General features: G+C 43.0%; 1 protein-coding gene across 1 annotated transcript; it reads right to left on the bottom strand.

The window, feature by feature from the left end:
• Positions 1 to 16,773: 16,773 nt before the first annotated feature.
• Positions 16,774 to 63,429, bottom strand: LOC148026126 (AP-5 complex subunit beta-like protein). Its single transcript, XM_087693396.1, has 3 exons — positions 61,380 to 63,429; positions 60,843 to 61,279; positions 16,774 to 19,179 (listed from the first exon to the last, which is right to left on the bottom strand). The coding sequence occupies exons 1-3, from the start codon at positions 62,868 to 62,870 to the stop codon at positions 17,523 to 17,525; spliced, it is 3,585 nt and encodes a 1,194-aa protein (XP_087549522.1). The 5' UTR covers positions 62,871 to 63,429; the 3' UTR covers positions 16,774 to 17,522.
• Positions 63,430 to 72,089: the final 8,660 nt, after the last annotated feature.

Genomic DNA, 72,089 nt, shown 5'->3' with positions numbered 1-72,089 from the left:
GCCTATGTGAGAGGTATCTTGAGCCTAGAAGTAGAGGCTTGAAAGAATAATCCTCCATCCTATCTCACCTTTATGTTGAGCTCTCATAGAGTCTGACAACAAAAGACACAAATTTGGGTGCAAAGTCATAGAATCTATTGTTGTAATCAATGTTGTTGATTACAACCTCAATGGGAAACCTTCACCTGTCGCTCTATTGAACACGTACACTAACCTTAAAACATCCTTTCCATGTGCAATTCTCAATCACTAGCCCATCATGGTCTAGTGTTGTCTTTCTTTAGTTATTGAATGGCTTATTGTTCCATAGCTATCTATCCCAAAATATATGAGGCTATGGAGCATGACTCAAGAATGATGGAAGAATAGTTGACTATACTTACTCTAGATCTTTCTACTCTCAAAAGCATTTTACCATAACCTCCTTGATCAAAGCTAGCCTTATTTTGAACTCTTTTCCCCAATGCCTTTTTTATTTCATCAATGTCTACCCTCGTGGAGTCTCAACTTCCTCCATGTTCCCTTTGATTGCCTTAATCTCCTCAATTGTTACTAGTGCTATGTACAAATGCTTCCAATGTAGTTATATAAATTCGTCTTTTTTCATCAACTATACTTGACAAACTATGTTGGTGTCATGGAGTATAGCCTTAACCCATGCTTTAATTTGTTTCTAGTTATAAGTCTTTCTTGTGAGACAAATTTTTAGATATTATGTTAGAGGTGCTATTTCTTGGATGTCGAAGGTACATTTGGGCATAAACCTCTAGCAAAGATGAAGACGTTTGGAGTGTAAATCCCTAATCCAGACTTAGGCTAGGCCTGGGTTGAGTTACTTAGGCTATGTATGCATCGCCAATCCAGACTTGTTCCAACCAAGCCCAGGTTTTCAACAAAGTTGGGAAAACATTGTCAAATTGGGGGGGTTTCGAAGGCTTTTGGGTTTTGTAACCACAATGGGCAATGAGAGAGGACCTGTGCCAAAGTGATTACTAATCAAATCAATATATTAAAGGTTAAAAAGTGTCACTTTTTGGACACTTGGCTGCCACTAAGCAAACTAACCAAAATCATCAACCTTTTCATGCTTTTAAATTTTTGAATTTTTTATTAGGGCACCATGTCACATCAATGTACTAAATTTTTTTTGGGCACTGAACCTAGGCTTGGTGAGAATAGATTCTCCATTGCCCACATAAAAAAACTAACAAACTAGGCACAAGCACTGAAACGATCAGACATCTTCAGATGTGGGTGGCTTAATAGTTAATCCAATAGATTTTGAAAGAATTTGTGGGGGTTCAAGTCCCACTAAATGTGCTCTTGTTTGTATAATGAGGATATCCTTTGTGTTATTATGCCTTGGGGCCAAATGATACACCAAGTCGAGGGTTCTTGCCTATTGTCCAAATTTGTTGATGTGGCCCAAAATTTGCAATAGATCTTCTAATATAACCTTTAGATTTATTAAAAATTTGCACTAGATTGAGCCTAGCTTTCACAAAATGTTTACCCAGATAGAGTGTCTTTTCACACGAATGATAGATTAGAAGTATTACATGTGCACCTCACATATGAATTGTGCCTAAAATATTGCATTAAGCTAAGCTAAATAATTTCTAGCATAGTTGATTAGTATTTTTTTGCTTTGATTAGGTTTCCAACTTGTCTTCTGCATCTTCTCTTTAGTAAGGGATAACATTTACTCGGCTTGCCAGCCAAGCATCATTCCTAAGAAGATAGCGGTCTAGGATGTGCACGGAACTTGATGTATGGAGGATAAAGGCACAGGATGACTACTACTGATGGCGAGGAATGACATTGTTGAAGCTAATGGCATTTTTCTTATCTTCAATTCACATTCACAAAACAATGTGCTCTCCTTAGGGGTATGTTTGCCTAATTATGAAGTGGGTTGATAAATGTACAAGTATAATTGGGAGATGGATCTAACACCAAGTTGTTGAATCTCATTAGGGCATGTTCCATATTTGAGAACCTATTTGGTGGAAGGGTGGGTGGTTGGTGTAATCCAAGGTGAAAGGGTTTGCCAAGCAAAATGCCCTACCCTTGAGGTACCCTAAATCTATGTAGCACGAGAAGAATGGGGCTAGGGGGCTAGAGACGGAGACAACCAATCAAGTAATTAGAGGTCTCTAGCTTAAGGACCCTTAAGTGCAATACTTGTGGGTGAAGGAGATGCAATGGCAGTGGAGAAGGAGAAGAGGAAGCTGCTTGAGAGAATAGCACACACAATGTAGGTGCTGTCCAACTGAACTGACAGCCTTATTGCACTATTATATTATATATGAATAAAGAATGGGCAATCATAGTGTACATGGGCAGGCCCAGAGGCCTTTTACCCCAACAGATGCAATGGCAGTGGAGAAGGAGAAGAGGAAATTACGGGAGAGAAGAGCACACACAATGTAGGTGTTGTCCAACTGAACTGACAGCCTTGCTGCACTATCATATTAAATATGAATAAAGAATGGGTAGTCACAGTGTACACGGGCAAGCCTAGAGGCCTTTTACCCCAACAACCTCCCACTAAAATGCCAATGTGGCTGGGGAGTGAAGACAAAGAAAAGAAAAGAAAAAAGACAAGGTGAGGAATCATGACATCACACCCAATGCCCAATCAGAAAGCGAGCTGTGCAAGAAGTGTCAGGAACCTCTTGAAAGGTGAGAAGGATCGAAGCTTGCACTCGAGAGCTATGGTGGGAGAGCAAGAGCAAGAAAGAGAGAGACAAGAAATGGGAACTCCAACAATCACAATGTGTGACCAGGCCTTTCTTTATTCAAACTGTCACTAAAAGAATTAAGAATAAAGTGACGGTGACGGGCGCCCGCCACCTGCAATGTGCAGTGGCGGTGACTATCAGTGTAGTAATACATGGGCGGCTAGGTGGAGACGCCTTTACCCCCAATAACCTCCCTCTTAAAGGCAAATCTGCCCTAGTGAGGAGTGAAAAGAAAAAGAAAAAGGCAGTACAACATGTATACATGTACAACAGGATGAGGAAAGACGTCATCTCATCCCACGCCCATCAACCTCCTGAGGAAGGCAAAGCCCTTTGTAGAGAGGCTTTTCGTGAGCAGATCTGTAGGATTCTAGTCAGTCGAGATCTTAACAAGGTCAACAGACTTGTCCTCAACAACCCCACCTATGAAGTGATACTTCACCTCAATGTGTTTCGTCTTCACATGGAAGACCGGATTCTTGGCTATTCTTGGCTAACTGAATAGCACTCATAGAATCCGAATGCACTGTAGGGATAGCATCAATACCAAGGTCAGAAACCAAATGACCCAACCAAATGGCCTCCTTGCAAGCCTCAGTGGTGGCTGCAACATACTCGGTCTCTGTAGTAGAAAGGGTCGTGCATTTTTGCACCCTAGACATCCAAGAAACAGCACCTCCAGCATAGGTGAATACATAGCCGGAAGTGGACTTCCTACTATCTACATGTCCTGCATAATCGGAGTCAGTGTACCCCACGACTCTTGTATCCTGGCTACCATAGCATATGCACATATCTGCAGTGCCCTTCAGGTACCTCATGATACCCTTCACGGCATCCCAATGCTTCTTGCCATGTGTAGCCATATAGTGTGCCACAACACCAACTGCAAAGGCAATATCTGGACGAGTGGCTATCATAGCATACATAAGACTACCCACTACATATGCATAGGGAATCTTGGCCATCTCGGCCCTCTTCTCATCTGTCTGCGGACAATCAGCCTATGATACCTTCACATAAGAAGGCAATGGATAGCCAATAGGCTTTATATCCTGCATGCGAAAACGCTCAAGGACTTTATGAATGTACTCCCTCTATGACAAGTAGAGGAGTCCCTGATGCCTATCACATCTAATGCACATACCAAGTATGTGAGTGGCATGTCCCAGATCTTTCATCTCAAATATCTTCTTGAGCTGAGCCTTAAGAGCATCTAGCTCATCATGACCTTTCCCTGTGATCAGCATATCATCCACATAGAGTACCAAAATCAATAAAGAACCATCACGGGCTTTCTCTGTGTAAAGACACGGATCCATAGCACTCCTGCTGTACCCCTGTGACTACATAAAGGCATCAAACTTATGATACCACTCCCTAGGTGCCTGCTTCAAGCCATAAAGACTTTTCTTCAATTTGCACACTAGGTGCTCCCTGCCAGGTTCTGCAAAGCCCTTAGGTTGCTCCATATAAATCTCATCATGCAAGTCCCCATGTAAGAAAGCCATCTTGACATCCATCTGGCATAAATCCAAGTCAAGCTGAGCAACCAAAGCCAAGACTAAGCCCAGGGTGGTCATCTTAACCACAGGAGAAAAGACCTCATCAAAGTCCACACCATGCTCCGTGGCTTAAAACCCTTTACTACTAGTCTAGCCTTGTATGCCGGCTTGGGGTATCCAGGGGTACTTTTCAACTTGTACACCCACTTGCATGGCAAAGCCTTCTTGCCCTCAGGCAAGGAAACTAAATCCCAAGTCTCATTCTTATGCAAGGAGTCTATCTCAGACTGCATAGCCCTCTCCCAAGAGTGAATGTCACCCATGCGCATAGCCTCATCATAGGTGAAAGGCTCTCCTACATCTGTAACCAAGACATAATGCATCGAGGGCTGAAATCTATCAGGTGGACGTCTGTCTCTAGTAGACCATCTCTTGGTAGGCTCTGCTGCATGCCCAGCTACCTGTCCAACACCCTGACCATGAGTATCTGCTGTAGCTATAGGCTGTCCAACTAGTTGTGCGGGAGCTCTCGGCTCCTCTTGAAATATGACCCTGTGGATCTCAACAACTCTCTCAGGCTGCCGATGCATCTTGTCTTCATGGAAGACTACATCATGACTCCGGATGAATTTCCGTGCCTTGAATCCCAAAGACGTTAACCCATCTCGCCTGCATCCCCATAACCAAGGAAAATGCATTTGACACTCTTAGGATCTAGCTTACTTCTCTTGTTCCTGGGCACGTGGCAAAATGCCTCACATCCAAAGACACGGAGATGCACATAAGAGGGAGGTTTTCCGGTCCATACCTCCTCTACAACCTAGAAATCCAAACCACTAGAAGGTGATCTGTTTATGACATGCACAGCTGTACTAAGTGCCTCAACCCGAAATCTCTATGGTAGGCCTGCATGGCTAAGCATACTACACACACGCTCCTGGATGGTTCAATTCATCTGCTCAGCCAAACCATTCTGGGGGGGTGTAAGGGGGTGGTCAACTGATGCTTAATACCCCTCTCATCACATAACTACTCAAAAGCACATGAGACATATTCACCCCCATTATTTGTCCTTAGGAATTTTAGCCGATACCCAGACTGGTTCTCAACCAATGCAAGCCATCTCTGAAACACAGCCAAGACATTGGATTTCAGCTTAATGGGATAAGCCCAAACTTTTCGTGAAAAATCATCTATGAAATTAACAAAATACTTTGCACCACCCATAGACTAACAAGGCATGGGCACACACACATCGGAATGTACCAATGCCAAGGGCTCACTTATACATGGCCTGCCAAACTTCTTATACGTAGACCTAGTCTGCCTACCGTAAAGACAATGCTCACATGAATCAAAACATGCATAATCAAGGGGCGGTAAGTACTGCAAACCAGAAAGCATTTTCATTCCCTTCAAAGACATATGGCCCAAACAGGCATGGCAAAGAGATACATGTGGGATAGAACCCACAGACAAAACATGATCAAGGGAATAAGCGAATACAATCAAGGGATAGAGGCTGCCAGTCTTGGCACCTCTCACAATCACAAGTCTGCCACGAGTGATCTTCCATGCAGAGTCTCCAAAAGATACATGATAACCTGCGTCATCAAGCTGTCCAGCTGACATGAGACTGTGTGTCAAAGCAGGTACATGACGTACATCCTGCATAAAAAAACTGCTGCCAGAAGGAAACTGCAGCCTAACATCACCAATGCCCACAATATCAAGAGAGCTATCATCACCCAGGCGCACAGAACCCGACACAGTACGGTATGAATGAAACCACTCTCGGTAAGGTGTCACATGAAAGGACGCACCTGAGTCCAAGAGCCAACACTATGCATACATAGAGTGTATCTATGTCATCTGTGAAGCACTAGAAGAAGCTGCAAGGATATAATCATCATCAACATCCTCAGGCTGCATAACATTGATCTCTTTAATTTTAACACTGGACTTTGCAGGCACTATGCTACGATCAGAAGACTTATCCTACACTTTGTCTTTTCACTTATCTTTGCGCCTTTCATTGCGCAGTTTATGGCATTATGGCCTAACATGGCCCTTTTTCCCACAATGGTGACAAGTAACATCTGCATTCCTACCACGGGATTTGCTACGTGACTTCCTACGAGACTTGGACTGAGATTTCTGAGAATCCCGTCTACGATCACTGCCACTGCCATGCTTTCCATATCTATCATTCCTACCTCTAACTGTCATAGCATGCGACACACGAGAGGCATCCAAATTCTTACGATTAACCTCTTCCTACAGAAGAGCACTCTCAACATCAGATAATTTCAAGGTAGTAATAGAGGCACATAATGCAATGCAAAATACATCCCATGACTCATTAAGAGTACCAAGCAAGAAAAGAGGAGTGACATCCTCTACAAAAGTAATGTCCTGCGAAGTCAACTTCTTGAGTATAGCATGGAACTAGCTCAAGTGAGTAGACATAGTCGCATTCTCCTTCATGTGCAGATCCATAAGCTACTTCAACCAATACATCTGACTCGCTGGACTTTTCTTGTCATAGAGATTCTTGATTTTATCCCACAGCTGCCATGCACTTTGTTCTTCCTCAAATACATTGTAATGAACCTATTCTGTGAGAGATAATACAATAGTGGACTTGCATAACTCATCAAGCTCAAGCCATTCCTCATCTGGCATAGTTGCAGGCAGATGCCCGCTCAACCTCAAAGGTTTGATCTGCGATTTCAACACCAACACCTGCCAAATCTGGCTCTTCCAATAAGAGTAATTCGTACCATCAAGCTTAGTGATGTTGAAAATAGCATGATCAGTGGACGAACTCGCCATAATGCAGGCTGGGAGACTGTAGACAGTTCAAAACTACTTATTGTTTACTATAGAAAATGACCAAAAAATCACCAAAATCGAGAGAAAATGGCGAGAAAAGTGTAATCAAAGCTACTGCCCACCAAGTACTAGTGAAAGTACATCATTTCAGAATATTTTAGCATGAAAAATCCATGTCAGTCCGGAGTTATATACTTGCTATAATAAATGACAGCAAGGTACTGTGAGAAGCAATTGCTGACCAAATCACTGCACCAAGTCAAGAAATGACAAGCAAGACATGACCAGCCATAAACGGGCATAAATCAGCACCAAACAGTCATCAAGACCCTGAGCAAACACCCAAACATGTCACCAAAGCATCCATCAGTGAGAGTAGGCATACCCCCTGGACAATAGAGCAAAGTATACATAACACTGTCAAGACCTGACACCAATAGGTGTATGCTCACAAGAGTGTAAAGCCCAAGCTCAAGTCAAAAGCAACTCCAAGATATCAATGCATGAATCATGCAACATTTAAGTGTAAGAGATCCCAAAGTCTCAAGTATCTATAAAATGCTCAAAATAGCATAAATCTCCTGCTCAATGTCGGTCAAGTATACAAGATGCTTCCACTGGCACAAAAGGCAAATAAACGAGCTCAACAACTCAATCAAACCAAGTAAGAGTACCAAAGACAGGTAACCAAGACAATGCCTCAATAGCATCCCAAGAGCATGACAGCTACAAAGCAACTGTAGGTAGCATCCATAAGCAAGACATACATCCCAATAAATATCTCTGACAACCAAAATAACAGCCAATACAAAATTTCGAAATAGCAAATGAGAATCCAAGCCAAGTCTTCAGAGAGCACTAAAGCTCAACAAGTACATGGTACACTGTGCCAAGACAAATGCATCAAGCTGTAGGCGTCGGGTAAGCATGTACCCAAATAGCATATAATTGTCAAAGCACTAACCACTGTCAAGCATAGACCAATGTCAATAAGTACAGGCTGAAATAAGCTCAAGCTTCCAAAAGCATCCGGATCCAATGACAAGCTCGAAGTCGTCCTTCGATGATCAATACATCATAGCATAACCCAAGACATACATCCGGAACCAATAGGCATATGTCAAAGCATGAAAGATAGCTTCAGCCCAAGAGTATTCAGCATGCATTTATTGTTATAAACTGAGTATTTCCAACCCTACAATCAGGCCAAAATCATAGCATTACATGTAGCTTCAATCCCCCAATCAATCGACATCAGTAGAAGCATCACATAAGCCATAGGCATACAAATACATGTTGTCTCAGACCTGAAATCTATTGCAGAATATTCTGTCATCAGAATTTGGTAAATCCGACATCACCATCGCATCCGGAGCATGCCAAAATCCCAACTTAGACTCTTACCTTGCCTGAGTCGGGTTTCTAATGCCCGGATATGACAAAAAGAGTGATTTTTGGGCCAGATTTTGAAACATGCGCAAAAAAAACGTGAGCTGGCTAGGGGGGTCTGCTGTCCCACATGTCAACAATGGGGCCCAAAGGGGGCGCAAAGGGGGGCCAAAGAAGGCCTACACCAAGCCTCAACAAGCCTTGATAGGCTGGAAGCAAGATCCAGGTGAAGGAAGCTCCAAGAGATGTGAGCTATGGCTGCCCACAACCTGTGAAAACCCTGTTTACCTAGACCTGTGGACTGAGATAAATCTCTGAAATAATGAAGAAATACCTCAATGTCAATGCCTTGATTGGTGCCTCAATAGGCCGGGAAGAAGCTTGAGAAGCTGAGGAGTGACGGGAGCTCAAGAGAATGAGCTATGGCTACCGGGAAGGAGACCCAATGCAAGTGGGGAGTCAATGGGAAGCTGAGAATGCTATGAGCCAAGCTTAAGAGTCGGGAAGCCGTGCTTTGATACCATTTGAAAGGTGAGAAGGATTGAATCTTGCACTCGAGAGCTATGGCGGGAGAGCAAGAGAAAGAGAGAGACAAGAAATGGGAACTCCAACAGTCACAATGTGTGATCAGGCCTTCCTTTATTCAAACTGTCACTAAAAGAATAAAGAATAAAGTGATTGTGACGGCCGACCGCCACCTGCAGAGTGCAGTGGCGGTGATTGTCAGTGTAGTAATACATGGGCGGCTAGGTGGAGGCGCCTTTACCCCCAACACCTCTACAGAAGAAGAGTCAAGCATCCCCGAGTCCATGACATCCAGGAGATAACCGATCCAACAACTCCATATAATGGAGCAATCCAAGAATGCTTCTCATGAAACAAGCACAACTCATCAGTGCATGGCTGTAAAGCATCAGAGTCTCGCATAGCATCACCGTAGCGCATACAAGACAACGAAGAAGAGTCAAACTCTCCAGAATCAATCACTGAAAGAGAGCCAACATCCCGGACACTCGTCCAACAGGGTCTCAAGACTACATGTGGCCTCAGCGAAGCGGAAGACTAACATATGGCTGGCTGTCCAACCTGCAAAACTACAAGAAAACGGCTCTCATGAGCCTACAAGGGGTCTAGCACTGAGCACTAACATCCTAACCCCCCTGACTGCTATGCATAGCTATGTCATCTAGGCCGATAAGTGCCTCATTTTTAGCATAAACAGCTTGTTGTAATGGCACTATAGCTATTGTAAAATCAGCCATAAAGCGTACTGAACACTCATCAAGAGGCCTGAGAGGTATCTGTGTCTCATAGAAGACAACATGACAGCTGATATGACCTATTGGGCATCCAAATCCCATAATCTGTAGGCCTTAAAGTCACCATCTCCATAACCAAGGAGGATACATCTACGTGACATAGGCTCATGTGGCATGGGTACAAATGCCTGGCAGCCAAACATCCTCAAGTAATCATAGGAGGGCTGCATGCCACTCCATGCCTCATGGGGTGTAATACCATCCAAGGTCAAGCACGGCATCCTGTTAACCAAATAGATTGCCGTCATAAGGGCCTCAACCCAAAAGCCATAAGACAACCAAGCTGTGGTAAGCATAGAAGCAACCTTTGCCTGTAAGGTTAGGCACATGCCATGAGCAATCCCATAATAATGTGGGCACAAGAAATCAATGCCATACTGCTGATAAGAGGTCCGAAAGGTGGGAGAGAGAGCATGACTCTCATAACTCATCTGCAAGCACCTAGACTTGCTACTAGCAAAATCCATAAACCTATCAAGAATAACTACAGCATCCTCAATCTGTACCAAGGGAAAAGCCCAAACACGATGGGTATCATGATCAAAAAAGGTCACAAAGTACGATGCTCCACCAAGTGACTGGGAAGGCATAGGTCCATATACTGCACAATGGACAAGACCTAGAGGAGCCTGCCTCGTACGATTATCATAAGCCAAGGGGGATCTGCAAGGACCAAGAGTACAATCAAGGCAAGCATTAAGATCTGTAAGTGATATAGGAGGCAACAATGAGTCTAAATGAGACAATATCTCCATCTCTCTATGGCGCATTTGGCCTAGGCAATAATGCCATAACAATGCATGTGGTATCCGGATAACTACAACCATATAATCCCCTACATGAGAGACATGCACTGGGTAATGAGAACCAACTCTAGAACCTCTCGCCAAAACCAAGCAACCACGACAGATCTTCCATGACCTATCCTGAAGAGAAATAGTATATCCTACATTATGCAACTGACTGAAAAAAATCAAGCTCTTATTGGGCATGGGAACATGTAAAACATCCTTGAGTATAAGAGAAGTCCCATTAGGCAAAGCTAGGTGTATATCCCATGTACCAACAATAGCATAAGACTGCTCAAGGCCCAAATCAATACATCCATCAACCTCCGTGTAAGAAGAGAACCATGTTCTATGAGGGGTAACATGACAAGATGCCATAGAGTCCAAAAGCCAATCAAACTCATAGGAACTGAGCAAATAAGCTGTAGGGAAACAAGATGGCAGGAGTACATGCTCAACTGCATCATCATGGATAACTGCATGTACCTCACCACTAGTAAGAGTGGTAACACCTGCTGCATCTGTTGTATCTCACACTCTCTGCTCATGTCGAGTCCGTCTCTATCTCTGTTGCTCTCTAATCCGTCTAAAGCATTTTCTTTGAACAATCCCAAGCTTCCCACAATGGAAGCAAACAACATCTGAAGTAGAAGAACCTGTAGAAGATGACAAGGAATCCAAGTCATCATGAATAGGGCTATCCATAGCATCCACGGAGCTCAAGCAATCGAGGGCTATCCCAATGGAGGGAACCTGCTCATAAAGACAATCATCTGAAAGTTCATTAGTGGTAGAAGCATGCTGCAAAGGCTCATGAAACCTCAACAGACGAGAGGACATAAAGGCATCAACCAAGGATGGAAAAGGTCCCACATGAAGTAGAGTCGTAGCCAACTGCATGACATAACCAACCACAGTACAGTAAAGCATAAGACATCTATCATAAGAGCATATTGTATTCAGCCATGAAATCATCCCATAACCATAATGGCAAACATGACTCCACAGTACTTCAGACCACATAGTAGCATCCAAGTCAATGCAAGACCGGTAAGTGGCATAAGATCCTGCAATGGTCAAGCCCCAGGAGAAGTCCAAGTATCTATACAACAACATCCAAATAAGTGGCTCTGTAAAGTACATGACAGTAGACAAAGTGCATAGCTAGGTAAGCATCAAGAGCAACTGCTCTCTGACCTATGTGGGCAAAAGCAACCCAACTAGCATAGAAGCTAGGCAACACAGAAGCAACAAAGCCATAACTGCTAAACCCAAGCACTGCCAAGAAGTCTAGTGATCGAGGAGTAACCCGCAAAGAACCAAGCATCAATGAGCAATGAAATCTCAATAACCAACTGCCAAGACAATGGAGCAAGCACTACTCAAAACATGTATATGCATCCAAGTAAATCCAAGATCCATAATTGGGGTATTAAGGGCCAAATAGCATCCAAGCTGCATAAGTGATAAGCCAACCAAATGCAAACTGCTCCACAAAATTCTCAAATGCAAGTCGATTCAAGCCCAAACATCTGCCATACTGCAGCCAAACCCAAAAGCATCCACATCAGACATCAACCCCATAATAGGTAGCACGGGACATAAACCTTGTCAAGTGAAATGCCAACTGCAAAGAAAATGATAGTAAACCAAGAATTGAGCTCTACTCTTTGCTCAAGAAGCATCCAAGAGCATAAACATCAAAGTGGCATCATCCAAATACATCAGCATATCATCCCAAGTAGTCAGGAGCACACTTAGACCATGGGCATAACCAAACTGCAGGTAAAATAACATGTCAACCAAGGTAGCATAAATCCCAACCAACAACGAAGTGACCGCATCCAAATCAAGGCTCAATAGCTCTCAAATAGCATATCCATGTATAACCCATGATGACCAAGCATCAATACATCCAATAGGACACCCGAATGTCAACAAAGAGTATTATGCACAAGTCGTCTTCGATAAAACCTTGCTGCCTAAACAATGTACAGTAGTAAATCCCTGCATAAATTGAGCTATGAAAGCTTAAACCAAGTCCCAAAGCATCTCAAAACATTGAGCAAATATCTCCAAAGCATTTTGGCATTAAATACCAAGCCTCGGGAGCATCACATAAGCTAAGAGCATGGCATTTTCTTGATGTAAATCAACTCAAATCTGTTACAGAAAATTCTGTGATCAGAATTTGGCAGATCTGGCATCACCATTGTATCCGAAGCGTACCAAAACCCCAAGTTAGACTCTTACCTTGCCTAAATCGGATTTCGGAAGCCCGAGATATGAGAAAAAATGGGATTTTTGAGCCAGATTTTGAAACAGGCACAAAAAAACATGAGCTGCTACTGTGGGGCATGTTGGTTATGCTGAGGACAAGGGGGTAAATGGGGGCATACAAGGTTCCCAATGAAGCCAAGAAACACCTGCAAAGAGTATATGGGGGCTGACGAGAGGCGGGAGATGAAATCTTACCTCGAGGGGAACAAGCCATGGCTAGCATTCAAGCTCCAAGCTCTAGGTCTTCAATCCGGGCTGAAGTAATGCCGAACCAAGCCCCACGATCAAGCTTCGATCCAAAGCTCTGATACCAATTGAACGAGATGTAATGGCAGTGGAGAAGGAGAAGAGGAAGCTGCAGGAGAGAAGAGTACACACAATGTAGGTGTTGTCCAACTGAACTGATAGCCTTATTGCACTATCATATTATATATGAATAAAGAATGGGCAGTCACAATGTACACGGGCAGGCCCCGAGGCCTTTTACCCCAACAGTGGATGCATGTAATCAAAGTTAGAGAATTATCTCTGTCTCTCCTTTTTTTTCATTTTTTATTTTCTCTATCATGTGTTTGGAAATGAAAGTTACATCTCAAGGAATGATCACAGTGTGTGACAAGCAATTTTAGATTAACAAGTAATCCCTAAGTAATTCTTGTAGTGGTATGGATTACTTCGGAAATAATGGATGGGTACATCAAGTAAGCTTGCTATCGATCATACCCTCCAATAGTGCCAAATAGTATGACAAGAATAATAGTGCTCAAAGATGAAACTATGCCATTGTGACTTTGTTGATTATGGCATTAATATCAAAGAAGAGTGGTTGTAAATTGTCTTCTTATATGGTTGGATTCTACTTCAACAACTTGATTAGAAGCCTCAAGTAAGCACATGTGATGATAAAGGTTGGATCTGAACTGCTGTTGAATTTTTTGATGTTGCTAGAGAAGAAAATGATTCCTCTAGATCCCTTCACTAGAACATATATGTTTCCTCATGATATGTGGTAGACACATTGAAAATCGTTAGGAAATTTTACATCCCATGCTCTTGTAGGTGCAATAGAAATTATGTATTCTTTGGTATGGACAATGAGTCACATCAACCCTCACTATTCGAGAAGAGTAGCAAAATGTGAGCCACACATGATCGTTTGTCTCTAGGATAGTGTACCACCATTCTAATTGCATCTTCTAAGCTTCTCTAGATTTCTTCCTAGTATAGGTCTTTTGGTCTCCTTAATTTTTGCATGATTTAGCAATGCAATTGCATTTTCTTATTTCAACCATTTCCTTATACTAACTCTCATAGAGGAAAAGGCATTTGAAGACAAGTTGAAAGACTAAATGTGCCAAAATCTTTCTTTTTTTTAATTATCAATTCCAATAGTTTTAATGTGTTAATTTAGGCACTATGCATCCATAAGATGGTCTTGTCATATTTTTGATTTATTACTTATGGTTCAAAATATCCCCTCTATTGTAGACATTCAATGGGAGTTAGGTTCACTTCCATGAAAATCATAAATTATTTTGAGAGCTACATATAGAAGTCCTACAACTAATGAGAAGGTTGCAAGTAATACCTATTCATTTTTACCCAAATGATGTCTACAAAAGCCAAAGTGCATGCAAATGGGAAAAGGACCAATAGTCACAAGCCTAGTGGAAAACAATAGAGGGTATCCAACTCAAGTGGATAGTCCTAGCCCTAGTGTATATGATGTGTAAAATTGAATAGAGATATCATTCTTATGTCTACCAACTTTGAGTATCTACTCTTCTATCCCCTTGTTTATCTCCTTCTATGCATCATTGCTTGAAATTGAGGGAGAGTGAGTGAGAGTGTAAGCCTGAGTAAGGCTAGGGAGAGTGATTCTCATCTTCACCTCTCTTCTTTCCCTCTTTCTTCCATAGCTTGAAGAGAGAGAGAGAGAGAGAGGAGAGTATGTGTGTGTAGTGGAAAATCGAGAGAAGCTCTTCTCTATTCTATGCTTCTCCTTCTTCTTCTATATTCTCCTTTCATTGTTAGAACCATACAGTGTGGGTGCAATGTACCTTGGGTGCCACATATGGATTGTGAGGCCATAAACAAATCTTTAGTGCATTCAAACTACAATGCAATGAAGATAAATAGGTAAGTCCACTACGTCTTGAGTCTTTTAATTTCTTTCTTACACGATGAGTGTGAGAAAAAACTAGATAGTTTTGAGCTAAATTATGAGAAAAATAGGTGAGAGAGAGCCAAATCAGTAGCATATCATCAATCTCTTGAAGGAATAAGAGTCTTTACCCAAATGTTTCAATTATTGAGCTCTCATTGAGCCTAACAATCTTATCTCCATTGTTAAAACCCAAGACACAATCAATTTGATCATATTTTCCTTGGTGTGGCAAAATAGAAGGCTTGCGTGTATGAGTCAAATAGCACAATGAGAAATCGAACTCCCACTTGCATACCTTACTTACTTCAAAAAATGTAATGCTAATTTTAGGAAGCCTAATTAATAAGAAATTGATTTGAAAACTAAATGTAGATTATAAGAGATTAGATTAGATTAGAATTGTCAAGTAGAAAAAAAGTTAAAATTCATTAAAATTTTCAAATCATTAAACTTATATGACCAATATTATACTTAAATCTTCATTTATGCATGGGTTGCTTGTATAATATCAATTTTTCTTTATGATCCATTATCTTGAGTAACTTGAGAGTGTTGAGAAAGGGATAATATAGTCTATCCATATGTAGTCAAGAGAAGTCCATGTCATCCATTCCACCATCCTCCATGCCATTCAATTGCACTACCACCATGCCATCCAACTGCACCATCCTTGAGACCATTTGAACATCCTCAGTTGTGGCTTATACTCCTAAAACCATTACCTCACGGCCTTAGCCATCTCACTCCCCACTATCCACCAACTCTACATACAATTTCACTATCCAATCATTCCCTCACTTTAATACACAATCCAACCATTCTTTACACCCATTCTCACCCTTCAATACACAATCCAACCACCCTCCCCCGCCAACTTCATACCAACATGATTATACACTCTCATCATACGAGCTTGGCTCTAGCACACTACCTCATGATCCCATGCAAACCCTCACCATCTTGCCCTCCATCCTTCAGTACTAACCCCCTTACTTCACATGATTATCCAACCTCACTCCCCATCTTCACAGATCACCTCCCTTCTATCTACTTATTACTTTCCATTATAATTGATCACACTCCACCAAGGCCAATCCTCCTTACCTTACAATGACAAACGTTGTCTTTTCACCATCCTATCCTACCCTCGTATACTCATCGTCTACATGATCATCATTACCTCCACTATCCCCTATTCTTCCCTCACCATCTAAAAGGTAGAGCCCAAGTGAAAACACATAAGTAAAAGTTAGTTGAGATCTTGGCAAGCTCAATAAACTTGTCCTCTACATCTCCCTGATAAAGTTATATCGCACTCTCTGCTTTATCTTTAAATGAAAGATCAAATTCTTGGCCGACTGAATAGCACTCATAAAATTCGAATGCATTGTAAGGCAAGTTGGCGATACACAACTCGCCCATGAGTATTAATTTGATGATCACTTGACAACACTAAACATAGTACTAACATGACTATCTAGCATATGAAGATTCTAGCACTTCATGTAATCTTGACAAGAGAACTGACATCCATTCTAGAACTTGCAATTTATTAATTTTTGATTTGTTTCAAATTATGGTTTTCACATGCTATCTCATGATATCTCAAAGGACCTTAAAGGACAGCCATGATTTGGACTATTCAAATATGAGGCTCTCAAATCTCTCTTCTATTTATAATGATCCGTCAATGCATGATCTTATTTTAAGAGTTGAAGAGACACTTTCCATGCATACAACAAGATACGTGCAGCGAACATACATTATAAGGTCTCGACTCAATTAAGGAAAAGAAAGACAACTCTGTCTGCCATGAAAAAGAGGACAAGTGTGATCTTGGTGCTCACACGACACTATCATATAGATCTAGTGTTACATTGGCTATCCACTCTTTTGCAACCTTCATTAATTAGACAGGATGTCAAGGCAGGTTCATTGTAGTGGAGATTTTGTTAGAGCTATATGTTCTTTGGCTATTAGAGATTTACGCTCCAAATGTGACCAAAGATCGTGTTTATGTTCTTTGGCTATTAGGGATTTACGCTCCAAATGTGACCAAAGATCGTGTTCACTCATGGGAGAACTTGGCAATGTCCATCAATGGGTCGCTGGGTATTGACATGCTTTATTTATAGGTTTGCAAGTATCTGGCTCAGGCTACCTCCAATAGCAGATCATAACAACAATTGTTTATGCTTAACCCAAAATTGCATTGCCTAGGCAAGTGCACTATTTGACCTGGATTGCACACTTGGAGCCCCAACAGTGCAGACAAGCCACTTTTTTGGAACACAAGATGCACAAAATGCAGCCGATAAGAACCTCATTAACTACGAGCTCAGCGACTGCTTTTATGTTCGGAAGTGCTGATTTAGTTAGAATACAATCATCCTTTTTACACTCTTTTTCACCCATTGTACTCTCATATGGCATGCCAATGATGAATGCATGATGACAAGATTACAACTGGAAAGCATCCCATACAAACCAGAAGCTCACCCTGAGGTAACGAGAGCCTCCAAGTACTCGTCTACATATGCAAGGCATGGCCAGTGGTCAGTCCTAATGTGGACCAAGGTTGACCAATCTGACACATCCATTTTCAGAAGAATATGGAACCGAGGAGGTAAAAAAATAAGGATAGACAAGCTTCCAAGGTTCTCTCTCAACACCTCTGTAGAAGGTCCTGCTTCATCACGTCTTTCAGGATCAATCCACTCATCAAATGGATCAGCATTTTGTACAGATGGTGGCTTGTAAGTAAGTGCCAAGAATCTCCCCCTACTTCGCCCATCTTCTGTATCCTCTTGCCACACGACATCCTTCAACACACCAGTGTCCTTTAGGATTGAAACAAGTCGATTCCCTCTCGCACTTACAACAAAAGAAGCCAAATGGTGCTCAATGGAATCGACCACTCTATCTGCATGTGATTCTAACAATTTTACAGATTCAGTGCCAGTAAGCGAAAATTCTTCTGTTCCACCATCTAACAAAAAAGAATGTCCATGTACAATGCAAGTTGTACCACATGCTTCCCACAATGCATTGAAGAGATTGAGGAAGCACATGGGATGATTCATCAGGCATACATCAGATGGAATTGGAGGCTTGGCAAATAGATCTTCAATCCCCACTTGAATACTATCTAGCTGCCCTTGAATACTCCTCCCACCTTCATCACTGGTAATGATGTAGGAATCGATCATGGTAGGGACAGGTTGCTTTGGTTCTAACTCTAAAACTACAGGCTCTTTGAATGCATCTGGATCAAGTGTTTCAGAGGTGGAACTCCCTTCAATTGAGGGTGCTTGCGGACCTCCTGTAGACACTTCAGAATAAGCACTTTCCTTGCCTTCTGTTTCTGAGATATCTTGAATTGCTGCTTTCACCTCTGCACCTTGTTGCCCCATAACAAGTAGTTCCTTTGTGGATGGGCTGGTTTTCTTATCGTCCTCTTGGGAATATTTTGAAGGTTCACCTAAAAGAAAGGGAATATGTACAGATGGAATCTTTCCGTAGGGTCCTGATGTTGAAAAATCTAAAACAATGGCATACAGTGCAGGCCATGACTCAGGGAAAGCGGGCCCTGGTATGGTAGACCTTGGTGACCCTTCCTTCTCTTTGAAAGTCTGTTTTTCACTGCTAAAGCTGAGATAACAATTTACCTTGACCTTCAATCCAGAACCATTCTGGTAATCTGGAATAAGAGAAAAGTATCTCTTCAAGAATTCCACCTCCTCTGGCACATTAACTTCTTCTGCTGTGCCTGTGTCATCCACATTAGTAAACGTCTCTCGCTCTCCTCTGTCCTCACCATCATCATTCCTTTGAATTTGAACTGCCTCTTCAGTTGGCAGTGTTGGACTTGATTCAGAGGTTTCATTGTCAGCACTTGAGCTACTTTGAAACAAGTTTTGCAACACCAAGGACCAAGACTGGCCCACTAAAAGTGGTTGAACTCTTGCAAGATGGATATATGATGCAACCTGCAAAGGCAGTTTACCACTTGATGCTGAATCAGGTGATTGCAACAAAGATGATACTTTTGAAAGTTGTGGAGCAGACGAGTCCTCAATCCGCTCATCTCCATATTTTAAAATGGCCCGTAGCTTCTTTCCTGGAATACTTATTAGCATGCGCAGATACATCCTGCATCCAATAAGAGGATAAAAATTTTAGCTTTTAACCTTTTTGACCAATCATAAACCTCGTAAAAGTGTATATTATTTGTTTTTAAATAGACAAACACTTTCTAAATTACATCTAGCACCCCATCCTACAATGCTGACATGTCTCCACATCCTGCAGAAAGATACATGCTCTCTTTTCTTTGAGCAAATCCTCATCGACAAGTTCATAAACCAGAGATCCAAAGCAATAGCTCATGCACACGGTGACAAAAGGAACTTGAACAAACAGCAAAATGCACAAAATATAAGTTAAAGAACACCATAACCCCACGAGCCGCAAGTGAAAAATTGAAGTGTACAAAAGTCCAAATTTCTCATGCAAATTATTCTGCCTATGGCTCTTCTCAATTAATTATGCAGCAACACTTAAATAATGAGGAATGACTTTGTACTTTATCAAGGAACCTGGTTGCTACAGCATGCCTACATTAACTTCAAACTCATTCTAGCCTGATGAGCATCTCAAAACTTTTCATACATTCTGATTCATTTATGTGTGCCTTTTGACTACTAACTACACTCTGAAGAAGCTAAGACCTTGAACATGGAGGATGAAGTCGAATTATTTGTCAGTAAAGGGCATGTGCACTAAAAAATTTTGAGACATTATGATTGTCGTACCGGTAGCATCTTTGCCAAACTATTTGACAAGTGTGATTGGATTAGTGTTTAAACCGAGAGTAAGATTATACAAGCAAATCAAAGTCGGACTTAAAGACTTTAGATTAGAAAATTGTATGCCGCCACTTTGCAGTATTGGCAGTCATGATGGAAAGCTCATGGCCTTCAACATATCTGTCTTCATTGTGATATTTGACACATGAAGATCTGTCCAATTTTCTCTGGCTTCGCATTTGATTCAACCCATTGAAAACTTCCGGCCTTTTACCTTCAAATTCAACATAACCGCATGCAATGATGAGAGCTTGCTAAACCTCACCATGTTTTTTCACACACGCGCCACACAATCTCCCTAGGCGCAAGGGAAAGTTTGCTCCTGACATTGGTTCCAAGTGACTGTAGAAAAGTGAATGCTATGAATTTCCATGAGTATATCTAGCCTAGCAGTTGTGTTCACCATGAGCTCCCAAAGTTGTGCCCATGGTCAATTTAAGTAAGTGAAGGATATGCTACAAAAGACACTCGGGCAATAAAGTATCATAAAAGCTGAGTGGATATTGCCACCACATATCATAAAATCTAATATTTAATTGCTATGTCATTGACTCTCTTCCAAGTAAAGAATACTAACACCCCAAAAGTTATTGATAGTCTAGACTTGGTGAAGTTACACTCAAAGCAATGGCGACTCCTCCATCAGCCACCTTCCTCCATTTGGAGGTGATTGAGAATGCTCCTCTGATGGCTATTGATACAACGATGTTGGTCCCCCCAGTCTCATGAGTGGATTGTGGGTAGTGGCACTCCCGCCAAATCTCATGGCAATGGTCTCCCTCAGGACTTATTGCCTTGTGAGATCCTAGAGTCTCCTTTTGCTTTCAAGGGCTTAGTGTAGCATCTTATTGCCTTGAGCATAGTGTTGGGAATAAAGGGCCATCGTGCCTTTGACATGTGCACGGGTGTGAACACACCCTTAGCACACTTGTAACTTCATATATATATCTATCTAAAAACCTAAAGAGGTACACTCGTGATTGTACCCACAAGTCGTGCTCACTCTTCTCGCTACTCTACACTCTCTCTCTCTGTCTATCTGATACTGTGTATAAGCACTGTGTGTCTCGATCCTCGTGCTCTCTGTCACTACAAACTGGTATCAGAGCTCGCAAGTTGTGCACGCTTTCCAGAGTTGGCACCAGTAGTCAACATTTGGCAAGTGCAGGAGAGGTGTCACTGGTGAGGAGGAAGTGTTGCAGGGTTGTAGGCGGGCAGATGCTGCAAGAGTCCCAGGCGAGCTCGACGAGCAACAGATCGCAATTTGCAGTCGTCACCGCATGTCAACAGGTCACACTTCAGTCATGCGTGGACAGTTCCAGGGCTGCATGCAAGTCAAACGAGTCGGAGCTGCAGACGACACGCTACAAAACGTGTGGCACTAGGCGATAGGGTCGGTGCGTTGCGGGCAAACATAGCCTGCTTGACGGGACCAGTCGACGAGCAAGCATGTCCAGCAAGTGATAGCTCACAGACGGTAGGCAACTTGTAGCTGCATGATGAGGACGCGACAGGGCAGCTGACTAGCCAACGACCAGGCACCAACGTGATCGTCATGGGGCAGCAATTGGGCAGGCGACGTGATGCCACGAACCTGAACGGTGGGTCAACGAACCCCTCTTCCGTTTTTTTTTTAGAAACCTTTGGGTTATTTTATCTCCTCTCTTCCAGGGGTTCGTGCGCGCAAGCATAGTGCACAGATTTGTGCAGATTCAGGCCCAAAAACTTGGGGCTTTTCCAAATTGAGTGTTGTTCATGCAAAATTGAGTCATCTACGTCAGAAATTGCAGACATTGTGTATGTTTGAATTGGGGATTTCGCCAAATTTATTGAAATTTTGCTCATTTGAGTGAAATTTCTCAACATTGGACCCATAAAATTTGGGGCTTTTATTGTATTGGTGAAATTTTGTTCATCTGAGTCAGATTGGCTGACATTGGTGCACGTTTGGACCCGAGAAATTTGAGGCTTTTGCAAAACTTTATGAAATTTTGCTAATTTTGCCCGTTTTATGCTTTCGGGAACATGTATTCGATCAATGAAATTTGGGGGTTTTGCTGAAATTGCTCTATTTTGGCAAAACTGGCCTATTCTATGTATGTCAGAGACAATGCAGATGTATGGTTGATGCTTTGAGCACAAAAATTTTGGGCCTTTTGACCATGCATGTCAAATTTTGTGCGCGTGGGTGCATGTACAACAGAAATTGCAGCTAAAATTTGGGACTTATCATGTGATGTATTTGCCCTTGGAACACCTGTAATCAGTTGTGGAGTGCTGTAGCACATGGTTAGGTGCTTCTGAAAATTTATTTGCAGGTCTGAAATTTCTGCTTTTACGTGGTCATTTATTGCCGGTTGGTACTTACTTGTACCTTGGTCACTTGTGTGACAATTTGGACCTGCATTTGCTGAATTGTTTGGTCACATTTGGGCTGAAAATCATGGCTGGTAGCAATGACAGCAGTAATCTCATGCATGTTAAGAAGCTTGAAGGAGCACATAACTTTGTAGTCTGGCAAAAACAATGCTACAATATCATGTTGTAGAAGAAGCAGGGAAACCTGATTAAGACCAAAGGGGCAAAGCCCGCAAACATGAAACAAGAAGATTGGGATGAGTCAAATGAACTTGCACGCTCAACTATCAAGCTATCGATTTCTAATGCCTTGTTGTTTAACATTGAAGGTTTGGATTCTGCATATACTATTTGGACTCAACTGGAAGAATTGTATGCACAGAAGAGTGCCACAAGCAAAGTGTATTGGTTGAAAAAGCTTACGGATTTGTGTATGAAAGAGGGTACAACAATGTCTACTCACTTGAGTGAGTTTAACTCCATTTTCAGCCAGCTGGTTACCTTGAAGTTCTTGATTAATGAAGAATTTAAGGCTACATTTTTGCTTTGCACTTTGCCAAAGAGCTGGGATACATTCAGGACTGCTATGAGCAATTCTAATGAGATCCTTTTGTATGTTGATGTAGAGAGTGCTCTACTCATGGAAAAAATGAATCAACAGAACAATGCACGTAGTCACTCATGACAGTGACAATGGGAATAACATACTCTTTGTCTCTTCACACTTTAGTACACATGCTTTGATTGCAGATACGAATGATGAAAAGCATACTTGGATTCTAGATTCAGGTGCTTCCTTTCATGTCACCCCTCATCGTGAGTGGTTTTCTAGCTATACAGGGGATCGACATGGTGTTGTCCATCTTGGGAACAACTATACATATGACATTGCAAGTATTGGCAGTGTACAGTTGCAATTTAAGCATGGTTCTGTCTTCACACTTCAACATGTACGGCATCTACCTCAACTCAAGAAGAGCTTGATTAGCACGGGGCAACTAGATGACGATGGATTTCATACCACCTTTGGTGATGGGAAACGGAAGATCTGTAAGGGATCTAGAGTGATTGCCAGAGGTTGTAAAAGTGATACCTTGTATCCTCTCCATGTATCTAGTGTGCGTGACCATGTTGTTGCCGTGACCGAGCAACCAAGTGTTTCTTTGTGGCATGGCCGGTTGAGACATATGAGTCAAACTGGAATGAAAGTGTTTTCTCATTTGGATTACTTGCCTTGTCTTCGTTATGCTGATTTTGAGCATTGTGATCATTGTATTTATGGTAAACATGCACAAACGTCTCATAAGAAGTCTCCTTCGCTGAAAACTTCTCCTCTAGAGTTAGTACGTTCCGATGTATGTCAGATGCCAGGGTTATCTTTAGGAGAAAAAATGCAATGCTTGACAAGTTTTATGGCATTGGTTGAGAATCAGACTGATAAGACACTTAAGTGTCTTCGCTCTGACAATGGTGAGAAATATGTGTCCAAGGCCTATCAGGCATTTTGTGACAGCAAAGGGATAAAAAGAGAGCTCACTATCCCTCATAATCCACTCCAAAATGGAGTTGCAAAGCGTATGAATCGGACCATACAGGATAAGGTCTGTATGATGCTATCTCATACTGCATTACCCCATGGTTTTTGGGTAGAGGCTACTATGACAGTCGTACACTTAATTAATCGGTCACCAAACAGGTCTTTGGGAGGGAGAGTTCCCCAAGCAGCATGGTCATGCAAGCCACCTTCATATGCTCACCTGAAAGTGTTTGGCCGTGAGGCTTTTGTGCACATTCGTAAAGGAAAAACACAGCAAACTTGAGCCAAAGTCCTGTAAATGCATTTTCCTAGGATATGGTAACGAGGGTGCAATGGGTTATAGATTATGGAATCCCGAGAAAAGGAAAGTAGAACGCAGCAATGATGTTATCTTCCGGAAAGATCACATGCATAAACGATCCAAAAAGACTAAGGAGGTCCGTAGGGTTGTATTCCGAGAAGAAATACCTTTTGGACAGCAAAATGTGCCCAATGTACAATAGCAAATACCTGCTGTAAATGAACTTGCAAATGCAAAAAATAATACTGGAAATGATCAGCTAGCCATTGCTCATAATGATGAGCCACTAGATGTGCAGGAACAGCCAAGACAACAAGTTGTTAATGTTGATTTGCACGCTGAAATGCCAGGACAACAAGTTGAAAGGTTTAGAAGATCGTCTAGGGCTACTAGACAACCTTACAAATTTGTTCCTAGTGTAAACAATGTGGCTGATTATGTCATGTTGACAGACTGTGATGAACCGTCTTGCTTCAAGAAAGCAATGGACAGACAGGACAGCAAGAAATGGTATAAAGCCATGTTGTCAGATATGGAATCTCTTGAGAAAAATGGCACTTGGGATTTGGTGCAGTTGCCTAAGGGGCAAAAAACCCTTCCACGCAAATGGGTTTACAAGATGAAGGTTACTCTTGGTTCCTCATCAAAGTACAAAGAAAGATTGGTTGCGAAGGGGTACAAGCAGGAACATGGAATTGACTTTGATGAGATCTTCTCTCCTATAGTCAAGATGACTACATTAAGAACCATTTTGGGCTTGGTTGCAGCTGAAGATATGGAGCTCATACAGATGGATGTAAAGATTGCATTCTTACATGGTGATCTGCATGAAGACATATATATGCAGCCTAAGGGGTTTGTGGCACAAGGGAAAGAGAAGACGGTATGTAAACTCAAAAGGAGTTTGAGTGGGATGAAACAAGCACCAAGAGAATGGTATCATAAGTTTGATACATTTATGCAATCTCAAGGTTTTCATAGAAGTCAAGTGGATCACTGCTTGTATACCAAGAAGGCAAGAGATGACAACCTGATTATCTTGGTTCTGTATATAGCTAACATGCTGATTACTGGCAAGGATACTCATGCCTTGGACTCACTGAAGCAAAGTCTTCATGGCAGCTTTGACATTAAGGATCTTGGTGATGCAAATCACATTCTTAGCATGCGAGTACTCAGAGATAGGTCAAAAGGATTACTCTATCTATCTTAGCAAGAGTATATCTCCAAGGTTTTGCAATGTTTCAATATGGAGGGGGGAAAAACAATTGGGGTTCCATTGCCTCCATATGTGAAACTCAATGCAGAGAATAGCCCTACATCTGATGATGAGAAGGCCGAAATGGCCAAGATACCATATGCTCCAGCTGTTGACAGTTTGATGTATGCTATGGTTGCTACACATCCTAACATTACCTTTGCAGTGGGAGTGGTTAGCAAATACATGGCAAACCCTGGTAAAAAGCATTGGGAAGCAGTGAAAGGTATTATGAGATACCTCAAAGGCACAAAGGACTTATACATCTGCTTTGAAAAGCAGAAGGCATCTATCGTTGGCTTTACGGATGCAGACTATGCTAGTCATGCGGATTGCAAAAAGTCTACTTCTGGGAATGTGTTTACCTTCACAGAAGAAGTAGTCTCTTGGATCTCTAGGCTACAAAAGTGTGTTACATTGTCTACTACAGAGGCAGAGTATGTGGCTGCCACTGAGGCATGCAAGGAGGCTTTATGGCTTTCACATCTGGTGGGAAAGCTTGGCATTACAAAGTTACCTATTCTCCATTGTGATAGTCAAAGTGCTATCATGCTAGCACGGAATCCCGTCTTTCATGCAAAGACGAAGCACATACAAGTGAAGTATCACTTCATTAGAGATGTACTTGACAGCAAGAGCATTGAGCTTATAACAGATGATGGGAGTTGGATAGATAAAAGTATTTCAACTTTGTACATACCTAGACTTAACTAATTCTTTTCTCCTCTTAAGGCACATTGCCTTTAGGTGGAGGTTGTCGGGAATAAAGGGCCATCGTGCCTTTCACATGTACACAGGTGTGAACACACCCTTAGCACACTTGTACTTTCATATATATATATATATATATATATATATATATATAAGAACCTAAAGAGGTATACTCGTGATTGTACCCACAAGTCATGCTCACTCTTCTTGCTACTCTACACTCTCTCTGTGTCTATCTTCTGCTGTGTGTAAGCACTGTGTGTCTCAACCCTCGTGCTCTCTGTCACTACACGTAGCCGATGCAGAGAGAAATCTTTGTCACCCATAACGGTGAGGTGGCACAAGGAGAGTCTCCTTTTGCTTGCAAGGGCTTAGTGCAATGTCTTATTGCCTTGAGCATAAAACTTTGATAGCCGATACAGAGAGAAATCTTTATCATCCACAACAGTGAGGTGGCACAAGGAGCATCAAGAGGTAGATACATATACACCAGTGGGGAAGGGATCAAAGGTCAATGACAACAATCTATGGTGGAATGACCATTCTTGCCATAGTAGGAGTACCGAATGGTCTCTCCTTTTGTCTTCGAAGAAGCCATAGTAAAAGTGTATCAAACCTATAAAGGGAGGGTGGGAAGAAGAAGAAGATAATGGTATCCCTTAATGATGTAGTAGAAATAAATAATCTCGAACCAACCTTTCTTCACCTCAATAAGAATAAGGATCTTTAGCAAGAAAATGCAAGACTTGTCAATGAAGATCTCTCTGTGTAAGTGGCTGCAAAGAGACACCTGCTCAACAATCCTTAAAGAGTGAAGAATACAAAGAAACCCAAGTATTTAAATGTAGGACTAATAAAGAGGATGTAACCTGCTGTAGGCGGCTTGAATCTGCTACAAATAAAGCCTCCATAAATTGGAAGATGGCTGGGAACTATTGCCTAGGTGTTGGGGTGGTGAGAACTAGAAACGCACAATAAAGATGAAGATGATTCGATGTATCCATCTAGAGAGAATTGAGAGAGCATTGATGGGAACAAAACTTAGACCTTGGCGGATCATCTAGGCTACAAGAAGGTCATTGGGACTTTGTATGCTTTTGCCTCAAAGGAGTAACATACAAAGATCAAGAGATTAGCTCAAGACTCAAGCTTTCTATTTTATCATTAGGAGTGTGCATGTAAGCATGACTCCCAAAGACTCTAAGGTGGGAAATGAGAGGCCGAGTGCCAAACAATACCTCAAAAGGGGTCTTCTAAGGAATGCTACACTCGGACACTGGTTAGGATATACAACGAAGTATTAGCAACCCCAATCCATAGGTGCTTGGAAGCTCTACTACGAACAGCATAGATTATGCCATGTTCATCACTATTTAGGTCCTATGCTCTATAATTCAATTCTAAGAGGGGGAGTCGGTAAAGATAAGCTGGTGAGAGATGTCGTGCTTGTGTAAGAATTTGTGGGAGACAAACTCACCACCACTGTCATTTCTCATAGTACTTATACAATGACCTGTCTAATTTTGCATTAGACACACCAAAGCTAAGGAGAATGTGAAGGATCAGATATATGCTTTAAAAAGTACACCCACATATATCTCGAGAAGTTATCCACAAAAAGAAGGATCACACTGAAGATATGCTACTAGAGAAAACATAGAATGTATGAGCATGGCCAAAACACAATAACTCAGATAGTAACGCAATAAACACAAATTCTAGACGCAAAATGCAAAAACACGAACACAAACAAAGACGAAAGAGAACTTTGAAGTGAATGAATCAATGATGTAAATGAATGAGAGGAAGTACAGAATGCTCAAGAATAGAGCTTGTTAGAGATCAGTCATCCCCTTGAGTAGTTACCATTCGTGTAGTCAATTCTCTCAGAGGTACTCTCAGAGGGCATTATTCATTATTCCTCCCAATCAGTGGGCATTTTCAGCAAGCATAGTGTACGGGCAATTCCATCATGCAGGCGATGATGCCACATGGCAACTGGCACTGATTATTTTATTCATTATTGATGTAGTCAGTAGCTTTTTGATCAAGTCAGCTAGTTTTGCTGCCCACCTACATTATTTTATTGTATTATTTCCTCATATTTAGGCCTACATGGCAACTGGCATTGATTATTTTATTCATTATTGATGTAGTCAGTAGCTTTTTGATCAAGTCGGCTAGTTTTGCTGCCCACCTACATTATTTTATTGTATTATTTCCTCATATTTAGGCCTACTTGGCAACTTGCCTTGTATATCTACCCTCTTCATTTCAGCATTCATGGACTACAGATTTCTGCATTCTTCTATCTCTTTTCTCTCTCCCTTTCTCTTTTGTTCACTTTTCCTTCAGCCTTGTCCATACGCTTCCGCATTCCCTACACTCTGACATGGTATCAGAGCAACATAGAAGGACTGACTGATCGTGGGCAAACCTAATCGGAAGGATTCCTCGCGAGGCAAAAGTTTTGATTTTTAGCCTTTGGAGGCTGTAGTAAACAGGTTGTGCGCGAAGAAGAAGTGAAGTTGCTGTTTTTTTTGCAAGTCCTTGTTGTTTGTGAAGAAGGAAAAACTATGTTTTCAACGGTCAACCTTTTGCTAGATTTTGAGTTTTCATCGCCTTTGGTGGGTGAAACTCTTTGAGGATGAACAAAGTGTTAGAGATCAGTCGCCAGGTCAGACTGTACAGTCCACAGTCCAGTCGGACTGCCACATAGCAGTCCGACCTGCTTCCGTACAGTCGGCTGCATTTAATGCTTTAATGCAGCCGACATGCAGTTATCTGGTGCCCAGATTTTGGCTATTTATAGCTGCGATTTCTAGGAGTCTCCTACATTCTTCTGCTCGCAGATTATAGGCTGGTGGCTCGCACAGATTCCGTCTCTGTTTGCAGATTTCAGACAGGAGATCGTGCAGACTGCAGCGGAATTAGAGGTGAACAGCAGGTTGCATCATCGAGGTGGACACGCAGTCCAACGCACTGCACCCGTGTACATATCTGCATATCTTTGTATACAGCAGATCTTCATCTTCCACTGTCTCTTTCTCTCTCTTCTCTCTGGGTTCTCTCTCTCTCAATCCTACGCTTCTGCACCACTGCACTCTCACATGGTATCAGAGTAGTGTAGAAGGGCTGACTGAGTGCAGAACTAACCTGAAGAAGAGTTTCCATCGCTACACAAGGCTGCGTTTTCAGCGTTTGAGGGCAAGCAGGAGGGCTGTGCCTCGAAACAAGGCTGAAGCGAGCGTGGGCGCGTGGGAAAGGAGTCCAAGTGGTGGATTTACTGCTGTTTTCTGTTGTTTGACGAGGAGGAAATTTGAGTTTACATCTTTCAAGTGCAGGTTTTGCTTTTTCATCGCCTCCGGTGGGTGAAGAAGTTTCGAGACGCGGAAGAGCCCTAGCAGGCTGCGTTTTCACAGTCAAAGGGGGCTGCTTTTGCGTTTGTAAAGGCATTACAGGTGAAGATGTCTACAGAGATTGACTTGGAGTTCCAGACGATCATGGACTGGAAGGTGCCTGTCTTACCGGCTCTTCCCGCAGATCAGAAGCTCGATGGCGACAATTACCGCATTTGGCGCGTGATGATGTTGGCCATCCTTGAGTCCTACGATTTGGCGGAGCTTGTACAGGAGGAGATCGACCGGCCCTCGGTGAGAGATGAGTCCAAACTCTCTTCCGATGCTCGTGCGGAGTTGGCCAAGGCACAGTCTCACTAGGACAAACTGAATGCCAAGATTCATTCCTTTCTTTTTCTGTCTTGTACTACAGCCGTGATAGCTCACATCGAGCACTTGACGGTGGCTCGGGAGATATGGCTGGAGCTTGATCAGATGTATAACCGAATGACCCTTATGAAGCGGGTTTCTTTGGAGGTGCAGATGCGGACCTTGTCCGTGAACAAGTCTTCTTCGTTGCGGGAGCACATCAACAAGCTTAGACAGCTTCAGATGCAGGTTCAGAATGCGGGAAAGCCGATTTCCTCCGAAGACATGGCGATCACACTCTTGTCCCAGTTGCCGCCACGATTCGGTGCTTTTTACTCTGCCCTCATTGCTTCGGGGCAGGAGTCCACTCTTCGGTGGGAAGAGTTGGTTCCTATGATCTTGGACCAAGAGGAACAACTAAAGGGACAGAATGCTTCCAAGTCGGAGGCACTGACATGTCAAGCCTCTCAGAAGAAGAGGAAGGACCAAAAGAAGAAGAAGGGGGATAACAAGTCAAAGAAGGACAAGGACAAAGAATCCACATGCCATATTTGTGGAAAGACCGGCCATTGGAAAAAGGATTGCCCTGACAAAGACAAGAAGGACACGAAGGATTCTGGAGCGGTGGCTGCACCCTCATCAGCTGCGTTTCTTCATCTAGCTGTCATTGAGGACTCTACACCGAATGCTTCTAATGCTGCGATGACAGCTCCCCAGGCTCGAGAGTGGATCGTTGACAGTAGTGCCTCCCGGCACATGACTCCATCAAATGGTGTTGCCCAGTTGCGACCTTCGCGTGGGCAGATTCTCATTGGAGATAGCTCTTCACTGTCTATTGCAGGACGGGGTGAGATACAGCTTATACCAGATGGACGTGGTGGTACCTATACCTCAGAGGTCTTGCATGTACCAGGTTTAGGGTATCATCTACTGTCAGTTCATAAGATTTGTTCCCTTGGACTTATGGTGGAGTTTGACAGTGATTTGGTGCGAGTCCTTGATCGTGGGTCAAGGAAGGTTCTCTCATCAGGATATGAGAAGAACAGCATCTACAAATTGAAGTCTTCTACTGCCCTCTCTACTCTTCTTCTTACCTCTCAGACACAGTCAGAGCTATGGCATGCTCGGTTTGGTCACCTCAACTATGATTATCTTCGGAGGGTGTCACGTGGACAGCTTGTTCGAGGGTTACCGGACATAGTGGTGAGCCAGCAGCCATGCGTCTCCTGCATTCGTGGGAAACAGCATAGGGATGCGATTCCCAACAAAGCTTCGCGGCGGTCTACTTCACCGATAGAGCTTGTATCTGTTGTGGCCCTATGAGGAACGAGTCCTTGAGAGGAAGCTCTACTTCATGTTGATCGTAGATGACTACAGCAGGATGACATGGGCCTATTTCTTGGCGTTGAAATCAGAAGCTTTCTCTCACTTCAAGGATTGGCTTCTCTTTGAGGAGAACCGATCGGGCCGGAGATTGAAGACCTTGTGATCCGACAAGGGTGGTGAATTTGTTTCTAATGAGTTTGCTCGTTTTTGTGCAGATAAAGGTATTGACCAGGAGTTTGCTAATACCAACACTCCTCAAGAAAATGGCATTCCTGAACGGAAGAATCGAAGTGTGATTGAGATGGCACGCACCATGATGGAGCACCGACAGACACCTCAGTTTCTGTGGGTTGAGGCTGTGGCTACTGTAGTCCACATCCTTAACCGATCCCCCACTTCGGCCGTTGATGGTGGGATGACACCTTTTGAGGCTTACTTTGGGACTAAGCCCAATGTTTCTTATTTTAGGGTTTGTGATGCCTATGTTCACATTCCCAAGACTCATCGCAAAAAATTTGAAGCAGCTTCCCGAAGACAAGTATTTGTTGGCTACAGCTCTCAGTCCCAAGGCTATCGTTTGTATGATCCCGTCAAGCGGGATGTGTACACCAATCGAGATGTGCGGTTTGTGGAGGTTCCGACCATAACAGCGGGTGAGGAGCATCCCGTTCTTGGAGATCCAGGGGAGAGTTGAACTCCCGCAACAGTTCCTTTGGAGCCCGTGCCTTTTGATTCTGATTCTGTTTCTGATACAGAGTCTACAGTTCCACCGGTCACCCCCGTGGAGTTACCACCGGTGGATATCCCAGTGTCTTCAGCCGATGGAGAGAGACGAGGAGAGGTCCGGCCTCCTTGTTGGGCCTGTGACACACTCCGTAATTCAGGGATCGACGGGGTCCCTAAGGAGTGGGGACCGCAGGATGGTCCGCGACAGTCACGGAAGCACCCGGCACATTCTACGGAGCTTGTTTGCTCTAACTATTGTTTGATGACCCGTGTTATGCAGGATCGAGACCCCACCTCCGTGAAGGAGGCTTTACAATCCGCACCATGGAAGAAAGCTATGGAAGCCGAGTTGGAGGCTATTGAGAGGACTGGCACTTGGTCACTCGTGCCTCGCCCCCCGAATAAGAAGGTGATTGGCGTCAAATGGGTCTTCATGCACAGAAGGTCAAAGAGATGAAGGCAGCTTTACATCAGACGTTCGAGATGACGGACTTGGGTCTACTCCATTTCTTTTTGGGCCATGAGATTTATAAGTCTCAGAGGGGCATTTTCACCTCTCAGCAGAGATATATACAGGAGCTCTTGGTTTCTTTTGCGATGGAGGATTGTCGCACCATTTCTACTCCTATGGATCCGAACTGGAAGGCCACTTCCCATTCAACTTCTCCCATGGCGGATGCTTCCCGCTATCGTCAGTTGATTGGATCATTGATTTGGCTCCTCAACACTCGTGTTGATCTTTGTTTTGCTGTTGGGCTCTTGGCCGGGTTCATGAGTGAACCTCAGACAGTGCATTGGCAGGCTGTCCAGAGGATACTTTGGTATTTGAGGGGGACATCTGATTTAGGGATTCATTATCCAGCAGCCACAAGTGGTTTAGATCTTGTACTTGCAGGTTGGAGCGACTCGGATTGGGCTGGTGATGTGGACCACAGGCGGTCTACTACAGGTTACTGTTTTACCTTGGGTGCAGGTGTTATCTCATGGAGTAGCAAGAAGCAGCCCACGGTAGCCCTTTCGTCTACTGAGGCGGAGTATCGGGCCGCGTCTTCCACCACATGTGAGGCTGTGTGGCTTCGGCGATTGTTGGAGGAGCTTGGCTGCCCCCAGACTCGTCCTACTTTGCTACAATGCGACAATGAGAGTTGCATTGCCTTGGTACGGAATCCTGTTTTTCATGCCCGGACGAAGCACATAGAGATCCAGTACCACTTTATCAGAGAGAAGCTTCTGGATGAGACCATCACTGTGGAGTACTGCAAGACGGAGGACAATCTTGCATATTTGTTTACGAAGGCGCTTCCCCAGGCTCTCCTTTGGAGACATGTCAAATCCCTCATGCTTCTACCCTACCCAAGCTCTGAGAGGGGGTGTTAGAGATCAGTCGCCTGGTCGGACTGCACAGTCCACAGTCCAGTCGGTCTGTACAATCGGACTGCCACCTAGTTCCGTACAGTCGGCTGCATTAAAGGGGCTGCATTTAATGCAGCCGACATGCATTTATCTAGTGCCCAGATTTTGGCTATTTATAGCCGCGATTTCTAGAAGTCTCCTACATTCTTCTACTCGCAGATTACAGGCTGGTGGCTCGCGCAGATTCCGTCTCTGTTAGCAGATTTCAGACAGGAGATCGTGCAGACTGCAGCGGACTTCGAGGTGAACAGCAGGTTGCATCGTCGAAGTGGAGACACGTAGTCCAGCGCACTGCGCCCGTGTACATATCTACATATCTTTGTATACAGCACACTTTATACAGCAGATCTTCATCTTCCACTGTCTCTTGCTCTCTCTTCTCTCTGCGTTCTCTCTCTCTCTCAGTCCTACGCTTCCGCACCGCTGCACTCTAACACAAAGGAAGCCCTGACAAGCATCAGCCCTGTGTGTGGAGTCAGAGAGGGCTGCCCTTATTTTTATGCAAGCTATTGACCGTAAGGTCCCCATTCTGCCAACTCTTCCTTCAAATCACAAGCTTGATGGGGAGAATTACCACATCTAGTAAATAATGATGCTTGGCATCTTGGAGCTTTACGCTTTGACAGAGCTTGTGACTGAGGCTATAGACCATCCTACAATATGTGATGCCTCCAAGCTTTCTTCAACTGAGAAGGCCGAGTTGATGAAGGTACAAGCACATTGGGATAAATTGAATGCCCGCATCCGTTCTTTTCTCTTTCTCTCCTACACCCCAGCCATCATTGCTCAAATCGAGCACTTGACCATGGCTCGGAACATATAGCTGGAGCTTGATCAAATGTACAATCGGATGACCATGATGAAGTGGGTATCTCTAGAGGTTCAAATGAGGACTTTGAGTTCTAACAAGTCTTCTTCTATGTAGAAGCATGAAACCAGCCTTCCTCCTCTAATAGGGTGTAAATAACCTGATTAAGCACTATTTGCAGCAATTAATAAATTCACAAAACTGAAAAGTACACTTTACCATATAATATTGGACATTGGACACCTTGTTGGCCCCCAAAATTGGCGCCCCTTTCGGTATTTGTTTAACTTAATTGAAGAAAAAGTTGATGTACAATGGGATTCTCCCAATCCCTTTCAGTATTCCAACTCCCCTTGCTGTTCAAAATGACCAGTAAGTCTTTAATCTATTTCGCCCCTTGATTCGGGCAATCAATTGATCCCACCCGCTTTGATGGAGATGGAAAATGCCCCAAATTCAATAATTTGCTGGTCCCTCCACTTGAATAGGCTAAAAACAGCTTCAGCCCTGTTGAATCCAAGTCTTGGAGCTTCCAATTTTTTGCACAGTTCTCAAGGTTGCTGCTAAACCCTAATTTATGCTATAGATTAGAGTTTACAATAGAGAAATCTGAAATTTCTCAGCCTCTAGTGATCTCAATTGCAATTTTTGGAGCAAGGCTGTAGAAAGGCTGGGAGATGAGAGAGAATACTGAGGAGAGAGAAAAATCAGACTTTCTTCCCGAAAAACTGAAGAAAATCTATCATTTTACTACTGCCGCCCTATCTCAACCGCTTGTAAATGCAAAGAACTTAAGAAAATCAATCATTTACTACTACTCCCCTGTCTCAACAGCCTATAAATACTGTCTCTTGTTGTTGATTGGTCTTCTCTTGCCCCTGACTACCTCAAAAGGTCCTCCAATGGCTACAAATCAGACCAGCATCACGTCCTTCCTCTTTCTTGCAAGCTAAATACACTAAAAATGCGCCTCTCCAACCACAAAGACGTTCTTCAGTCTTGCATGGACATTTTTGACAAGTGGCAGCCTTCCCAAATGCTTTTTCTAGCATTATCCATAATTAAATATTAATTTTCAGTCTTTAAATACTAAAAATTAATCTAATAATTATTTCACTACCTTGAAAAATAATCTGACTGGCCAATAATTAAATTGGCTAGGTAACTTCCATTCCAGAGTGTCTCTGCACCAACTTTGACCATCAGATTGGCATTAGGTGCCATTAAACACCACTTCTCTAGTGTCACCAACTGACACTTATGGCCAAATGAGTGACCTGGGCCAACAACTGGCACCAGATACCACCAAGTACCTGTGCAACATAACTTGTAGCAATTTTGCCTTTGACATCCCGTGATTTCCTTGGGTCCCGAGCTCGTAAATTTCCTCTTAACCCCAGTTACACCTCACATGTGCAACATTTACTTAACCATGTGATTAAAAATTAACACACATATTAAGTGAGGTTTCAAAAATGCATGTCCTCATAACAAAGCATGTCAATAAGCTTCAGCAATTGTAGATACAAGTCTAGAACATAGGGAAGGCGATTACCTCGGAGGACATGGAGATAACTCTTCTTTCCTAGATAACTCCCCAATCCAATGCATTTTACTCCACCTTAAATTGCTTCAAGGCAGACAAAGACTCTTCGCTAGGAAGAGTTAGTTCCTATGGTTTCGGACCAGAAGGAGCAATTGAAAGGACAAGATGCTTCCAAATTGGAGGCATTGATAGGTCAATCCTCTTGAAAGAAGGGGATGGACCAAAAGGAGAAGAAGGGGGACAAATCGAAGGACAAAGAGAAGGATTCCACTAGTCACATCTGTAGCAAGACAAGTCACTGGAAGAAGGATTGCCCCAACAAGGAGAACAAGGACAAGGATAAGAATAAGTCTTCGAAGGATTCAAGAACGGTGGTTGTTCCCTCGTCAACTACCTTCCTCCACATGGAGGTTATTGAGACATTGACCCCTAAGGCTTCTGATATTGCGTTGACGGCCCTACATCCTCATGAGTGCATTGTTGACAGTGACGCCTCTCAACACATGATTTCTTCTGCAGTAGATATTGCATATTTGCGGCCTTCGCATGGACAGATTCACATCGATGATAGCTCTTTTGTTTCTATTCAAGGGAGGGATAATATACAGCTTATTCCACATGGGTAGGGTAGTGCCCTACTTTCAGATGTGCTTCATGTGCCAACCTTGGATTACCATTTGCTTTCGGTATACAAGATTTGTGCACTCAGTCTCTCGATTAATTTTAACGAGGATTCCTTTTGGATTCTTGATCATGGATCAAGACATGTATCTACTTCCGATTATGCGAAGAATGGCATCTACAAGCTAAGGTCTCCTTCTTCCTTGACCTCTCTTCTTGTTACCTCTCAAACAAAGTCCGAGCTTTGGCATGCTTGGTTTGGCCACCTAAATCATAATTACCTTTGGAAGGCTTCTAGCGGTCAGTTTGTTCGAGGTACGCTAGACATTGTGGTGAGTCAGCAACCATGTGTATCTTGCATTCATGAAAAACAACATTGTGATGCCATTCCCAACAAGGCTTCAAGGTAGTCTTCCGCACCCTTGGAGCTTATTTCTACATATCTGTGTGGACTTATGAGGATGGAGTCCCTTAAGGGAAGCTTGTATTTCATGTTGATTGTGGAAGATTTCAATACGATGACCTGGGCTTATTTTTTACAATTGAAGTCGAAGGCTTTCTTCCACTTCAAGGATTGGTTACTCTTTAAGAAGAACCGATCATGCCAGAAATTAAAGACATTAGGATCAAATAAGATAGCAGAATTTATTTCTAATGAGCTTGGTTTTGTACAAATTGTGGTATCCACCAGGAGTTTGTAAATACACATACCTCAAGAAAATGGCATATTGGAGCAAAAGAACCAAAGTGTGATTGACATGGCTAGCACCATGATGGGGAATAGGTAGACACCTCAATGTCTTTGGGCCAAAGCTGTGGCTACTATAGTCCACATCCTTAATTGATTCCCCGCTTCGAACATTGTTGGTATGATACCCGATGATCCATAAAGCCTAATGTTTCTTATTTCAAGGTTTTTGGTTATGACGCCTATGTCCATATCCTGAAGACATAAGAGTAATAAATTTAAAGCGCCTTCTTGAAGTCGCATGTTTGTGGGCTACAGCTCACAGTTACAAGGTTACCAATTGTGTGATCCCATTAAGCGGGACGTCTACACAAGTCAAGATGTTAAATTTGTGAAGGTTCCAACCTCAAAGGGGGGTGAGGAGCACCCCGTGCTTGGAGATCCAGAAGATAGTTGGGCGCCAACAACTATATCTTTGGAGCCCGCAACTCATGGAGATGCTTCATCTTTGGATGAGAATACTATTTTCCCACTAACTTTCCCAACTGTGCCCCTGCCATTGGATGTTCCAAAGACTTCGGCAGATGATGCACATCGAGGAGAGATAAGGCCGCCTCCTCGCTAGTCTTGAGATTCACTCCGTGATTCAAGGATTGAGGGAGTTCTTGAGAAGTGGCAACCACAAGATGAACCATGGCGATCTCAAAGAAACAAGGCACATGCTACCAAGCTTGTATATACTAACTATTATTTGATGACCCATGCCATACAAAATAGAGAGCCTACCACCTCCGTGAAGGAGGCTTTACAATCACAGCATTGGAAGAAGGCAATGAAGGCTATTGAGCAGAATGGCACTTGAAATCTTGTGCCTCGACCCGTTTATAGGAAGGTGATTGGTGTCAAATGGGTCTTCTCAAGACCAAATATCATGGTGATGGTACTCTGGATAAGCACAAGGCATAGCTCGTTGCAAAGGGCTTTGCACACAGGCCAAGGGTGGATTTGCATGACATCTTTGCATAACATCTTTGCACCTACTGCTCGGATGGCTATCATTAGAGTCGTTCTTGCCTTAGCCAACCATAAGAGATGGCCGGTTTATTAGCTTGATGTAAAGTCCACCTTTCTAAATGGTGATTTGAAGAAGGAGATCTATATTGAGCAACCTCCAAGCTTTTCCTCATCAGATGGACAAGTATACAGGTTAAAGAAATCTCTTTACGGCCTCAAACAAGCTCCACACCTTTGGAACGAAAAGATAGATTCGTTCCTCCAAGGCAAGTTGCAATATTGACATTCCTCTTTTGATCCTAAGTTATTTGTCCACACCTCAGCTAAGGGCATGCATTGTTCATGCTTTATGTGGATGGTCTTGTTTTGACAGGTAACCATGCTTGTAACTAGCCTTCCTCCTTGAATAGGATGGCAAATAACCTAATTAAGCACTACTTACAGCAATTAACAAATTCACAAAATTGAAATGCATACTCTACCATATAATCTTGGACATTGGACACCCTGTTGGCCCCAAAACTGGCACCCCTTTCGGTATTTATTTAACTTAATTGAAGAAAAAGTTGATGTACAATTGGATTCTCCCAATCCCTTTCGATATTCCAACTCCCCTTGCTGTCCAAAATGACCAATACATCTTCAATCTGATTTGTTCCTTGATTCCGGCAATCAATTGGTCTTCACCCACTTTGATGGAGATGGAAAATGCACTAAATTCAATGATTTGCTGGTCTCTCCACTTGAATAGGCTAAAAACAGCTTTAGCCCTGTTGAATCCAAGTCTTGGAGCTTCCAATTTCTAGCATGCTTCCCGAGGTTGTTGCTAAACCCTAATTTCTACTACAGATTAGGGTTTACAGCAGATAAATCTGAAATTTCTCGACCTCTGGTGATCGCAATGCTGTAATCTACAAAGCAAAGCCGTAGAAAGGCTAAGAGATGAGAGAGAATGCTGAGGAGAGAGAAAATTCAGACTTTCTTCACGAAGAACTAAAGAAAATCTATCATTTACTACTGCTGCTCTATCTCAACAGCTTATAGATGCAAAGAACTAAAGAAAATCAATCATTTACTACTGCTACCCTGTCTCAATAGCCTGTAGATACTATCACTTGCTGTTGATTGGTCTTCTCTTGCCCCTTTCTGCCTCAAAAGGTCCTCCAATGGCTGAAATCAGACCAGCAACATCTACTCCCTCTCTCTTGCAAGCTGAATACACTAAAAATACCTCTCTTCAACCTCTAAAGACGTTTTTCAAACTTGCATGGGCATTTTTGACAAGTGGCAGCCTTCCCAAATGGCTTTTCCAGTATTATCCATAATTGAATATTAATTTTTAATCTTTAAATACTGAAAATTAATCTAATAATTATTTCGTTGCCCTGAAAAATAATCTAATTGGCCAATAGTTAAATTGGCTAGGCAACTTCCATTCCTGAGTGTCTCTGCGCTATCTTTAACCATCAGATTGGTGCTAGCTACCATTAAATGCCACTTCCCTAGTGTCACCAATTGACATTTATGGCCAAATGAATGACCTAGACCAACAACTGGCACCAAATACCACCAAGTACCTGTGCGGCATAACTTATAGCAACTTTTGGCTTTGACATCCCGTGTTTTCCTAGAGTCTCAAGCTTGTAAATTTACTCTAACCCCAGTTACACCTCACATGTGCAACATTTACTTAACCATGTGATTAAAAATTAATCCAGATGTTAAGTGAGATTTTCAAAAATACATGTCCTTATGACAACCCTCCCCTTTAAAATCCTTGCAATCGTCTTCGATTACACTGCCAAATGCATCAAAAGCAAAATAGTGGATTGGAATTTCCACAAGGCATCATAGTTAACACAACATTGCGCACTGTTGCTCAACTATTCCATATGCCGAACACATGTTGAATATTATGAATCAATCATAACATAACATAAGACTCATAAAGAATCTCAAAAACATTGTCAAATTATCATGCGACATATCTATTTCTCATAAGCTTAACTCATCTGGCAAAATCAAACCATAGCATAGCATAACCAAGCATAAACCATGGCTAAAACATCAACAGCATCATAACATATGCTGTTATCCATGGAACCAGATGTAAACCATTGAAAATTGAGCATAATCTAATAATCAACCGATCACTTGCTGATCTGAGAACTGATCACAAACTGCTGTAAATTGACCCCAAACTGATCACAAACTCATTGCAAAAATTGACACAAAACTAATCCCAAAAGTGACCATAAACGGTTCTCAAGCTGATCACAAACTGAGCTGAAACTTATCAGAATTTGTCTCAAAATTGAGGCAAAATTCATGCAAAATTGATCATGAGCTAATGCAAAAGTATAGCTCCAATGCCCTGGTGAAACTCATACTCATCAGCATACATCTCACAGTGACTAGTACACTAAGTAATGACCTCATGGCAAACATACTGCCAGCGCAGTACCTTGGATACATGTTGAATACATCTGAGATCCACTACATTTGAGAGCTGACTATAACTAGAGGAGTGGAAGTGCTACCTTCGCCTTGAGCATCAAGCAATACTCCAAACCCTTGCTCTGCTAAACTTGATAGAGCCCGAACTAAAGTCGGCTCTAACATAAAGGCATCTAGGTAAAGCTGCAACAACTGAGGATGGTCTACCAAGTTATCCTCTTCCATCCATTTGGCATCCATTGGTGAATAATTTTGAAATTTCACCAAGTATCTCTTGGAAACTTTACCTTTGACCTTTTTTTTCCTTATGTCTAAAATATGCTCGGATACCAAAATCTCATCCAGCTCCTTAACCTCAGGCTGAATTTCAACAATCATATCCTCTGGCACATCACCACGAAAAGGCCTCTGCAAATTGACATTAAAGGCATTGTGTATCCGCCAATGTGGAGGTAATTTCAGCTGATATGCCACATCATTGATCTTCTCCAACACCTGGAAGAGCCCATAGTATCTCATATTCAACTTCAAATACAATCTTTCTCTTCCCTCTTTTTCAACCTTACCTTTTCAAAACGCAAAAATACATAATCACCCTCTGCAAACTGCAAAGCATGTCTGTGGCCATCACCTACCCTCTTTTGCTTTTCTTACGATCTCTTAAGTGCACATTTTATCTTTGCATAGACTACATCCAAGTTTTTCACATAATGATCAATCTCAAAGATCTTATCCTTAGTTTGCTGAATAGGTGATACCTTCTTGCCATCCTCAACCACCTCAAATGGAGCTTTGCCCGTAGAACTATGCACTGTGTTGTTGTAAGAAAACTCAACCAAGGGCAAATACTGCTCCCACTATGTCTTGTGGTCTTAAACATAGCACTTTAAGAGATCTAACACTGTGGAATTTGCTTCCTTAGACTGACCATCTGCCTACAGATGAAAGGATGATGAGAATTTCAACATGATACCCATATTCTCAAACCACCCCTTCCAAAATAAACTGATCATCCGAGGGTCTCAATCACTAATGATCAACTCTAGCATACCATGATACTTAAAGATGTGCTGCAAAAACAATGCCATATAATCAACCTTTATTTTCTTCCTCACCAGAATGAAATGGGGTTGTTTGCTAAACTTGCAAATGATAGTCCATATCCCATCATTCCCTATAGGTGTCTTAGGAAGCTCAAAAATAAAGTCCATTGCAATGCTTTGCCAAGGCCTATCTGGAATAGGCAAGGGATACAACCAACCCGGCATCTTTTGCCTATCAAGCTTTACCTTCTGGCATACGATGCATGTCTTAACAAACTGTTCTACATCAAGCCTCAAAGCTAGCCAATAAAAGAAATGCTCCACTGTCTTGACCATAACATCAATACCTATATGTCAGACATACGGAGAAGCATGACTTTCAGTGATAACTCTAGGCCTTAATTGCTTTGTGACACATAGTTGTCCATGCTGTCAGAGTGCAGCAATGCGGAAGCATAGGACAAAGACTGAGAGAGAGTGAACACAGAGAGGAGAGAGAGAGAAAAGGAGACAGTGTAAACGCAGAAAATCTGCAGTGTAGTATGCTATATAAGAGTGCAAAAATACACAAGGGGGCAAAGGAAATATCTGCATATGTCTCCAACTTGATGACCTTGATCTCCGTCAGCCCGAGCACAGTCTATCTCAGCCAATAGATCTTCAAGACCAGAATCTGAAATCACTGAATAATGATAATGACTAGAGTGTGCCACCAACTAGCTATAAATAGCCAAAAAGAATAGCAATCACAGCAGTAGGTCGGCTGCATTAAATGCAGCCGACTGCACATAAAATACTGCAGAATCTATCCAACTGCAGCAAACTGGGACACCTATACCTGCTGTGCCACGTGGCACCTGTACCTGCCTGATGTCCGATTGTTGACGACTGTCCAGGAAATGACATTGTCTAACACCCCCTCTCAAGTCCTAGACGGGTCAAAAACTGAGGAATCTGGAATGCTGCCAAAGAAGAGCCTAGGGAAGCGCCTTCATAAACAAATCGGCAAGATTATCCTCCGTCTTGCAATACTCCACATCAATGGTCCCATCCAAAAGTTTTTCTCGAATGAAGTGATACTGGATCTCAATGTGCTTTGTCCGGGCATGGAATACTGGATTCCGTACCAAGGCAATGCAACTCTCATTGTCGCACCGCAGAAGAGTAGGACGGAGTCTGGGGGCAGCCAAGCTCCTCTAACAATCTCCAAAGCCACACAACCTCACATATGGTGGAAGACGCAGCCCGATACTCCGCCTCAGTAGAAGAAAGGGCTACCGCGGGCTGCTTCTTGCTACTCCAAGAGATAACATTGTACCCAAGTTAAAACAGTAGCCTCTAGTAGACCGTCGGTGGTCCACATCGCCAACCCAATCCAAGTCACTCCAACCTCCAAAAACCAAATCGGAAGCATCTGTACCTGCGTGATAAGAAATCCCTAAGTTAGAGGTCCCCCTCAAATACCGAAGAATCCTCAGGGCAGCCTGCCAATGCACCTGTTTGGGTTCCGTCATGAACCTTGCCAAAAGACCCACAGCAAAACAAAGATCAACACGAGTGTTGAGAAGCCAAATCAAGGATGCAATCAACTGACGGTAGCGTGAAGCATCCATCACGAGAGAATCTGAGTGTGAAGTGGCCTTCCAATTCGGATCCATAGGAGTAGTAATGGGCCGACAAGTCTCCATCACAAAAGTCACCAAGAGCTCTTAAACGTACCGCTACTGAGAGATGAAAATCCCCCTCGGAGATTAATAAATCTCGTGACCCAAGAAGAAATGAAGAAGCCCCAAATCCATCATCTCGAATGCCTGATGTAAAGCTGTCTTGGTCTCTTAGACCTTCTGTGCATGATCCCCTGTCAAAATCAAATCATTAACATACGACACAAACAACACACGACCAACCTCGAAAGTGTGCACATAAAGCTGCGGATTGGCCTTGGACCGCCAATATCCCAACTTCGACTGAAGAAACGAGTCAATCTTCTCATTCCATGGACACGGAGCTTGCTTGAGGCCATACAAGGCCTTCTTCAACCTGTAAACTTGCCCATCCGAGGATCCAAAGCTAGAAGGTTGCTTAACATAGATCTCCTCCTACAAGTCACCATTTAGAAAGGCCGACTTCACATCCAACTGATAAACAGGCCATCTCCTATGGCCAGCCAAGGCAAGAACAGCTCGAATAGTCGCCATACGAGCAGTAGGGACAAAAGTATCATGGAAATCAATACCTGGGCGCTGAGCAAAATCTTTAGCAACAAGGTGAGCCTTGTGCTTGTCCAAAGAACCATCGCTAAGGTACTTGGTCTTGAAGACCCACTTGACACCAATCACCTTCTTGTGAGAGGGACAAGACACAAGAGACCAAGTGTCATTCCTCTCAACAGCCTCCAACTTGGCTTCCATGGCCTTCTGCCAATGATCAAACTGCAAAGCTTCCTTCACTGAAGTGGGCTCTCGATCCTGCATGACACGGGTCAGCAAATAATAGTTGGAGCAAACAAGCTCCGAAGAATGTGCCTGGTTCCTCCATGACCTCCGCGGTCCATCCTGCGGTTCCCACTCCTCAGGGACTCCCTCGATCCCTGAATCTCGGAGGGTGTCACGCGCCCAACGAGGAGGAGGACGAACCTCTCCCCGTCACTCTCCATCTGCTGAAGACTCAGGAACATCCACCGGCGAAGCCTCCTCAGGGATGACCGGTGGAAGGGAAGACTCTGAATCCGAAGAAGAATCTCCATCAACAGGCTCTGGCTCCAAAGAAACCGTCTCCAGAGCCCAACTCTCCTCTGGATCTCCAAGGACGGGGTGCTCCTCACCCCCCTCTGTGGCCGGTACTTCCACGAACCGCACATCTCGGCTCATGTAGACATCCCGCTAAACGAAATCAAACAAACAATAACCTTGGGATTGGGAGCTATAGCCAACAAAAATCTGTCGTCGGAAAGCCGCCTCGAACTTTTATCACGCTGCATCTTCGAAATGTGCACATAAGCATCACACCCAAATATCCTGAAATAAGAGACATCAGGCTTAGTCCCGAAGTAAGCCTCAAAAGGTGTCATCCTGTCAACGGCCGAAGTGGGAGACCGATTAAGGATGTGAACTGCGGTAGCCACTGCCTCGGCCCACAGAAGCTGAGGTGTCTGTCGGTGCTCCATCATGGTGCGTGCCATCTCGATCACACTTCGATTCTTCCGCTCCAAAATGCCATTCTCTTGGGGAGTGTTGGTGTCAGCAAACTCCTAGTGAATGCCCCTATCTGCACAAAAACGAGCAAACTCATTAGATATAAATTCACCTCCCTTGTCTGAACGCAAGGTCTTCAATCGCCGGCCAAAACGGTTATCCTCAAAAAAAAGCCAATCCTTGAAATGAGCAGAAGCCTCCGACTTCAAAGTCAAGAAATAGGCCCAAGTCATCCTGTTGTAGTCATCTACGATCAACATGAAGTACAAGCTCCCCTTCAGGGCCTCGGTCCTCATCGAGCCACAAAGTTCCGTAGATACAAGCTCCATGTGTGAAGTAGACTGCCTAGAAGCTTTGTTGGGAATCGCATCCCGATGCAATTTCCCACGAATGCAAGAGACACATGGCTGATGACTCACCACTGTGTCCGGCAAGCCTCGGACAAACGACCCTCGCGACACCTTCCGAAGGTACTCGTAGTTCAAGTGGCCAAAGCGAGCATGCCATAGCTCAGACTGTGTCTGAGAAGTAAGAAGAAGAGAAGTAAGAGCTAAAGAAGACTTCAATTTGTAGACTCCATTCTCCTCATACCCTGCAGAGAGAACCTTCCTCAATCCACAATTAAGGACTCGAACAATATCACTGTCAAACTCCACCAAGAGGCCAAGAGCACAAATCTTATGAATCGAAAGTAAATGATACCTTAATCCTGGCACATGCAACACCTCACAGGAGTGGGTGCCACCACGTCCATCTAGAATAAGCTGCATCTTACCCCGCGCAGCAATAGTCACAGAAGAGCTGTCTCCAATGAGAATTTGCCCACGCAAAGGTCGCAAATGGGCAACACCAACGGAAGGAGTCATGTGCCGAGAGACACCATTGTCCACAATCCACTCTCAAGCTTGGGGAGCTGTCATCGCAGCATCAGAAGTTGTCAGTGTAGAGTCCTCAATGACTGCTAAGTGTAGAAAAGCAGCTAATGAGGGTGCAGTCACTGCTCTAGAGTCCTTCGTGTCCTTCTTCTTGGTATCCTTCTTGTCTTTGTCAGGGCAATCCTTCTTCCAATGACCGGTCTTTCCACAAATATGGCAAGTTGATTCCTTCTCCTTGTCCTTCTTGGATCTGTTGTCCTCCTTCTTTCGGTCCTTTCCCTTCTTCTAAGAGGCTTGACCAACCAATGCCTCCGATTTGGAAGCATTCTGTCCCTTCAATTGTTTCTCCTGGTCCAAGACCATAAGAACCAACTCTTCCCACCGAAGAGTCGACTCTCGCCCTGAAGCAATAAGACCGGAATAAAAAGTACCGAATCGTGGCGGCAACTAGGATAGTAAAGTGATCGCCATGTCTTCAGAGGAAATAGGCTTCCCTGCATTTTGAACCTGCATCTGAAGCTGCCAAAGCTTCTTGATGTGTACCCGAAGCGAAGAAGACTTATTCACGTACAAAGTCCGCATCTGCACCTCCAAAGAAACCCTCTTCATCAGGGTCATCCGGTTGTACATCTGGTTGAGCTCCAGCCATATCTCTTGAGCCACCGTCAAGTACTCGATGTGAGCTATCGCGGCTGTGGTGCAAGACAGAAATAGAAAAGATCGAATCTTGGCATTCAGTTTATCCCAATGAGACTAGGCCTTGGTCAACTCCACACAAGCATTGGAAGAGAGTTTGGACTCATCCCTCACCAAGGGCCTATTAATCTTCTCCATCACCAGTTCCGCCAAATCATAAGACTCTAAAATGGCCAACATCATCACCCGCCAGATGCAGTAATTGTCACCATCAAGCTTTTGATTCGTTGGAAGAGCCAGTAGAACAGGCATCTTCCTATCCATGATTGTCTGGAACTTCAAATCAGTCTCTGTAGACACGTTAACCTGCAACACCTGCACAAACGCAAAAAGCAGCCCCCTCTGACTGTGAAAACGCAACCTTCTAGGAGTGATTCCTCCACCGCCCAAACCTTCTTCACCCACCGGAGGCGATGAAAAGGTAAAATCTGCAATGGAAGGCCTCAAATGCAGCTTTCCTCCCCTTCAAACAGCAATAACCTGCAGCAAATTCACCGATTAGACTCCTTTCCCGCACGCCCACGCTCGCTTCAACCTTGATCCGATGCGCAGCCCTCCCGCTCGCCCTCAAAACCTGGAAACGCAGCCTTGTGTCGCGCTGAAACCTCCTCTTCAGATAGGTTCAACCCTCAGTCAGTCCATCTTCACCGCTCTGATACCATGTCAGAGTGCAGCGATGCGGAAGCATAGGACAAAGACTGAGAGAGAGTGAACACAGAGAGAAGAGAGAGAGAGAGAGAGAAGGAGATAGTGTAAACGCTGAAAATCTGAGGTGTAGTACGCTGTATAAGAGTGCAGAAATACACAAGGGGGCAAAGGAAATATTTGTGTATGTCTCCGACTTGATGACCTCAATCTCTGTCAGCCCGAGCACAATCTGTCTCAGCCAACAGATCTTCAAGATCAAAATCTGAAATCACTGAATAATGATAATGATTGGAGTGTGCCACCAACTGGCTATAAATAGCCAAAAAGAATAGCAATCACAGCAACAGGTCGACTGCATTAAATGCAGCCAACTACACATAAAATACTGCAGAATCTATCTGACTACAGCAAACTGGGACACATGTACCTGATGTGCCACGTGGCACCTGTACCTGCCTGTTGTCCGACTACTAACGACTGTCCAAGAAATGACACTGTCTAACACATGCATCATAAAAAATCCATCTCTTAGCACAAAGCGTGCATGCCTTTGGCAATTGTAAAGCTGATCATAAACATTAGCAAAGTTGATCAATAACATATTGCTCTTTCATGGCATCCAACTTAGTGTGATAAACCATACTGACGGCAAAACTTTGTGGCTTACGTGACAGTGCATCAACCACAACATTCTTTTTACCATCAATATGTACAATCTAAAAATGATACAAAGAGAGAAAATTTGTCCATCTCATATGCTTCTCTGACAACTTTGTCTGCATCAAAAACTACCTCAAAGTTTGATGGGTTGTCTAGCATTGTAAAATCAGTCCCTCCACAAATAATGTTTCCATGTAGATAGTGCATGAATTACAGCCGAGAGCTCTTTCTCATAGACCTGCAAATTCTTTTTTGCACCGTGGGGAATTCGGCTCTCATAAGCCACAACTCGATCGTCCTACATAAGAACAACCCCAGTGTTGTTACCACATGCATCACATTGAACAATGAATGGCTTTCTTAGATCGGGCAATACAAGCACAGAATCCGAAGTCATCTTTTCCTTCAACTTTTCAAATACTGAAATTTCCATTGTTGTCCATCTAAATGGCACATCCTTCTTCTACAAGGTATGCAATGGAGATGCAATTTCAGCAAACCCGCATACATACTTCCTGTAGTAAAAACATAAACTCAAGAAGCTGCAGATCTCATGCACATTTCTTGAAGGTGGCCATGATCGTATTGCCTCAACCTTTACAGGATCCATGCAAATATCATCAGCTGATACAATATGCCCAAAAAAGTGAATTTCATGCAAGAAGAATTCACTTTTCTTGTCATTAATAACCAATCTATGCTCACACAGTTCAATGAACACAATGTCCAATTGTTTTCTATGCTCTGCCACGTTCTTTGAATAGACAATCATGTCATCAAAGAAAGTGCCCACAAATCCTCTATGTGGTCTGAAGATATGATTCGACATTCGATTAAAAGTGGCAAGAGCATTCGTAAGTCCAAAAGGCATAACAAGAAACTCATACGATCCAAAAGATGTCCTAAAAGTTGTCTTAGGCACATCTTCCAATCTAATGCGTATATGATGATACCCACTTTTCAAATCTATACGGCTAAATATAATCTATCTGTAACATCATCGATCCAAGGAATCGAAAAGCGATTCTTTATTGTGATCTTGTTCAGAAGAGCACGATAATCAATGCACATATGCCATGAATCATCCCTTTTTGCACCAAAAGTACTAAAGAACAAAAATGAGATGAGCTGGGCTGAATTAGCCCTTTTTCTAACAGCTCATTTACTTGACTCATAATCTCCTCCTATTAGGCTGCACTTACTCTGTAAGGTGTCTTATTAGCTGGGCTACTTCCAAGGATAAGATCTACGCCACGATCTTTTGGCCTTTTGGACAGCAGCTGCCCTAGAAGTGACTAAGAGAAGCAATCAGCATACATTTTACAAATGACATGCGATCCTCCTCTAACTGAGACATATTCCCAACATTCTCACTATCATCTTTATCCTTAGTGAAAACCAAGTACGCTCAAAGATGATTTTTCATTACTTTAGAAATAGCAGCTGCAGATACAACGGGGACAGATTCACCTTTCAACTTGACATCAAGTGTGAGTACCTTTCCTTTATGCTGAATAGTGATCTTTTTTGCAGGAGAATCAACAATTGCATGCATACGGTGACACAATGGTATACCAAGCAATACATCACAACCCTCAAGTGGAGCAATAAAGAACTCTTCGCTGTCCACATATCCTGGTATATGCAATCGAAGCTTTCCAATGAGCAATATGACGCACTCTGCATGGCCTTTACATGCCATTCCAACTTCCCCTATAGGTCCCATCTCATCGTCTCTGATGCCTAGACCGGCACCCATGTCAACAAAGATAAAGTTGGCTCGTGCACCATTATCAAAGAAAATCAGTGCACGCTGATCCCTAATTTTGCCCCATGCTCTGCATAACTCAATAGCATCATCATTGGGCTGATCACTAACAACATCGGGTACCAATCCCACTGATGTTTTGGACTTCTTTTCTTTAGAATCTCCTTGATTTTCAGATTTTCCAGCTTGTTGTCTATTATAACAATCCCTTGCAATGTGACCATTCTGTTCACAAATAAAACACTTATTTGCACGCATCAATTTCCTACGTTGTGGCAATGTTTTCGAGCCCTTTCTTTGTTGTTTTGGCCTCTTTTCAAACTGATTTTCAGATCTGCCCCTTTTCTCAGTCTTAAACAACTTTTTGTTCCGCTTCTCCCCACTCTCTAGGAAGCCCGAAACCTTCCCACGCAGCAAAGCATCGGGTGTAGCAGCAATCTCTATAAGCTGAGACATGCTAGACACGGTGGATTTAATGCAAAAATCCTTGATTCCTTTAGGCAGCCCACAAACATATATTCCACTTGCTCATAAAAGGGTATAGGGCGATAAGAAGTTATAGGCAGCAATGCATCCCAAAACTTATTATTATATTGCTCCAAATTCTTACATTCCTTGGCATCCAGCTTATTCCAAGTTGTCATGATGTCCACCTCAAAGATACTTGTCAACCAATTCGATACAAACATTTGCTTGAATTATACCCACATTCGCGGTGCTCTACCTTGCATCAAAAGAGTAGACCACTACTATAATACATTCCCTTCCAAGAAAGTGACTGCCTTTCGAATCTTGGAGGACTCCGTGAAGTTCTCCCCTGAATAGGCTACATCAAACTGCTGAATGAAAGTCAAAGCTTTCGGCCTATCTTATACACCGCTAAAGGACTGAAACCTCATTGCTTTTCCACCCTCATCATAGTCTTTTGTTGCCCCTTTGGGTGTCAAGTTGTCGTGCACTGGCTGCTGCAAAAAGGTGCATTTGCTGAATTTACATCAAAACCAATGCCAACCAGACCATTTGCATGACCAACATTTATTCCTTGAGCCCCATAAGCATTTGGGGGTGCAGATGCAGTACTAAACATGCTACTTTGTGCCCCAGGTATCAAGCCAATGCTGCCATACATAGGGTTTTGCATATTTCTAGCCATACCTAAATACATTGGGCCTTGCACACCATGCATTAGTTGTTGCATACCATAGGGATTTGTGCCTTACATTCCCGTATGCGGTCCTTGTCCAACCATAGCATGAAAAATCGTGCTTCCACCAAAATATCCTAGCTGCCCCATCATAGCATGCATGCCGGCTGTCCAAAATCCATTGAATTGGCACTTCCGTAATGGCCTTGCATTTGCATTCCTTGCTCCATAGGTACCAACTGTTTTATTTCATTAGTATCTTTGGGAGCTTCAAATGAAGGATTTGGCATTATCTTCAGTGTATCTTCCTGTCCCAAAGGTGTAAAAGACATCTTCTTCTTCTTACCTTTGCTGTCCTTTGGAGCATTCAAAAATTGGATAAATTGAGAATCCTTTGCCAATTCAGCAAAGAGATTCGCTACTATCCTCATCCAACTCTTAAACTGGTCATCAAATTCCTCTTCACTTTGCTGGTTATCAGCCTCCTTATGCCCTGAAGGCCATGCATCTTGCCCAACAGCAACATTTTCAACTTGTTGTCCATGGTCTGAGCCCAAGGTTTGGCATTGCATTTCCTTCATTCCCATGTGAACGTTCATACTGAGAGGCATCATCATTGCTTGAGTCCATCTCACTATATGAAGACATATTGCTGTAATTTCTCAGCTGAGAATAAAAATCAGTACTAGCATAAAGCTTTGGCATGCAATCAGGTGCCTCGTTGTTGGAGCTTAGCTGGATGCAGTAGAAGTTCAAGCATGAGTGTCAACTGGTGAGAGTGAGTCAGAGAAAGGGAGCAGAGTAAAAGTACGATGCGATACGAGTGTACCAACACAAAGAATAAAATGTATTTATACTTAGGGCACATAAGGGTGCATTCACATGTACAGCTAAATAATGTGCGTATACTATACACGGAAGGTTAAACGGGCCTTTATCCCAACCACCTCCCACTTAAAGGTCCAAAGTGAACCTCTAACCAACTCCCACTAGTCATATGCAATGGTCATGCTAAGCTTTGCTTAGACTTTTAGTGAAAACATTTGCAAGGTTGTCCAGTGTTTTGATCTTGGTCAATGTGATTTAACCATCTTCCAGAATTTGTCTAATGAAGTGATATCGCACATCTATATGCTTTGTGCGTGAATGATACATGGCATTTTTAGCCAAATACACAGCACTATGGCTATCACATCCCAAAATTGCAATACCCATAGACATGTCGAGTTCCTCTACAAGTCTGCTCAACCATATAGCTTCCTTAGAAGCTTTAGCAGTTGATATGTACTCAGCTTCAGTGGTACTCAATGCAACGATGTTCTACAACCTAGAACACCAAGAAACAGCTCCACCAGCAACTGTAAAGATATACCCGTTGGTGGACCTCAAGTGTCCAAGTCACCTGCCATGTCTGCATCACAATAACCCTACAAACTAAGTGCACCCTGCCCATAGAAAATACAATTTCTTTGTGTACCCTTGAGGTATCTAAGAATACACTTGATAGCCTCCCAATGTGTTTTGCCACGATTTGACATAAACCTGCTAACAACTCCCACTGCATGAACAATGTCTAGACGAGTAGCAACCATAGCATACATAAGAGAGCCACAATCTGATGCATAGGGGACTCCCTTCATAGCATTTGCTTCCACATCATCTTTTGGGCTGTTAGCTTTACTAAGCTTAAGATAAGGAGGTAAGGGTACCCCAAAAGGCTTAGCTTCAGCCATGTTAAATCTGTCCAGTACCTTTTCAATGTACTATTCTTGAGATAAAAATAGCAATTTCTGCATTCTATCTCTACGAATTCTCATGCCCAAAATATGCTTTGCATTCCCCAAATCTTTCGTGGAGAAAGTTGATTTCAACTCATTTTGAGAGTATCCAAGCTAGTCTTCCTTTTCCCAGCTAGCAACATATCATCCACATACAAAACAAGTATGATGGGGCTGCCATCTGTATCCTTTTTCATGTACAAACAATGATCTGCATGGCTGCGTGTAAACCCATGAGATAGCATGAAAGTGTCAAACTTTTTGTACCACTACCGTGGTACTTGCTTCAGTCCATATAGGCTGCATTTTAGTTTATACACCATCTATTCTTTTCCAAGAACTACAAAGCCCTCAAGCTGTTTCATGTAGATTTCTTCATCAATGTCACCATGCAAGAAAGTTGTTTTTACATTCATTTGGTACAGCTCCAAGTCCAATACAGCAGTGAGAGCAAAAAGCATACGTAGAGTGGTCATCTTCACAACAGGTGAGAAGACCTCTTGGAAGTCAATCCCTTCCTTTTGTGCACACCCTTTGGCAACTAGTCTTGCCTTGTACTTGGGTTTCCCATCAACTGTCTTTACTTTATACACCCATTTGTTTGGAAGTGGCTTCCTTCCCTTGGGCAATGACACAAGATCCCAAGTATCATTTGCATATAGAGATTTAATCTCTTCCTACATAGCTAGCTCCCACTTATTGTTGAATTCGCATGACTTGGCCTCTTTGTATGTAAGAGGCTCACTCTCATCTATAAGCATCACATAATGCAAGGAGGGGTCAAACCTGTGGTTGCCTTCTTACGCGTGTAGACTTGCATACCCAATGATCAACATTTTCAAGAATTGGATCTACATCTAGAGGTATATTATTTTCATCATTTATTGGCTGCTGTAAGCCATTTTTAGCATGTTGTTCATGTTGTACAGCACCTTCATTTTCATTACCAGCACCTGCATTTTCATAATGAGCAAGTCTATCTTGCTGTCCATGACCTCCTTGTGTTCCTATTTGCTGTCCATCATCATCTAGCTCAAAAATAACCGACTGATCATTAGTTTCAGCCTGTGGTACAGCACCATGAGGCTCATTTTCTGAAGTAATAGGTGGCTGCAAACTCTGAAATTTGACATTTTTCATATCTTCATTTGAGGCTAAAGTACCTTTTAGCAATTTTGCCTCATTAAACAAAACATTACGACTGCGAATAATTCTCTTAGATTGAGGTAACCACACTCTCTAGCCAAATTCACCCTCATCACCATAGCCCATTAAAATACCTTTGGTGGATTTTGAGTCAAGTTTGTTCCTCAACTCATCCCTAACATGCACAAAAGTATCACAACCAAATATGCATAAATGGTCATATGATGCCGATTTGCCAGACAAAACCTCCTCAGGGATGCCATTATTTAAGGACCTGTTCGAAGAGTGGTTGCAAATGTGAACCACGGTTTTGAGTGCCTCTCCCCAAAATTCATGAGGGAGATTAGCAATGGACAGCATGCACTGCACCCTTTCACATAAAGTCCTATTATCTTTCAACCACCCCATTTGAAGAAGGGTTGTAAGGGGCCGTAAGCTCCCTCTTAATTCCATAAAAGTCACAAAAGGACTTGAATTCAGTTGACGTGAACTCACCCCCATTATCAATTCTCAAGCATTTCAACTTTCTACTTGTCTAAGTGGTCACAAATGAATGAAAAGTTTTAAAAATAGCAAACACTTCACTTTTCTTTTTCAACACGTATATCCAAATCTTTTTGAAACAATAATCTATAAAGGAGTCAAAATATGCAACACCCCTCAACAATTTCACAAGCATACTACCTACATCAAAATGCACTAAGTCCAAGACATTGGACTACGAGACACACCAGAGTAAAATGAATTTTTTATTTGCTTTCCAAACTAATACTCATTACAAAAGTCAAGTTTAGAGCCTTTTCCATCAACCCTCTTCAGAGAGGTAAGGACATCAAGTCCTTTTTGGCTCATATGGCCTAATCTCTTATGCCATAACTCCAAGTGGCTGCAAATTTCAGCAACTGCAATAAACTTGCCATTCAAGGCTTTACAATGCAAACAATACAAAGTGTCTTTCTTGGTTCCTTCTGCAATCAGCATGGAACCTTTTTTCACTTTCCACAAACCACCACCAAACAATGTAATGTAGCCATGCAAGTCAAGCTGACCAACAGATAGTAAACTCTTTTTAATGCCAGGCACATATCTGACATCTTTCAACACAAACTGTTGCCCATTGTCTAAAGACAAGTGCTGCAAGCATGATTATTTCCAAGATACACCTTTCCATAACTACCTGCATTGAATATAGCAAAACACTCCAAGCAAGGAGTTACATGGAAAGAGGCACCACAGTCTATAATCCAAGTCTGAGTGACACAATCATCAACTGACAAAAGTGCATCAATCACATCAGCCTTGGTAATCTCCATATCCTGCATGTGACATACAAGGGCATCATAATCAACTGCACATAATACATCAACCTCTGTATCTGAAAGCTCCTCTATGATCACACTAGAGGCCACATTGGCCTTTTCCTTGCCTTTGGCTACCTCACATGCATCTATCTTATCCTCCTTTTTATCTCCTACATTCTTCTCTCCCTTGTTCCTTCTTGTAATACCTACAATCAGGTTTCTTGTGGCCCTTCCGACCACAGTGAGAGCAAGTAATGTCACTCTTTTCCTTTCCTTTGCTCTTGCTCATGTTTCTCTATCCAGCATTTGCATTTTTCTTTTCAGCCTTGCCTCTTACATTATAAGCTGAGTTGTTGCCTTCTCCACTAGACATACGTCTAATTTCTTCATTCAAGATTTAGCCCCTCACCCCATCATATGAGAGATTGGGGTTATTGCTGAGAGAAACCACCAAGGTCTCCCAAGAGTCGAGCAGTGTCATGATCAAAAAGATCGCCCTCAACTTATCATCAGAATCCAAATTTGCATCCTTGAGCTGATTTAAAATGCATGTAAATGCACTCAAGTGCTCAGCTATAGACTTTGACTCGTCCAGTCGCATATTCACCAACTTGCGCATTAAATGCACCTGATTAACAGGTGTGGTGATTTCATAGGTAGTTTTCAGCTTCTCCCATATTGCATAACTTGTATCTAAACCCTTGATGTCTGTCAAGATGTCATCAGTGACACCCATCTTAATGTAAGCCACAGCCTTTTTATTTACTCTGGCCCAATCTCCATCAAACATTACTGCAAGTTTATCTTCCTGCAAAAGCATCCTCACAATCCTTTAGGAACAATATGCCCTGCATACGGTCTTTCCAAAGGTCAAAGCCATGACCATCAAAACATTTGATTTCCATCAAACTCCTGATGTCTGAACTGGAAGAAGTTGCAGCCATTTTATCACGAACACAAGAGTAAATGCCCCTGAACTGCAAAAGCACAAGCTGAACCAGCAAACACACTGCTATTTCCCCTTAAACAGTAATAAATCTTTGTTGTTTGTACATGAACCAACCATCACACGGGTAAAATGCAGAAATTTACTAAATTCTACACAAAGCCCCAAAATTGCATAAATGTCAGCCAATTTGACCCAGTTGAGCAAAATTTTATCAATACATGAAAAGCCCCAATTTTCTGGGATCCAATGTCAAGAAATTTTACTCAAAAGAGTAAAATTTTGACTAATTTGGCAAAATCCCCAAATTAATTGAGGTCACCACACACAATGTCTGCAATTTATGACTTGAAAATCACTGCCAGGCATAAACAAGGTCAACTCTCAGAAAAGCCCCAAATTTTCGGACTCGAATTTGCACAAATCTAGGATCTGTGCCCCTAGCGCGTGAACCCTCGCTAAGACAAGTGGTAATGAAGAGATTAAAGAAAAATAATATATTTTTTTTAAGAAATCGACGAGGGGGAATCCATTGACCCTGCCCCCTCACGTCATGTTGGTGCCCACTGGCATCACTTGCCTGTCGCCCGTCACGTAACTGTTGCGCTCTGCCCGCTGGACCCATCGCGTCAGATACCCGCCTTTACACCGTCTGTTGCCGGTTTCCGTCTCTAGTTCACGCCCTAGACACAGTTCCATCACGCCTGCTATGTTGCCGTCGCCTGCTAGACTAGTCTTACTTGGTTGCCACGAGCAATTTTCTACTCGTCTTCGGCTGGTATTCTTCACTTGTTGACTGCGTATCGCCTATCAACTGTCTATAGACTAGAAAGGCATTGGGAAGCGTGCACAAAACCTTAAGCTCTAATACCAGTTGTTGGAGCTCAGCTGGATGCAACAAAAGTTCAAGCGTGAGAGTGTCGACTAGTGAGAGTGAGTCAGAGAGGGAGCAGAGTAAAAGCACGATGCGATATGAGTGTACCAACCATTGTTGGTACACAAAGAATAAAATGTATTTATACTTAGGGCACGTAAGGGTATTCACATGTATAGCTAAATAATGTGTATGTACTATACACGAAAGGTTAAATGGACCTTTATCCCAACACCTCGGACCCACCAAATCAAGGAATTGAGTGGTATCTTGGCAATGGAACCATGAAACCAGCCTTCCTCCTCAGATAGGATGGTAAATAACCTGATTGAGCACTACTTACAGCAATAAGAATTTCACAAAACTGAAAAGTACACTTTACCATATAATCTTGGACATTGGACACCTTGTTGGCCCCCAAAATTGGCACCCCTTTCGGTATTTATTTAACTTAATTGAAGAAGAAGTTGATGTACAATGGGATTCTCCCAATCCCTTTCAATATTCCAACTCTCCTTGCTATCCAAAATGACTAGCAAGCCTTTAATCTGATTTGCCCCTTGATTCCGACAATCAATTGGCCTTCACCCGCTTTGATGAAAATGGAAAATGCCCCAAATTCAATGATTTGCTGATCCCTCCACTTGAATAGACTAAAAACACCTTCAGCCCTCTTGAATTCAAGTCTTGGAGCTTCTAATTTTTGGCACACTTCTTAATACTCTTGCTAAACCTGATTCCTGCTACAGATTAGGATTTACAACAGATAAATCTGAAATTTTTCAGCCTCTGGTGATTGCAATGCTGTAGTCTTCGGAGCAAAGCTATAGAAAGACTAAGAGATGATAGAGAATGCTGAGGAGAGAGAAAAATCAGACTTTCTTCACAAAGAACTGAAGAAAATCCGTCATTTATTGCTACTGCCCTATCTCAACCGCTTGTAGATGCAAAGAACTGAAGAAAATCAATCATTTACTGCTGCTACCCTGTCTCAACAGCCTATAGATGCTGTCTCTTGTTGTTGATCGATCTTCTCTTGCCCCTGACTGCCTCAAAAGGTCCTTCAATGGCTGCAAATCAAACCAGCATCATCTCCTCCCTCTTTCTTGCAAGCTAAATACACTAAAAATGCCTCTCTCCAACCTCTAAAGACGTTTTTCAGTCTTGCATGGACATTTTTAACAAGTGGCAACCTTTCCAAATGCATTTTTCAGCATTATCCATAATTAAATATTATTTTTCAGTCTTTAAATACTGAAAATTAATCTAATAATTATTTCATTGCCCTGAAAAATAATCTGACTGGCCAATAATTAAATTGGCTAGGCAACTTCCATTCCCGAGTGTCTCTATATCATCTTTAACCATCAGATTGGCATTAGGTACCATTGAACACCACTTCTTTAGTGTCACCAACTAACACTTATGGCCAAATGAATGACCTAGACTAACAACTGGCACTAGATACCACTAAGTACCTGTGCAGTATAACTTATAGCAACTTTTTCCTTTGACATCCCGTGATTTCCTCGGGTCTCGGGCTCGTAAATTTACTCTAACCCCACTTACACCTCACATGTGCAACATTTACTTAACCATGTGATTAAAAATTAATACACATATTAAGTGAGGTTTCAAAAATACATGTCCTCATGACAATGCCCAAAAGGTCATGGAGACTAAGGTGGCACTACACGAGGTGTTCTAGATGACGAATATGGACTCTTGGTCATGTTTGAGATGGAAGCATATACGGCCATTTCTACTCCTATGGATCCAAACTGGAAGGCTACAACCCATGTAGATTCTCCAATGAAGGATGCTACCCACTATAAGCAATTGATTGGATCCTTGATTTGGCTTCTTAACACTCAAGTTGTTTTGTGCTTTCCTATAGGTCTATTGGCCGGATTCACAAGTAAACCCAAGTACATTGATAGGCTGCTATGAGGAATTTGTGATTCCTTAGGGAGACCCCCAATCTTGGTATTCATTATCAAGCAGATACTCGAGATTCCCCTTTGGTTCTCACAGGTAGGACGGATTCAAATTAGGCCAAAGATGTTGACCAACGAAGGTCAACAACAAGATATTGTTTTACTTTGAGTGTAGATATTATCTCGTGGAGTAGCAAGAAGCAACCCATTGTTGCTCTTTCTTCCACAAAGGCAACGTATAAAGCAGTGTCTTTTACCACATGTGAGACGGTATGGCTTCAGAGGTTACTAGGAGAGCTTGGTTGTCCTCAAACAAGTCCTATAACACTTCATTGAGACAATGAGAGTTGCATTGCTTTGGCACAAAACCCAATGTTTCAAGCTAGATCGAAGCACATAGAAATTTTGTATCATTTCATTCGAGAGAAGATCTTGGATGAGACCATTGATCTGGTTTATTGCAAGATAGAGGATAATCTAGCATATTTCTTTACGAAGGTGCTTCCTCAACTTCTTCTCCAACAACACTCTAGATCCCTAAACCTTATGCCACGTCCAGGATCTGAGAGCAGGTGTTAGAATTCAATCATTCCCTAGACTAGCATCTCACATTACCATCGGTACGATCAGTTCTCTCAGAGGTACTCTCTGAGGGCATTATTCATTATTTCTATCAGTTAGTGGGCATTTTCAACAAGCACAGTGTACAGGCAATTTCAACATGCAAGCAATGATGCCATGTGGCAATTGGAAAATTAGTCTTTGATTATTTTATTCATTATTGATGTATTCGACAGCTTTTTAATCAAGTCGATCAATTTTGTTGGCTGTTTGCATTATTCTATTGTATTTATTTCCTCCAATTTAGGCCTACTTGGCAGCCTGCCCCACTCACTTGCTTTTCAAGTGCTAGTGGGAGAGAGCCCAAGGAGATACGTCTATGGTCCCTGTATATCTACCCTCTTCATTTCAGTATTCATTGACTGTAAATTTCTGTATTACTGTCTTTTTTCTCTCTCCCTTTCTCTCGTGTTCACTTTTCTTTTGGTCTTGTCCATACGCTTCCACATTCACTGCACTCTGATAGAGCCGTCCAACAATCAATGGCTCTCGTGGGAGTTGGCAAAGGGAGATGTCGATATATATTGTACACCAGAGATGGATCCTAAGTGCAATAACCATAAATGGAAACAAAGGTTGATAAAGAAAAGTGTTGAAAACACAAAAACGACCTACAATAAATGCCAATGCAAATCAGGCCAATATTGGAATGAAAGGATAGCATGCTTGAAACCAGAACACGATAGTTTCTATCTTATGGGACACAAAAACTCTTTGGGACCACACATCATTTAATGAAGCTTTTGGTAATTTACACGTTTTAGGGCTGTTTTAAAGAGCTAATTAGTTTATAATGCATTTTTAGCTCAAGATCTCCTCTTAGACCCAAAATTGGAACCAAGAAGAGACTCAAAGAAACGCTCAAGCCCATCTTCACCCCAAGGCAACTAGGACATCAGACAAAGGTGTGCAAAGTGATCACCCCAAAGAGACCAAGGTATCAAACAAAAGGTGCTCATTGGCTGCCCAATGGCCTATACCAAGATCTGTAAAGGCAGATGAAATCACATTGAGCTTCTTCTTCTTATTCTTTCTTTTGTTTTTGGAGATGTGGTTTGCAGTCTATCAAGTAACTGTGCCCCATAGGGGAGAATGAAAAGCGATGGTTAGCTCCAACACATCACAAAATAGACAAGCTATTCCAACCATCTATGGATGTCAATGACAAAGAAAAATGTGAAGGAATGTGGAAGGTGTGGTGGTAAGGTGGTAGAAGAACCACTAGTGGAAACATCTCATGATTAGCTAAGGGGTGCTCTGCACAATGAGATGCATAGAGTAATGTTGCATGATAAGAATGTGCAGTAGGGGTCTCTAGGTCTAGAACTAGTAAACGAAGCAATATAACCGCCTGCAAATAATGACAGCTAATAATCGACAGCAGTGGACACTGGGCAACAATTGTAGAACATGCAGCAACAATTGCAGGGGGCTGGACACCTAGTAGAAGAGGGCTGGCAGGCGAAACCTACAAGACAAGGGTGGATTGAATAGTAGACAGCCTATCTATTTAAAGATGCAAAAGGATCCTCCCAAATTAGGGTTTCGCTTATGGGACACAAAAACTCACTAGGACTGTGCATCTTTTTTGGTAATTTACATGTTTTGGGCTGTTTTAAAGAGTTAATCAGTTTGTAATGCATTCTTAGCTCAACAAATGCGCACACATGTGGAATTTGACTCATGCTAAGACATCCATAACAACTTTTCATGTTAGCCCCAAACTCCTCTTGTCATTATACTAGTAAATCTCTCATACTTATCAAGTTGCCACATACACACAAGAAGGTTAAATACACCTACTACATTACAAGAAGCCTACTTCACCAAAACAAATAAATTCACCTGGCATTGTCTCGAACTTCAAGGTCAGGAAAATAGGAAACAAGGAAGGCTAGAAGGTCACTCAAAGGGTGGAACACTCTTGAGCTGGGATGGTTTACCATAATGGTCCTGCATATCCTCAACACCTGACTACCACGTATCCACAATGTTAAGTTTTCATCTTCAACCACTGCCACTTGATTCTGCATGTACATTCTGAGAAGAAGAATTAAATCTCTTGGTGGTATGCTGCCATTTTCTGCAATTCGCTCAAAAATTGGAAAATAAGCAGGAAGATGATGATCAGGGGCCGTTTGGCTCAGCAAATCCATGTTGAAGGTTTGAAGCAAGTGTTCTCCTAGATTTCTGTGGGTCTCACATAAGAGAAGTCTATCAACCAGCATCAACACACAAGGAACCAAGCGCCGCATTTGCAATGCCAGTGAAACCATTTGCCCCTGTAATAGGCAAAAGAATTACGAATGGCTATCAAAGCTTGATGCATGTACAAGATGTATGCCAGGAATATGTTACAAAAGCTTGAACTACAAGCATTACCTGTAGGGTTTTGAACAAAGTAGAGTTGCTGAAGTTTACTGCATCTACTGCTCCAGGACGTAAAAAAGGCACTTCTACTGTCAAAAATCTATGGAGCATTCTAAACATAAGTTTTGTTTCTGAACTCCATGAGGGTAGCCAACGGTAAGCCGAGACACAAACTGCCCCATCTTTGAAGAGCTTACTTGCAAATTCTTGTTTATGATCTGGAGACATTTTTGATGATATTGAATGAATGCTTTTAGGTGATCCCAAGGATGGTTGCACAGAAGCTGCACAATATGCCAGACTATCCAATTTTAAAGCCTTTAAAGAGAGAGGATCATATACAAGTGGATACAACCGCAAGGCCATGGGAGCTAAGCATGGTTTCTTCTGTTTACTTAGGTGGAGATTTTCCAATCCAAGTAACCAATGCATAGCTGACAAGCGGATCATCAAAGGTTGTCTAGGATCATTGCTGAGCAGAATGAGGCGCTTAAATATGGACTCTTCATCGCCATCAAATGCCTCCATAAAGTGACAGTAGATGATCAACACAATGTGGCAAAGAAGAGGGCTATATGTATACAAGAGATTGTAGAGCTGAACCTTTAAAATAGAACCCTGAAGTTCTAGAGCCGTCGCTATGTCAATGAGGCTTGACACAAACTCTAGCATTCCACTTGAGGTAAGTAGCTGAGGACGCTCCAAAAGCAAGCCCACAACCCTTCTGAATTCTCTTGAGATCATGGGTGTGAACTCTCTGGATGGAACTGAGAGTGCCTCTTCACCTGGTTCAGACGTCATGAGAAATGAGGGTACCGAGAATGGGGTCAAAGGTGCTGAGGTCGAGAGGAAGGATGTCACTGCTGCCGATCTGGAACCAGGGGTGGTGTACATGAAGCAGGCCAAGTTGTGGAGGATGGTAGTGAGCAAAAGGGTGTAGCTTTGTGCCACATGAGTCCTCTCACTCTGGAACAAGAACAGGATGTGTCCTGCACAAGCACTGAGAAGGCAAGGATAGTTCTTCTCAAGCTCTCTCAGGCACTCACATGCAATGCCACGGGCCTGCCGATCAGGCCCATGGTTAGGCCGGTTAATCACACCAAGGAGCAGTTCAATGAGCATCTCAAGCTGACGCAATGCCTTATGGAGACTGTCCACCACTATCATGGCAACTGTGGCAGTAGTCATCATCTGCTCTTTGAGCAGGCTTGTGACAATGAGGCCGTCAGCAGGGAATTCGAGCATGGTGCGCAGGGCCTCAACGACACTGGCAAGGCCCTCCTCAGTGTCGTCATCACCGATCAGGAACTCGATGTTCTCTTCGATGAATGTGAGGAGGTGGGATTTGAAGAGGTAATCCTTCTTGGCCACAATGTAGAGGGCCTGCTCCAAGATGGCCAGGCCAGGGAACTGAGACAGCCATTTCGCACGGTTGCCCGCTCGGAAGTCCTGAAAGATCTGCTCCCAATCTTGGAGGGAGAGCTGCCGCCCCACTCTCTCCATGTCGGGGCCTGTGTCTCAAAGTTTCTTTTCCCTATCGGGGCTCAATGATCCGTATATGAATGCCGATGCGTCATCTCAAGAAGGCCAACTCCTGAAAGATCTGCTCCCAATCTTGGAGGGAGAGCTGCCGCCCCACTCTCTCCATGTCGGGGCCTGTGTCTCAAAGTTTTTTTTCCCTACCGGGGCTCAATGATCCGTATATGAATCATCTCAAGATGGCCAACTCCTGAAAGATCTGCTCCCAATCTTGGAGGGAGAGCTGCCGCCCCACTCTCTCCATGTCGGGGCCTGTGTCTCAAAGTTTTTTTTCCCTACCGGGGCTCAATGATCCGTATATGAATGCTGATGCGTCATCTCATGATGGCCAGGGCGCCCTGCCTGTTAATGTTGTTGCTTGCTATTGTTAAATCTCATCTGCCGGTGCCCTCTGCGTCTCTCTTCCTTTGGGGTTGAATGACCGATACGATGATCAACGTGCGTCTCGATGGCTTGTGTTGCTGACAACGAAGCCTCGTCGTAACAATGGCTCTCTGCGTCTACAGATTCGTGTGTGCAGGTGGCAAAGTACACGAATACTTTTCTTTTTTTTGGGGGGGGGGGGGGGGGGGGGGGGGTGCGGGGCGGGGCGGGGCGGGGCAGGGGAGGGGGCTTTATTTTTGTTCGATAAACATGCACTCGTTACACACTCAACACGGCACAAAAAGATAACACGATATATGAGCTCAAGGTATACTCTTGTATTATTCAATTCAAAAAGCAGGATAACATAGACACATCTCAGGACTACACCCTCGTGATGCCGCACATAAGAGGGTTCACCACTGGGTATAGGGAATCATATGTAGAGTGGAAACAAGGCAGGGCTTTGAGTCACTACTACTCCCTATGTAGATGCATTCCGTAGCAACGGCATGGTATAGCTACAAAGCCCTTACACTCACCCCTACTTACTGGATTGTTGTCCTCAGCAATCTAAGGGTAGCATTTGTTATTTTGACTCATCCGGGGTCTTAACACAGCTTTTCCTAGCAAGCCGGTCAATGTCTGCCGGTCTAAGGGGACCGCGGGGCCTTAACACAGTCTATACTATCAGACTAGTCAGTGTCTGCCGCACTAGGACTTGGGGGTCTTAACACAGCCTTTTCTAGCAAGTTGGTCAGTGTCTATCCATCTACACTGGAAAGTTGGGGCTTTGTTTCTTTTGGAGTTATTTGCTGATTGTTACCATGTGGGTCCACCCTCGACTCGATTATATTTGAGGAGTGGAGGCACGTTTGGGGTCTATGATTGAGAATTGCCTTATTTTTGGGTTTTCTGGAGAGGCTCAAGGGTCGTTAAAAGCGGCAGGGGGGTTCTCCTCGAGCCAAAGGGCGAAGGCATCCTTTCCACGTTCGCGGGCCTCCGCTTCTGAGATCCAAGTGGCCTCCTTGAGTGGACGCCCGCACCACTTGGTGAGGTATTCAGGAAAGCCTCTTTGTTCCCGGCGTCGAAGGAAGGCTTCTACTTCGAAGGGACCATTGGAATGGAGCATTGGTATGCGCCATCCCCATTGGTTGTCTGGATAGAACCTGCGCAAAAGACAAGCATGAAATGCATTATGAACACAAACACTGTCTAGCAAGTCCAGTTTGTAGGTAACTTTGTTTAGCACACTTGAGTGATTCGGTAGGGTCCATAGTATCGGTGATTGAACTTGGGGGTCATGTTTTTGGGAAGTGACATGTTCTTGGAGCTAACTAGGACCATGTCTCCTTTGGCGAATAATACAGCCTTTCTCTTCTTGTTTGCTTGCTCTGTCATGGTGATCTTGCTCTGCTCAAGGTTTTGCTTAGCTACTGCATTGCGGTCTCTCCATTTCTTCAAGAATTCTTCTGCATCTTGATCTTCCGCTTTGGCCGCTCCGGATGCTAAGGCCTATGGGGTGATGACTTCTTTTCCTGTGGCTAACTCGAAGGGGGTGTACCCCGTTGCCGAGTGGATGGAGCTATTATAGTGGAATTCCAAGATATCAAGGTACAAGGCCCAATCTTTCTGGTCCACTCGGGCATAGCTCCAGAGATAATCTTCGATGCCTTGGTTGACTCGTTCTGTCTATCCATCTGTCTCCGGGTGAAATGATGATGAGAATCTCAATTATGTTTCCAGGGTCTTGAAAAGTTCCTTCCACATGTCACTCATGAATCTTCCATCTCTATCTGATACAATGGCCAATGGTAAGCCATGAAGTTTGAATACATGTGTGAAGAAGAGGCGTGCTACCTCCTTGCCATTCAGTGGTGGTTTGGCTGGGATGAAGTGAGCCTGTTTGGAAAAATAGTCCACCACTACAAAGATGATTGTGTACCCATGGGACTCAGGTAGTTCCACAATGAAGTCCATGCTGATGATGTCCCATGGGTGGTTGGGTACCGGTAATGGTTGTAGTAGTCCTGCTGATCTTGATCGTGGTGCTTTGACCATTTGGCAAGTGGGGCAAGTTTTGATGTAGTCAATCACTTCTTTCTTCATATTTGGCCAAAAGAACTGCTTCCTAAGGGCCTCCAAGGTTTTACTTTGCCCTTTGTGGCCTCCAATCTTGCCATCATGTATCTCATGCAGGATGAGTTTCTTCAACTCCACATTGTTGGGGATATACAATCTCTTGCCTAAAAATAGGATACCCTCCTCTAAGGTGTACATTCCATGTGGGGTCTTGTACAGCTTTCAGGTCAGCTTTCCGGCTCAAGGCATCTGCTACCTTGTTAGTGGAGTCGGGCTTGTGCTTAATCTCCAGGTTGAATTCGGCTAGGAAGTCTAGCCAGTGGGCTTGCTTTGCCGATAACTTGGGTTGAGATTAGAAGTATTTGAGGAAGATATTATCGGTGAAGACTATTTTATGCTTGTCTTGAACATAGTGCTTCCACTTTCTAAGGCAGTGATGATTGTCAACATTTCCTTCTCATGTGTGCTCCACCTTGTTTCAGCATCGGTAAATTTCTTTGACTTATAAGCAATGGGATGACCTTCTTGTACCAGTACACCTCCTATGCCGTAGTCAGATGCATCTATAGAGATTTCAAAGGGTTTGGTGAAATTCGACACCCTTAGGATGGGAGTTTGGCTCATACACTTCTTCATCTGCTCAAAGGCTTCCTGTTGCGTGTACCCCCATGTAAAAGAGTAATCTTCTTTGGTGAGGTGGGAGAGGGGGGCAGTGATGAGGCTGTAATCTTTGATGAACCTCTGACAAAATACTGTGAAGCCGAGGAACTCCCGCACTTCTCTTACAGTTTTCAGTACAGGCCATCTTTGGACAACTTCCAATAAAGCCTAAGAACTCCAACTCTTTCACTGCAAACTCACATTTTCATGGCTTAGCATATAACCGATGCTGCTGCAGTTTCTCAAAAACTCGACGTAAGTGCTACTTGTGCTCTTCTAGGGTCTTACTGTAGACTAGGAGGTCATCTATGTAGATAATGACAAAGATATCTATCTCTGGTCTAAAGATTCCATCCATGAGGCCACAAAATGTGCCTGGCCCATTGCTTAGGCCGAATCCTAATACTAACCACTCAAAACTACCATATCGGGTACGGAAGGTTGTTTTTGGGATATCTTCTTCGGCTATGCGGATTTGGTGGTATCCTGATCTAAGATCAATACGGCTGAAGTACTTGGCCCCGTGCAGTCTATCTAAGAGGTCTTTCACTAGGGGCATGGGGTTTTTTTTTTAAATGGTGATTTTGTTAATGGCCCTATAATCTACATAGAGTCTAAGTCCCCTATCCTTCTTCTTTACAAATAACATTGGGGCACCAAAGGGGGATTTGCTAGGGCGAATGAATCCTTGTTCTTCTAGTTCATGTAGTTGCTTCTTCAATTCCATGAGCTCAGTGTGGTTCATAAGATAGGGAGCTCGGGCCGGTGGGGCAGACCCTGGGATTAGCTCAATTTTGTGATCCACATCTCGCATGGGTAGTAGACCCTTGGGTAGCTCGGCTGGCATTACATCTTTGAATTCTTCAAGTATTTCTGCCACCTCTGTGTTCCTATTCTGTTGTTTGTTTCTTGCCATTTTCTTCTTCTTCAATTGGTCGTATCATACACAGATAGACCATAACTCATTGTTTAACTAATTTTTCGACCTGCTTGGCACTGCATGTCACGATACGTGGCCTGATAACGGTCCTTTGGACCGGTGCATTTTGGGTCTGGCCCCTTGGTTGGGTTGTAGTTGGTTTCACTGTTTGGCATGATACTCCTAGCTTATTCTCCTTCATTTGCACTTTGATAGGGATCCTGCCAGGTAGTTGCATTCTTTCACATGGTACTCTGACACCTTCTCCTTGCATATCTAGCATCATTTCATTCACACCTTTACCAAACACTGCAATGACATACTTGTCATAGAATTCCAAGCCCAATATCACTTCAAAATCATCCATGGGGATTACTAAGAAGTTGAGTTTTGCTTTCCACTTGGACTGCAAAGACTTGTTTTACTTCCTTGGCTTCTCCTTGTGCGAATGTTATTATTAATCCTTCTGGGGCCTTTGATAGTTTTAATCCATGTTTTGCTGCACACCCTGGTGTCATGAAGTTGTGTGTTGCTCCTGTGTCCACCATGATAGGTTGGTTTCCCTCGCCCACTCGGCCTTTGATGTATAGATGGTGGACTGCCGCTACTCTGGCTGCCATGCATTGGGGTCGAGCGCTAACTGACCCTACCCTTGGGTGACCCATGCTTTCCTCACTCCCATTTGGGATTTCCTGTATACGTGGTGGTTGTGGTTCTTCTCCTCCATATGCACTAGTTGCATTCACCCTTGATCCACTTGATGAAGCTGTATCTTCTATTGGGCATCTGTTTTGGTAGTGTGGACCCCCGCATTTGAAGTATCTAATTCCGACGGACGGGCCTGGGGGTCTCCACCATGATGTATTTGATCCTGCGGGCCCATACGATGTGCTAGGGGTTGGCCTGTAGTAGTAGTGATTGTTTCCCCATCTTCCTGCTGCTCCTCTTGGTACTAAAGCGGTTTGTGACACGGCCGTGGTGGTGGTGGTCTTTTGGCTCCTTGTATATGTGAATGCCCCTCTAGGAGCACTAGGCCTCTGGTTCCATGAGTTGTTGTTGTTGAAGATGTTGTTGAAATTGTTGTTGAACCTGTTTTGATTCCCTTGTGCTGTTCTTCTGCCTTCCAGATCCACCAGTCTTTCGGCCATTCTCATGGCTTCTGCTAAGCTTGTTGGCTCCTGTCTCTCCACATCTCTTCTAGCCCATTCTTGCATCCCAAACAAAAATCCATGTAGCTCAGTGCCTGTATCCATATTTGGTAGCTGCAACATGATCTGCCTATATTTGCTGACATATTCTTTCATCTTTCCCTGTGTTTGCTTGAGGTTTCTCCATTCATCTCTCACTTTGAATTTTTCCATCTTTGGAATGAATTAGTCCTTCAATTCTTCCTGGAGTTCTTCCCACGAAAAGATGGTGTGGCCCTGCTCTTGTTCCAGCAGGTACCAACTGGCAGTGTCCTCCTCCAAGTAAATGGCTGCCACCTTCGCCTTCCTGTCTTCGGTTATTCGTGAATACTTCAAGTACCTGTCTACCTCTGCGATCCATTTCTTCAGAACCAACCCATATCTCTCTCCCTTGTAATTGGCTGGTTGGGGCATCTTGAATTTTCCATAATCATCTTCTGAACTATCACTATCTTCCTCTTCTTTACGGTGGTGCTTCTTCTCCTTCTTCTTGTATTTCTTTTTGCTTCCTAATTCTACTACTTTCTCCTTCTCCTTCCTTGTATCTTGCGCCCTCCTAGATGTCTCCTCTCTACCCATTCTATCCATCTCCTCTTGCATTCTGTGTCTTTTCTCCTCTTATTGTTGTTGTATCACCCATTCTCTATAGCCCTACTCTACTTCTAGTTTTTTCCTCCTTTCTTCCTCCTCTTCCTTCATCTGCATGTTCCTCCATATTGACTCCAGCATGCCTGACATACCATCTAATTGTCTTTCTAGTCCGGCCACCTTCTCCTCTTGGGCCACTCTCCATTCTTGCCCTCTACTCTTCTTCCTCTCCTCCATTGTTGGGAGGGTGATGTTCTCCCTTTCGTCCTCCATGTGGTTGGTGGTGGTGTCAACGCGGGGAAGCTGTGTTTCGCCTTGTGGTGGTGTGGGTTGTGCCGCGGGGAAGCCGCGTCATGTCTTCAGATGGTGGGATGTCGATGTTGGGGCGTCACGTCGGGGCGACACGTCAGGGGGCGTCGCGACGTGGGGCAACGCGATGGGGGTCGACGCGACGTGGGGCAACACGACGCGGGGCGTCGCGCTGTGGGTCGTTACGACTTCGATCTCTTCGCGGCACTAGATCTTTCCTCCTGCTTCTGTAAGCACTCATTCACTCCGAGCAAGAGTTGCTCTGATACCAAGTGTGATAAACCTGCACTCGTTACGCACTCAACACGGCACAGAAAGGTAACATCATATATGAGCTCAAGGTATAGTCTTGTATTATTCAATCCAAAAAGCGGGACAACATAGACACATCCCATGACTACACCCTTGTGACACCGCACATAAGAGGGTTCACCACTGGGTATAGGGAATCACACATAGAGTGGAAACAAGGCAGGGCTTTGAGTCACTACTACTCCCTATGTAGGTGCATTCGGTAGCAACGGCATGGTATAGCTACAAAGCCCTTACAGGGGGGGGTGTTCCATGGCTTTTGGGTTTGTAACCACAATGGGCAATGAGAGAGGGCCTGGGCCGAAGTGATTACTAATCAAATCAATATACTAAAGGTTAAAAGGTGTCACTTTTTGGACACTTGGCTACCACTATGCAAACTAACCAATCTCATCAACCTTTTCATGCTTTAAAATTTTTGACTTTTTTATTAGAGCACCATGTCACATCAATGCACTAAATTATTTTTGGGCATTAAACCTAGGGTTGGTAAGAATAGATTCTCCACTGTCCACATCAAAAAACTAACAAACTAGGCGCAAGCACTGAGACGATCTAACATCTTCAAAGAGATGAGGGTGGCTTAATAGTTAAGCCAATAGATTTTGAAAGAAGTTGTGGGGATTCAAGTCCCATGAAATGTGCTCTTGTTTTTATAATGAGGATATCTTTTGTGTAATTATGCCTTGGGGGCGAATGATACACCACGTTGGGGGTTATTGCATGTTGTCCAAATTTGTATGTGGCCCAAAATTTGCAAAGCCTACATCTTTTTTACACATGGCATTGCACCCCTATATTTATGGGTGGTGGGTTTTTCTTGGTGTGTAACCAACCTTAGATCCCTATGTTCAAACATTGGGCTCTACACTTCAATGGCACTAGCTATTTGCACTTACATTCAATATCATGCTTGAGTGGGGACATCAATTGTAATTATGCCTATGCTTATAATTATGTACCCAAGCAATCCATGGCATAATTATGTGCTTGAGAGGGGACATCTCGTGTGTTTGATGGTTTGGATAATAGGCTATCACTCTAGAATAATAGTGCTATTGATCATCCGCTCAACTAGGGTCACCCACTACTAGGGTGAATGAAAAAGCATAAGGCCCTTGGATCCAATGGATTCCTTTTACTAGCAATGGTTTTCCCTTAAATGGGTCTATCCTAGCTACAAGGGTTCTCAAATTCAACCAATATCTCGAATTAAGAATCTAGCAATGCCTTCATGCTCAAACCTGCTTTCTTCTTTCCAAAAATAATAACCAAGTGCACATGGAGCCCTAAACTTAAATGCCCACATAGTTTGCAACTCAAACCCATAAGGCATGTGCTATAGTACTCAAAACCAAAAGAATGGGAAAGAAGAAACTCTTCACCAACTCCACGATTGAGGCAAGGAAGAGAAGGTCACAACAAAGTTAGGAAACTCAAATCTAATGACATACACTCATGTGCTAATATAAAGGCTTACCACCTCATGAATTTATAGATCTCTAGAAGCACTCATGCCCTTAAGCTCCTTGCACGTTGTTAAAATGTCGGATCTAGAGCATGGATATGGAGGTTGAAAGAGGGAGAGTGAGCTCATGAGGTAGCAAACATTAAGACCAAATGTTACACAAGTGAATTAGGTTCCAAGATGGAAGCAACCCTCATATCCATTGTAGATCTTCTAATATAACCTTTAGATTTATTAAAAATTTGCACTAGTCTAAGCCTAGCTTTCACAAAATGTTTATAAAAATAAAGTGTATTTTCACATGAATGATAGATTAGAAGTATTACATGTACACCTCACATATGAATGGTGCTTCAAATATTACATTAAGCTAAGCAAAATAATTTTTGGTATAGTTGATTAGTCTTTTTTCACTTTGATTAGGTTTCCAACTTATCTTTGACATCTTCTCTTTAGTAAGGGTTAACATTTACTCCCTTTGCTAGCCAAACATCATTCCTAAGAAGATAGAGGTCCTAGATCTCCATGGAACTTGATGTATGGAAGGATAATGGCGTAGGATGACTACTACTGATGACGAGGAAAATCCAAGGTGACAAGGTTTGCCAAGCAAAATGCCCTACCTTTGAGGTACCCTAAATCTATGTAGCACGAGAAGAATGGGGCTAGGGGGTTGACCAGTCAAGTAATTAGAAGTCTCTAACTTAAGGACCCTTAGGTGCAATACTTGTGGGTGCACATAATCAATGTTAGAGAATTTTCTCTCTGTTTATCATTATTTTCCATTTTTTTTTTCTGTATCATGTGTTTAAATGGAAGTGAAAGTTACTTCTCAAGGAATGATCACACAGTGTGTGACAAACAATTTTAGATTAACAAGTAATCCCTAAGTAATTCTTGTAGTGGTATGGATTACTTCGGAAATAATGGATGGGTACATCAAGTAAGCTTGCTATCGATCATACCCTCCAATAATGCCAATTAGTATGACAAGAATAATAGTGCTCAAAGATGAAACTATGCCATTGTGACTTTGTTGATTGTGGCATTAATATCAAAGAAGAGTGGTTGTAAATTGTCTTCTTATATGGTTGGATTCTACTTCAACAACTTGATTAGAAGCCTCAAGTAAGCACATGTGATGATAAAGGTTGGATCTGAATTGCTGTTGAATTTTTTGATGTTGCTAGAGAAGAGAATGATTCCTCTAGATCCCTTCACTAGAACATATATGTTTCCTCATGATATGTGGAGACACATTGAAAATCGTTAGTAAATTTTACATCCCATGCTCT

The sequence above is a fragment of the Lygodium microphyllum genome, chromosome 14 (assembly GCF_053477565.2).
Source record: "Lygodium microphyllum isolate KBCC chromosome 14, Lygodium_microphyllum_v1.1.10, whole genome shotgun sequence".
Taxonomy (NCBI): domain Eukaryota; kingdom Viridiplantae; phylum Streptophyta; class Polypodiopsida; order Schizaeales; family Lygodiaceae; genus Lygodium; species Lygodium microphyllum.
Note: the sequence above shows the minus strand (reverse complement) of the source record. Positions and strands in the feature narration are given on the sequence as shown.

What these genes read in the sequence shown, in the direction of transcription:
- LOC148026126 (XM_087693396.1), bottom strand. Translation starts at nt 62,870, where the DNA reads ATGGAGAGAGTGGGGCGGCAGCTCTCCCTCCAAGATTGGGAGCAGATC. An exon ending in CTTTGTTCAAAACCCTACAG is followed by an intron (nt 61,280 to 61,379) that starts GTAATGCTTGTA and finishes TGCCTATTACAG; the next exon opens with GGGCAAATGGTTTCACTGGC. An exon ending in GAAGTTCGAGACAATGCCAG is followed by an intron (nt 19,180 to 60,842) that starts GTGAATTTATTT and finishes TATTGGATGCAG; the next exon opens with GATGTATCTGCGCATGCTAA.